This window comes from Mesoplodon densirostris, chromosome 7, assembly GCF_025265405.1.
Source record: "Mesoplodon densirostris isolate mMesDen1 chromosome 7, mMesDen1 primary haplotype, whole genome shotgun sequence".
Lineage (NCBI taxonomy): Eukaryota > Metazoa > Chordata > Mammalia > Artiodactyla > Ziphiidae > Mesoplodon > Mesoplodon densirostris.
Genome location: NC_082667.1, coordinates 10,927,785 through 10,997,967, shown reverse-complemented (window position 1 = coordinate 10,997,967; position 70,183 = coordinate 10,927,785). Strand labels below are relative to the sequence as shown.

Here is a 70,183-nt window from a genome sequence, read left to right as displayed (position 1 = left end):
GGGAAGTGCTTATTCACACTATTGCGGGTCAGACCAAGACCTAGAGTCCTCTATTTAATATGCTCTCAACTGTGGAAACATATGCTTTCAATATATGCTTTTTTAGAAGTCCGAAAAGATAAAAAGAAGCTATTCCAAACTACAAGTGGTCACCTCGGGAAGATGGGATTACGAGTTTCCTTTCTTTGTTTAAAGAAGCAAGAAAATAACTTTCTGTGCTTTCCAAATTTTCTCCAGTGAGCACGCAGTCTTTACAATAATAAAAACGCTTTAAAAACAAAAAACAAAGCTGAAATAAATAAGCTTAACTGGGTATGCTAAAGAAGTCAGGTTTAAAGCCAGGCGGTCAGGGACACATAAGTGAAGCATTTAGCAGGGTGGCCACAGCCAGATGGCACCATGGGGATCTCAGGGTGATGAGATTATGTGGTGATTTAAATTTTTTCTATATATTTTAGGTATCTTCTGATTTTTGTACAAAGGGTAGTAAACGAGTGTTATTTTTTTGTAATCTGAAAGAGGGTAGTTAGGAAAAGAAAACTAAGCTCTCTGACCTTGGGTTGGGGAGGGAAACTGGGTCAGACAGAGACAAATACTAAGGGGTAGGGGCTGAGGGTTAGGAGGAGGGCGGCACAGCAACCACGGATGCCCAGCGAGGGGCACCCCACTGGGCCTGCGGCTGGGGGCTGGATGAAGAAGGCCTCCTTTCCCCTCACCCACCCGAGGACTCAGGCCCAGCACAGCTGCAAACACACTGGGGGAACAGCAGCAGGTTACCAGGACTGGAAAGCGGTCCTTTTTGTTTTCTATGTTTCCCATAAAATGCCTGTGAATTTTTTCACTATCGCAGCAAATAGGAGAGGAACTTGTGTTTCACAGTTCACATAGCTGATAACCAATCTATCACATTTCTGTCACTTAGAGATTTTTTTCCTCTGCAAACCTGGGAGTGGCCTTCCCCACCCTGTCCCCATGAGTCCCCCCAAAGTGGGGCCTCGTCATTCCAAGAGCTCCCAAACCCACAGGTCCCAGGCCACACACCTGGGGAACAAAAGAGAAACATTTAACATCGAAAAAGGGCCAGGATGTAAGGGGGAACAAACACCTTCTCCCCACGTGAGAGGTTGGGCCATGCCTCTCTCCCAGGTCCAGCTCTGTTGTGTCTGATTCCCTCCCCTGATTTCCAAGCTCCCCAAATTCCCCAGGACCTCAGACAAAACCTGAGAAGGCTCTTTGTCAACCAAAAGGAGGGGACCGCTGGGGCTCGGTGTCAGATCTGCTCAGGCCAGCATGTTTCTGAGGCTCTGAATTTAGAATTTTGCTTGAAATGAGTGGGCTGTCGACTAGAGTGTGAGAAGCCCGTGGTGATGCAGAGCGAAGCTGTGAAAATGCAGGGGCTCTGGGGTCTGCCAGCTTATCCGTCCCCAGGCAGCAGCCATAGAGAGGGAACAAGATCCTGGGCTTGCCATTTGCGGCAACATGGATGGACCTCAAGATGATCCTACTAAGTGAAGTCAGACGGAGAAGGACCAATATCATATGATATCCCTTATATGTGGAATCTAAAACAGGATACAAGTGAACTTATTTACTACACAGAAACAGACTCAGACATAGGAAACAAATTTATGGGTACCAAATGGGAAAGTAGGGGGAAGGAACACATTAGGAGTTTGGGATTAGCAGATACACAGTACTATGTATAAAATAGATAAACAACAAGGTCCTACTGTATAGCACAGGGAACTCTATTCAATATCTCGTAATAAACTATAATGAAAAAGAGTATGAAGAAGAACATATATAAGTATGTTTGTATAACAGAATCACTTTGCTATACACCAGAAACTAACACAACCTTGTAAATTAACTGTACTTCAATTTAAAAAAAAAAAGATCCAGGGCTTGCAGGGTTGCAGAGCAGTTGATGAAACGGCTGATGATGCATGGTAAGTACTAGTAAATAGGAACTCCCTCCAGCCCCTGTTCTGTTGTTGCCATGGCAACAGGGAAGGCTGAGCGCTAGGGGGATAATGGGATGAAAAGGCCAAGGACCCAGAATGGAAGTCTCAGACACCTTTCCGCACTGGCCTTGGGCCTGTTCCAGTCACTTGACCTGGGGGCCTCAGTCCCCTTTTCTGTGCAGTGGGGTCCATGTCACCTCCGGCCCCAGCAGCCAGCACCATGCCAGAGGCTCCTCATGGAAGGACTCAGGAGCCCAGGGAAATGCAGGCAAACTGTAATCTCTGGCAGAACAATTGATCACACACAGAGCCCAGACAAAAAGCACAAAGCCCAGGTCCCCAGGCAGCGGTTTCCTGGTTTCCTCCGAGGGGAGAAGGTGCATTCTCTGCAGCAAAGCCCAGCAAACCAACAAAACACGAGACCACGTTGCATGACCTCGTCCTGCATCAGAGGTTCTGGGGCCTTCTGAGGTGCCAGTGAGGCACGGAGACTCAGACTAAAGGTATGTGCCTTCTCCCCCCAAAAATGCACAAATGTGCACACATGACATCAGGCAGCTCATGGAACCCTGAAGTGGAAACTGGACCCCAAGTTCGGACTGGGTCCCACCCCAGGCTCAGGGTGCACCTAGACAGCAGCCCTGGCCATGGGCAGCCCCTGGGGAAGTAGAAACCAGGCTGGAGGCCTAGCAGCCCCGGGGATTTGCCAGGCAGGTCCTCAGTTAGGCCCCAAAGGTGCCCCTTTCAGAATCTCTCACGACTGCGGTGTCAGTGGATAACAGGATCTCCCAAAAGCAGCTCTCTGAGCGCTGTGGAGTGTCCCACCCCTGTGGGATGGCTCTGTGTCCTTACCATTCTGGACCTCAGATAGGCAGGGGAAGTCCCTCTGCTCCCTGACACCCCAGCCCCAGCACGCAGCCACCCTCTTCAGGGATCCAGGCACTGGAGGGACACCCCGTTGAGCAGAGGACCCCTCATGAGAAATCCTCATTCATGTTTTAAATCTCCTGTGCCCTCCCCAAATCTGTTACCAGGATTTGACCTGGAACCTCTCAGTTCAACCTGTGGCCATGGTGGCCATACGTTTAACAGAGCCTGCAGAGGAACGAGCTCTCAGGATTACCGAATTTTAGACTTTTAGCTTTTCTGTCCCACCTCCTCATCAGAGAAGGGAAGTCGGAAGAGAGCTCAGAGGAGAAACGAAGGTGGAGGGAGATGGGGCAGCTCACACCTCACGGCAGAGTGGAAACCAAGGAGGGCTTCCTGGGGGAGGAAGCCTTGGGCCAGGGCCTGGCTGAGGGTGAGAATGGGGGCAAGACCAGCTCCAGCTTCCTTCCGGCCCCCACACTCCTTCCCAAGCCCCACCCAGCTCTCACCCTGGGTGCATTGCCCCAGCATCACGTGGGCATCTGCCTTCCCAGTGTCTGTCTCATCGAGGTCCGGGGCCAGCCCTACACACTGAGCAGACCAACCTCACAGGGACACCAAGGGCAGGCCCTGAGCGCAGTCCCCCTGAGGCAGGACCCGGCCCCCACAGACACACACAGCCCAGGCCAGCTGCTTCCCCGCGGCCCCCTCCCTCTACCTGCACAAGTAGGGCGTGGCTTACAGGCCATGGGGACACAATTTACTTTCCTGCTTATAAACCTGGCAGAGCGGCCTTGTCACAGACTCAAGGGAACATCACAGTTTACATGCTGGTCCTGACAGTTGGATCCAGTGTCTCACAAACACCTTCCCCTCTGGAATACTGAGGAGGGCAGTGTGTTGGTTGAACCCTCCCCAGGGCCACAGGCATCCTGTGCCTCCCCTTCACCGGCAGAGTTGGGGGTAGGGGTCCTCCATGCCAGGCACTGTCCTCAGATCTGCCTGCTTTGCCTCATTTAATTCTCAGTCTAATGAGGCAGGAGCTGTTATTCCCATTTTACAGAGGTCACTCAGCTGCTGAGTGGCAGAATGGCTGAGCTTTCCAGATGATAAGAAGGGGCTCTAGAAGCCCCTCTCCCCACCATGTCCCCACCAGGGAGGCTGCCCTAGAATCAGTCTGTCTTGAGGTTCTCGGTGACCCTCATCCCCCAGCCTCCCCACCCAGGCCTGTCCTGCAGACAGTGGATGCGGGAGCCATGGGCTCCCACCCGGCCTGACCTTTCTTGCTGTGGTTCCTGGCAAAGCCCCCTAACATCTCTGGGCCTTCATGTTCCTGTGTTTCAGGCCCCAAGGCCCCAGTGCGTGCTCTAGGCCTACAAGCAGGCCTCCCCTGGTGGACAGGCCCAGTGTAGCAAGGAGGGGGCTATTCTCTTGGGCTGAGAGTCAGGAGCCCTGGGTCCCTGTTGGTTCCCTAACCTGCCAAGTGACTATGGGCGTGTCACTTCACCTCCCTGGAAAATGGGGCAAATGTCATCTGTGCTGCCTTCCTCCTTGGGGTGGTTCTGAGATCGTCTGCAACAATGAATGTGAAATTTCAACTCTGGGAGGAGTGACAGTCAGAAACTGTTACTGATCATTGCTCGGCGACCACAGTCCTCCCGTGGAGAGGGGCAGGGACCCGCCCCCTGTTTTTCAAATGAAATAAAGTTGAGGCTCAAAGGAAGGCACTTTCTCACTCCAAAAAGCCAGGGACTTGTTTTGGCTTTAACTCTTTCTCAGAAGGCAGCTGGAATCCCCAGGCTATTGAGGGTCTCCACGGCCTGGCTAGCTTCCTGGATTTACTAGGCAACTGGAAGGAGGTACAAATACCCAAGGATTTAGTATCAGAAGAGCCGAGTTCAGATCCTGATTCTGTTTCTTTTTCACCCTGTGGTGTTGGAGTCACTTCCCTTAGCATTGGTTTCCTCATTTATAGCATGGGGACAAGCCCCCAGCCACCCAATGAGGCTGTGAGATGCTGCAGGAAAAAGTGCTTTATAAAGTGCAATGCTGCAGGAGAAGCAATAAGATTGTCCAAACCACTGACCGCCAGGCCACCTCAAGGCTGTTCTGCGATTAGGAAAGGACCTGCCTCTGTAATTGTGGGTTTGTGTGTTTCACACTCCTCCTTGGTCTCTAGCTCTTTAGAGAAAGTCCTGTCTACTCTTTTATGTGCACGTATCTGTGGGCGGCAGCAGAGCTTCAGGGTAAAAAAAAGTGGACTTTGTACTTTTTTTCACGGTAGAATGGATGAATAGATTGTGTTACCATCACACACGGCAACAAAGAACAAACTCCTGCTGTACATGGTAACATGGATGGATCTCCCAAGCATAATGTTGAGTGAAAAAAGCCAGACACAGAAAAGTACAAACTGTGTGATACCGTTTAGATAAAGTTCAAGAACAGACAAAACCAATCTATGATGACAGAAGTCAGGATGGTGGATACCTGGGTGGGGAGGGGTGGGTGACAACGGAAGCACAGGAGGGGGCCTTCTGGGTGCTGGTCAGGTTGTGTTTCTTGATCTGGGTGCTGGTGACATGGGTGTGTTCAGTTTGTGAAGTCGCTGAAGCTATGCGTGTGTATCTGCACTATTCTGGGTGTGTCCTATATTTAAATAGAACGTTTTGTAAATTAGGCATCTAAGTTCAAGTCCGAGCTCCACCACTTGTGTATCGTGATCTCAGGCTAATGAAACTCTCAGCTTCCACTCTCTCCACTGAAAAATAAGGATAATAATGGTCTCTGTCTCTAATGGTCCCAAATGTCAACTATTTAAATTCCACCTTCTTGGGACTTCCCTGGTGATCTAGTGGTTAAGACTCCATGCTCCCACTGCAGGGGGCACAGTTTCGATTCCTAGTTGGGGAACTAAGATCCCGCCTGCCTCATGGTGTGGCCAAAATAATAATAATAATAATAATAATAATAATAATAAATACATTAAATTCCACCTTCCTGATATTTACCTTATCGAAGTGCTAACTATTCATATTTTTCCCTGAAATCAACTCAGCAGTTTAAATAATCTAAAAATAACATTTGACATCACTCTCATAAATCATGGGTTTGGTGTGCTAATTATTTGCTTTCTAGAATATTAAATTAATATAAATTAAAACAAACACATAGCTATTGAGATAAAGATGCTCATCGGTAAGCCACCTCAAATCATCCTCCATATCAGTGATGGTGGCATATTCAAGTCAAAAAAAAAACAAGGGCTTCCCTGGTGGCGCAGTGGTTGGGGGTCCGCCTGCCGATGCGGGGGGCGCGGGTTTGTGCCCCGGTCCGGGAAGATCCCACATGCCGCAGAGCGGCTGGGCCCGTGAGCCATGGCCGCTGAGCCTGCGCGTCCGGAGCCTGTGCTCCGCAACAGGAGAGGCCCCAACAGTGAGAGGCCCGCGTACCAAAAAAAAAAAAAAAAATGTGTCTTAGTATGATCTCGAATTTGCCCTCCGAGGTGTGCCTGGACCCCTCCCTCACTGACCCGGAGCGCCCACTCACAGGATAAAAAAAAAACCCTGATCGTGAAAGTGGTTATAAACCATTTGGGTTGTGTTCCTTTTAAAGTAAGTTCAGCCAGTCAGCACTCAGATTTACTAAAACTAAGCTGGGGCGGAGAGCACTAATTCCATTTCTAAAAGGGCTTTTGGTGTTTAGAATGGCCATAACCATTGATTCGAATAATTCTACTTAAAGGAAATAAAGATATGAAAAAAGGTGTGTGTGCAAAAATACTTATCACAGAGTTATTTTTAATAACAAAAAAAGGAGAGAGAAAGTAAACAACACAAATGTCCACTAATAGGAATTAGTTAAACAAACATCAGGACTTTTATATATTAGCTATGGCACAGCCATTTAAAAACCATGTTATATAAGTCTATGACCTGGGAAGACATCCAAGATATATTTTAAGAGAAAAAGCAGGTTACAAATATATGTATATATATATATTTCTGTTTATATATATATATGTATGTATCTTATATAGAGACATATACATATCTTTAACATATATAAAATATATATCATATATGATACTAATTTTGAAAGTATAATTATTATAATTATAAATAGAAAATGAATAAAAATATATGCCCTAATATGTTAATGGTGGTCATGCTGTATGGTAAGATTGTGGGTGGTTTTACTTTTCTTTATACTCTATTATATTTGATTTTTCTCAATAAACATGCATTTTTTATTATTAAGGAAAGTCATATAATAAAAATATGTAATATATAATTATACAAATAAATACATGGGACATTTTTCTTTAAAAGATTTTCTGCAGATCCCTTTTATGCTATTTTTAAATTTATCATAAGTTCATAATATACATTCTTTGCAAAAAAAACTAAACAATACAGAGGTGCATAAAATAAAAACAAAAGCCCAACCCAACCTCACCCTTCCACCTCAACCAAAACTTGCCCTCCATAATTCATCTCTCTTATCATTATTTTGATGAATATTCAGCAAAACCTTCTTTTGTGAATGTAGAAACATTTTATCTGGCTATTCAATTCACTCATATTTTTATTTTATGAAAAAAAGATTGCAAAATACAAAGTGTCCTGAAATGTTGTTTTTCACTAAGCAGAACAGCCATCTCTCCGAGTCGGTACATTGTGATTGTGTCCTCTCTCTTGACTGTATCATATACCAGAGTAGAGTTGGGGGTGAAACTGACCTAACTTTTGCCCTGTCTTTCCATTTTTCATTATCCCTCAGTGGCCTAACACCCTTACATATATAGACTTGCACCCTGGGGAATATAGGAGAGCTCTCTAAAAGTAACACTGAGTAGGAGCTTTTTTTAAAAAAAATGTGACTTTTGCCATTTTGTCCTAAACAAGGCTATGTCGATTTTTCAGGTTCTGGTGAATGGTATTCTTTAAATAAGATCCTAAGCCAGAATGAGGAATCTCAGGGACCATCTCAGTGGGGAGACAATCAACCCCAGTCACAGAGCCAGTAAAGGGCTGAGACAGGACTGACATCCAGCTCCCCCAACTTCTAGACCCTTCTCACCTATAGTAACATGGTTATTGTGCAAACAGGACCCACAAGCCTTTGCCCTCAGCCTGGAAAACCAATCCTATCACCAAAGTGGCAAACTCCTACTCATTCTTCAGGTCTCAGCCTGTCACCCCCTCCAGGAAGACTTCCTTGACTTTCTCAGGGGGTGGATGGGACACATCTCCTCCTGCAAGCTTAGCCCTTCTTATGCACTATTCCAGCTGCCTGTCAGGTGGTCTCCCCACTAGATTGGAAGCTCAGCTCTTGGCAGGGTGTGGGGAGTGCTGGTCAGTCCATTTCATGTGCCCATGCCCAAAGCCTCCCTGTCATTCATTCATTCATTTGTTCAAGAAAGAGCTGTGTGCCAGTGCTGGGAGAGAAGGCCTGGGTTGGAGAACAAAGGAAAGAAACAGAAGCACTTCCAACAAGTGCTGGGACTTTAGAAATGCTGGATGTTGTCCTATCGGGCTGCAGACCCTGGCACCATGAAGCTTACTACGCTGACGACCCACTATGTGCCACAGGGGTACTCGGCCAGCAACATCCCTCCAGAGAGATTCTGCTCTGCCCACTTTACAGAAGGGATCTGAGGCTCTGAGAGAGGAGGCTGCAGCTGAGGACGCACAGCTGGGTCTATCCACCTCCTAGGCCCCCATCATCTCTACTATAACACAGCAAAAATCCTCAAAGGGTAGGGGAAGCACCAGCCTGATATAAGAGAGAGAGGCCATGCTGGGAAAGGGTCGCCCACAGGCCAGGAGACCTGGGGGCTCAGTCCAAACCTCACTGTTGGTTAGCTGTGTGCCTTGGGAAATTCACCTAACCTCTCTGATCCTCAGTTACTTCATCTAAAAAATGGGCTCAGTTAACACTTGTCCTACTTTGTCTACTAGGTGGCCTCATTTTCTCAATCAAAACTTATGCCCTGTGGTTGAACAAGTCCAATCTTACTTACAGGAGCAACAGAAGAGAAACTGTGAAGGCTGAGTCCTCAAGATGTGTGATTCGCACACGAGCCACGGGCTGTGGGATGTTTCTTGCACACCCACCATGGGGAGGCCAGCAGGAGGCCCGGTGGGGGTGGGAGTGAAAAGGGCAGTTCAGTTCATTCAAGGGCATCTGCTGGGCCTCCAGGCACACGGTCCCCATGAGGAAATATGAATAGGCCCCGGGAGGCTTAAGTGAATGGGGCCTGAGCTAACCAGCCTCACACTTACCCAAGGGAGCAAGTGCACTAGGGTTTACAAGCCCTTCATGTCATTATAATGGAAACTTCCAGAAGCCCTGCGATGCAGGGCTCATTCCCTACCCCCATCTTAGAGAAAGAAGATAATCAGTCTCAGAAAGGGGAAATGACTTGCCCAAGGTCACCCAACTAGTCAGAATGGAAAGTCGGCCTCCAGGCCCCCAAACCCTATACTCTCCACCCTGAAATGATCATCATAACAACTCTGGTCCCCAGAGCCCTTACCAGGAGCCAGACTGTGCTATGCTCTTTACACGGGTTAACATGCTTCACCTTCAAACTGTCCCATTTCACAGATGAGTTTAGGTAACTTGCTTGAGTCCTTGACTCAAGGTTTCACCACAGGGATGTGAGACCAGTGTCATCAGATAGCAAAACCCGGCTCCTGGGAGGGGCTGGGAAAGGTGGGGGGAGGGTGCCTGGACCTGTCCCTGCAGGATGTACGGCCACCCGGGGTTCCAGGAAAGTGCACACACTGAGCCACCTTACAGAGCCAGCATGCCCCTACCCAGGGCAACCTCTGATTCTCTGCGCTCGGCCCTTCCCCTGGCACTTGACATCTACTCACTCAAGAGAAAGAGTCAAACCCTCCAGGTCCCAGAACAGACAAATCCCCCACCTCCAACTCAGATGGCCATGGCGCAGCCTCGGAAGGGGGGTGTCCTAGAACAACAGAACTGGTCTTGGGATCATCCAACCCCATGGTTTGCAGATAAGTCAGCTGAGGCTCTGAGCAGCCTCATAGGGCAGAGGTGGGACCCCTCCACCACATCTGCATGCCCCTCAACTGCCCACCCAGATCCCGAATCAGATCTTATGCCCCTCCTTTTCCCCCCTCCCGGCCCCCCACTAATGATCTGATAGAGCTGGAGCAAAGCTGGGGGAGGGGTGCACTTCCTGAGGTGGGAGGTAGAGGAGAGCTGCTGCCAAGCCTGCTCCCCACCCCCGTGCCCCAACCCCCTCCAGGCTTCCAAGTACAGGTTTGCGAGGATTTAGGTCACTGAGTCATTCAACAAAAAAACATGTGCAGGGCTCTTCCCACCCACTGCAGAGCAGAGGCACCTCCTCTGGCCACCGGGCCATCCCGGGTCTTTGGGAACCACCCCACGGATTCATCCATTCATTCAACAAACACTGAGGCCCTACTAGGCCCCAGTCACATTTCACCGCATCCTTCATCTCCTCCCGCTGCCCCTCCCTCCCTCCCAACCCTCAGCTCCTCCCCCTTCTCCACGTGTCCCCTGTGGCCCCTTTGCCCTGGCAGAGAGGGCAAATCCTGCAGGCGCTGGGGAGTCAGGGAGCCCAGAGGGGCCGAGGCAGCGCTGGATGACTGAGTGGCAGACACACGCAGCCCCCGTGGTTACCTGGTGTGGGCCCGGGCAGCGCAGGCAGGCGCCTCTCCCGCGGAGGCCGACGAGGTACTGACACGGCCCTGAGGGGGGGTGCTAACCCCCTCCCCACCGCCACCCTTGGCCTCCACCCCGGCCAGGCGGCCTGGAAAACCCAACCCCGGCCCAGCCGACTTCCTCTTGTGTCATGGAAAGTACAGGTGCTGGGGACAGGAAACTCCCGCCAGGGATCTGGGGTCTGAGCGGGGATGGTGGGCCTGGAGGCCTGGGAGGGGTGGAAGGACGGCTCACCGGTGGGGGCGGGGGCGTCAGGGGGCGGGGCTTGAGGAGGCAGAGGTGGGCGCCAATAGGACAGCGGCTGCGGAGGGAATGGCCGCTTTAGGAGTGTCGGGGTCCCTTCCAGTGGGACGGGGGCAGGCAGCCACCCGAGGTCCTGAGCTGCTTTCAGTTTTCCAAAAACTAACAGAAAAGAGTAAAAACCATACCCTTGTCTGTAACGAAGACAATGAGATCAAATAAAAAGCCAAATTTTTTGTTTGCTTTCTTTGCTTTTAGTAAGTGAGGGTGGAGGGTAGTGGCAAGGGTTATGGAGTGAGAGACATGTGGGTTCAAATCTTAGTTTTAACCTCCTGAGGCCAAGTACCTTACTTTCTGAGCCTCAGTTTCCTCGTCTGTGAAATGGAAAATTCCACCCACTTCCCATGGTGGTTGGGAAGAGACCACGCCCCCCCAGCTTGGGTAGGTGCTCAATTAAAACCCCTTCTCCCTTCCCGGCTGCAGTTATGTAAACTGAGTGTGGTAACAGGGTTATGAAGGGCCACTTAATACACACCACTAGTGTGGTCAATAAAAGCTTCCTAAACACAGGGTCTTTTTTTTTTTTTTTTGGCTACGCCGCGGTTTGCGGGATCTTAGTTCCCTGACCAGGGATCAAATAGTGAAAGCACAGAGTCCTAACCACTGGACCGCCAGGGAATTCCCAACACCGAGTCTTTAAGAGAAAAATTATCCAGAGGGTCCTCAGAGTGTAAGCAGAGTGGGGACCACGTGTCTCCATCTCTGCATCTCTGGTGCTTAGCATGGGGCAAAGATTTGCTGGATGAACAATTGAAGGAAGAAATGAAAAGTCTGGGATTTCCGGTCACAGGATGGGAAGGATGGATGTGAGAGTGGGTGGGTTGGGAGGGTAGGGGGAGTGGGGGGAGTGGGAAGGGCTGGCTGAGGCCTCCATGTCGCCTCTGGGGAGGGCAGGAGGCACCTCCGAATCCTGTATGAGGTGGTGGGTGTGCCTCCCCAATCACACCTATAACAGGGCTTGATCCCAGGCCTTGATCCTTTCCTTAGGGCATGGATTCAAGCACCCCAACACCCTCCTGGCCCCGTATTAGCGGAGACTGGGGAGTGTTGGATGCTGGGAGCTGAGTGGATGCTATTGGGTAGCTGCTGAGACAACTTCACGGGCCCAGGGAGGGAGACCTCCACCCCCCAGCCCTAGAGGGCCTCCAGCTGCTGGGGAGGGGATGTGGAGATGGGGAGCGTGCAGCTGGGAGGCCTGGCTCAGACCCTTACCCTCCAACTCTTCACATTCGGCTACTGTCATGTCCCTGAGCCACTTCACCCCTGGCATGGCCCGGATTGCGAGAAGCCCCAAGGAGCCTGGGTCTGGGCTCTGTCTGCCCTGGAGTGAGGGACCTGAGCCCAGGCACCAGAGAGGCTGAGCCTTTCCCTGGTCAGTCGCTGGCCTCCCACATCTGCTTTGCAGAGTGCCCGGCACCCCTCCTCTTCCTCAGCAGCCCGGGGTTTATTTCAGCAACATCGACACAGAGATCACGCCATCCACACTGAGCTCTCACACATACACACCCTGATGCAAGCCCAGGGTCCATGGAGGAGCCCTCTCCTGTGCTTGCTCGTAAAATGCCACCTGCGGGGATTCACCTCCAACTCCTACCTCATCCCGGTAGCAGAGATGGAGGGTTTGGTGTGGTTTTTCATCACTGAGTCTCTGCTGCAAGGACTGGGGCGGTGCCCACCACCTCCCACCTCTCACTCATCACCCCAGCACAGCTCAGGGACCTCTCGGTGGGACGTGTTCCCCGTCTCTCCCAACCCCCTCCCCCAGGCCTCCCTCCCCTCGACCCGGCTCAGGGCTCCCCCAGGCTGCAGCCCTGTCCCAGCATGGTGGGGTCAGGGCACTGCCCCAGGCCTAGGCACCCCGGGCAGGAAGCTGGCAGAGACCAGGACCGCCATTCAATCTGGGGCAGATGGTTTTACCCAGGAGGAAGTTGACAGTTTCAACTTCAAACACGATGACACAGGCCCCACACTGCCTGCTCCCCTGTTCCACCCCTGCGTGAGCCTGCCCGCCCCTCCCCCTTCTCCCGGAGAGGCAGACACAGGGCCAGACACCCTCACCTACAGGGGCCGAGCTTGCTGAGGCTGAGGCAGGAGGAGGCTGCACCCATGGGGTCTCATCATCCGCCACTGGCTGCCCTGTACCTGCTAGGGCTGCTGGGTGAGTACCCCTTCTGGGGTGTCTGCTGGGGTACCTGGGCTCAGGGTACAGAGAAGAAGATGCCAGAGTCAGATCCCCTCCGTCTGACTCAGGCCCGCATGTCACCTCTCTGGAGCACCACAGAGGGTTGGGGCCACCAGGATCCCTGCCTTCTCCCTCAGCCCCAGCTCAGCTCTTGGCCCTGCTTGTCCCACCCCCAGGCCCCCACCTCTGCTTCTCTCTTGCACTGTTGGGGACCTTACTGTCCCCTTCGAGGTGGAATCCATGCCAAGATCAGACCCTCAGCCTAGAAATCAGGTTGTCCAGCCCTCATTCAATGCCGGCTTCCCTCTGCTGCTACACCCCCTCACCTCATGAGTGTCCAGCCTTTACTTGGATGCCTCCAGGGACAGGAAACTCACCATCTCCTGGGCAGTTCTGAAGATGCTCTGGGCAGAGCGGGCCAGGGCAGGGTGGGGACCGGATCACAGTCGAGCAGAAGTCAAAGACATACACCTTAGTCCCTAGTCACTCTGGTTTCATCCCAGAGGGGGTCTCAGCCAGGCCTGCCAGCCAGGTGTGGGTCTACTGTCACTCCAGACCCAGGGGAGGGGCTTCTGAACATTTCCCCGGAGGCCACTGTAGAATTGACTTGGGGCCTCCGGAGAAGCTGTCTGGGGATAAGGTCAGGGGTGGGTGAGTCTGGGGCCTACTGTTTGCTGGAGGGGAGACGGTGGAAAGGGCAGTCCTCCCTCCCTGAGGACTTGGGACGCTAGTTCAGGACCGGAGCCCTGCTGCTGGGGTGTCACCGACACTGGCCAGTGGGAAGGATCCTGAGCAAGCGGGGTGGGGGGCGGAGGGTTCTTCGTGACCTGAGCCCTGGGGTCCAAGCCTGGCCATGTATGACCTCAGATAGGTCCGAGCCTCTCGGGGCCTCCATCTCCTTATTTATAAAATGCTGGGGGGCAGTGAACTGGGTAAGATCTGACCACTTCTCAAGGGTTTGGAAGGTGTTGCAGGGTGAGAGAGGTGACTGACTCGGGACGGGAAGAGGTGAGAACAGGCGAGAACAGGCGGCAACTTGCGGCTTCGCAGTTTGGAGGGAAAGGACTTGGGGACATTGCCTGCCTAGTGGGGGGCCTCAGTCCCTCCTAGAAAATGGGTGTGTAGGTGTGAGTATGTGTGTGTGAGAGGGGTGTGTGTGTGTGTGTATACGTGTGTGTGTTTTCATGGGCAAAACATGGCCTCCAAATGTAGCCTTGCCTTCTCCCATGCATGTGGTGATAGCACATGTGCACACATGTTCTCATGGCTATTCTTCCACGGAGCTGCAGGAGGTACAAAGTGCCTTCTGTCCCCAGGGCAGAGGCTGACGGATGGACCCCGCTGCTTACGGGACCCTCCTGAGGAGCTGCTGTGGCCTCCTTGGCCCTGGAGATTCCAAGGACCAGGCCCCTAAGCTCCCCATCTACCCCTCACCTGTGGCCTCTGACCCCGGCAGGGCAGGAGTCTAGCCAAGCCCCCTGGGAGTGGGGGTGGAGTCCTTCTCTGCTGGCCTCCCCCTGAACCCCATCAGGGGTGAGGCTCCTGGTAGGACTAGGCCTAATGGAGCCCAGAGTCAGGAAGTCTTGGAGGCGGTGCCTTCACCAGAGTATGGGAACCATCTGGAAGCCCAGGAGCACAGGATTCCCACTGTGTGTGTGTGTGTGTGTGTGTGTGTGTGTGTGTGTGTAACTGGTGGATAACAAACATTCCCATTGTTCAGCGGGTCACAGCTTAAGAAATACTTTGAAAGCCATTTTCTTCTGAAAGCTTCACAACAGCCTAGTAAGCAGGTGGGCCCATTGTCCCCATTTTACAGTGTGGAAAACTGAGATCCAGGAGAAGCAGCTAGTGAGCTGCAGAGCCCACCCCAGCCCAGTGCTGCTCCTGCTCTCATGGAGGCTCCTCTGTACCCCTAGCCAAGAGCAAAGACACACCAAATCCACTCCCACGAGTAGGAAAATGGCTTCCGGACACAACCACCACCAGCAGACAGGCAGCCACCAAGGCTGGGGACACCTAGGGCCAGGGCTGTGGCTGGGGGCAAACAGCACAGGCACACTTCAAGACATTCCAAGTAGAGATTCTTCACTGCCAGAGCTCTGGGAACACTGTGGCCTCTTGGCCGGTCATCAAGCTTGTGCCCATGGCTTGGGGACCTTTGGTACATGAAGATGCTCACAGCCTGCTTCCCTCTGCAGCTGCCCTGAGCTCCAACCTGCCCAGGGCTCACCTGCTGAAAGTGGGGCATGGAGGCAGCCCTGATCACTGCCCAGATGCTCAGGCCCAGCCACCGGGACTCCAGAAGCTGGCCCTAAGGCTTGGGAAAGTTACGGACTTAGCAGTTTGAATTCTGGTCCCCCCTTGCCAGCTGGGTGACCATGGGCCCGTTCTGTAAGCTTCTGTTTCCTCTTCTGCAAAACTGGAATAATAATAGGACCTGCCTCATAGCGATTTATAAGGATTAAGTGAATCAATGAATACAGAGCTTTAATAGGAATGTCGGTTTGTGTAAGTGCTCAGTAAGCATTAATAATAATAATAGGGCTTCCCTGGTGGCGCAGTGGTTGAGAGTCCACCTGCCGATGCAGGGGACACGGTTTTGTGCCCCCGGTCCGGGAAGATCCCACATGCCGCGGAGCGGCTGGGTCCGTGAGCCATGGCCGCTGAGCCTGCGCGTCCGGAGCCTGTGCTCCGCGACGGGAGAGGCCACAACAGTGAGAGGCCCGCGTACCGCAAAACAAAATAATAATAATAATAAAAAATTCATTTATTATATAAATTTATTTATTATATAAATTTATTATTGTTATTATCAGAGTCAGCAAGAAACAAGGTGAGTCAGGACCCGGTGGGGAGGACTCGAGCCTAGCCATCAGTCTTTCTCTCCCGCAATCCTCCTGCACAGGCTAGTTATTCATTCATTTATTCATCCACATACATTTATTGAGCATCTACTATGTGTCCAGCTCTGTGTAAAACTCTGGGGATACAGCCGTGATCCACACAGGAGTCCACCCTCATGGAGGGCACACCCGAAATATTTACAAATTTCTAAATATTGTGATCAGTGCAACGAAGGAAACAGCAATGGTGAGACTCATTAACCAAGTTCACGTTCAAAGGGGCTCCCAGTCTGAGGGGCTCCTCTCTGAGGAGGTGATGTCTCGTCTGAGACCCGAATGATGGAAGGAACCAGCCAGGCAGAGAAAAGTGGGAGGAGTGTCCCAGGCAGAGGGGACATCAAGGGTGAAGGCAGCGGGCAGGACAGGCCGAGGGGGGCTGGGCATCCACAGTAGAGGAGAGGAGAGGGGACGCCCAGTGTGAGCCCGCCATCCGGCCCGCAGCCCCAGCTGCAGAGCTGAGGTCCCTGCTGGCTCTGGGTGCAAAGAATCAGGCCCCCAGCAACCCCAAGCTCCCTACCCTCAGCAGGTAGCAGAGGGACCTGGGGGCTCAGGGGCTGGTACTGTCCCCTCTGGTCACTCTGACCAGCACCTACAGTTCAGAGGGGTTTCCCTGCAGTGACCAGGGGACCAGGGAGGGACTTCAACTCCACCCAACAAAATTGATTGAACACCTATTCTGTGTGCATGCATGTGGGTGCCTGTGGGTGCCTGGTGAGCATGTGTGTGTGTGCTGTGTGTGTACCTGCTATATGTGTGCCTGTGTTGCGTGCAGACATGTGTGAAGGTCTGTGGGGCTTTGGAGCAACGCAGATCTGGGTTCGATTTCTGCTTGGCCACTCACAAATGACAAGAACACCCCTCTGAGACTCAGCCTTCTCATCTATAAAATGGGGATAACCACTGTGCCCATCTCAAAGGATAATTGCTATCATGAAATCTGGTTCATTCATTCATTCAGACAGCAAGTATTTATTGAGCACCTACTATGTGCCAGGTACTGTTCTAAGTGCTGGGGACACAGCAACGAACAATCAAAATTCCTGTCCAGGTGCGTCCAACATCGTAGTTGGGGTGTGATGGGGAGACAGACGGAGAGAAGATCAATCAATGATCATATAGATGTTAGGAGGTCACGAAGTGATGTGAGGTTGGGGATTGGGAGCTCGGGGGCCATGCTGTCTCCCAGGAGGTTGCAGTGGGTCTCACGAGAAGATGATATTTGAGCAAATACATGTAGGAAATGAGTGACTGCACCATGCTAGGTGGACCCGGGGAGACGGCTGCAGGCAGACGGGCCGTCACACACAGGCTGGTGGCAAGGCAGCTGTGGAGGCCGCCATGAGCACAGAGCGTTTTCTCCAGTGAACTCAAGGCACCCAGGGGCCAAGCAGAGGAGAAAGGGGGCAGAGTGCCCTGGAGAGAAACGGGAACTCTCCCCTCTCCAGGTCCACAAGCCCTTATCTGGAGCCTCTGGCCAGATGCATTTGGGAACCCAGAATTTTCCAGACTGGGCAACATGCCATAATCAAACACATTCCCATTTCTGCAGTGAAACCGAATTCGCACACTGAGGGCACAAATGCCTTCCTGCCAAATGCATCAGAAAAGACGTTTGGTTTTGGACTTTGAATTGCAGATAGGGAATCGTGGCCCTGTATCAATTCCTCTATAGCTACTACTGTCGTCACCCCTGCCCTCATCATTGTTATGTACTCCTGGGGGGGCTTGACCCACATGGCTCCCACAGGGACCCTGATACTCCCTTCTCCCTGGGGCACAGCTGGGAGAGATGTGGTAGAAACAGGATAGGACATTGGTGGCAACTGGCAGAGGCAGCAAGGGTCCCCTGTACCGCCACAGGCTCCCCTCCGGAGTGAGCCCCTCCCTCTCCCCGGTCTCAGTTTCCCCCTTCTGTACCATGGGCGAGCGGGCTCTGGGGTCTCCCAGTGGTAGAGTCCCATGGAGCCCTGTCAAGTGATGGTGACGGAGTTTCTGCTCCGACCCTACCACCAGCGAGCTGTGTGACCTTGGGCAAGTCACTGAGCCTCTCTGAACCTCGGTTTCTTGATCTGAAAATAGGGGTGAGCTCGGTCCCTTCTTCACAGGGCTGTGCATGGAAAAGATGAGCTCCTGTGCAGGCTTTGGGATATGTGAAGCTCTGAACAGAAAGGAGGCCCCGTCCTTGTGACAGTGGAGTCACATACGGTGGCGTGAAACTCATGCAAATTCAATCAGGCACACGAGGTCACCAGGGAGAGCGTGGAACTGCAATTCAGATACGAAGGCCACTCTGCCCACAAGCTGCGCGCTATTGCTCATCGGCGCAGACCCTGGGTGAGCGAGATTAGAGACCTGAATCCGCTGTTCCTTCTGCAGGCTCCAGCCCCCAGACTCCTCCTGGTATAAGCCCAGTGTGATTTTCTAAAAGTTTTGCACATAAAAAGGCTCCTGATCAAAAACCAACCACTTCATCTGGTGCTCAACCCGAGAAACAGAATTTGGGCCCTTTGTGATCTTCGTTTCCCTGAAGCCCTGATACAGACTCAGGTTAACACAGCCCCACTGATGAGAGTCGTTTCAGAAAAGCGGAGTTCTTGGCCTTCCGAGTCAGCCTCTCAGCAGAGGATGAGGGAAGGAGAATCCAGAATGCCCCCAAAAGGCAGTTGACTTATTGTGTTTGCTGTAAATTGATGAGAACGTTATGGACTATGAAAGGGAATCGCAGTTAATGGAAAAAATGGAACATCAGATTCCAAACCGCACTCAACCAGTCTGTCGGTTTCCTTATCCGGAAAACAGAGTGATGACAGCCCCCTGATTGAGGCTGTCGGGAAGAAACAGGGTCTCCTGTGAGAAACCCTTGGCGTCTGCACGGGGTAAGAGGTCGCGGTCACTATTATTATCATCAGTAAAGTCCCAGCTCCTCCCTGGGATCCCGGTGCCCCTGGACCCTCGGCAGGCCATGCTCTTGTCTCCATTTCTCAGTGTGTAGGGCTGCAAGCATAGGTGCTCATGGGTCCAGGCAGGCCCATGTGTGGGTCAGGGGTGGCATCAAGGGTACAAGCTCGGAAGCCAGCAGCCTGGGCCAAGTTCTGGCTCTGCTGTAAAGTGGGACTGATCATACAGGTCCACCAACGTTCATCTGCAATTCCAAAACCCCCCAAATTTGCAAATTTCTGGCAAACGTTTACAGTGCAAATCCTGACCTGAATGAAGAGGAGACTATTTATAATCTTGACACATCCCACTGAGTGTGAAAATTCATATGATTCGCGGCAGAAGCCATCATGTGTTTGAAGCTGAGGCTCTCCAGATGCAGGGAGATAGCAGGGTGCCCCGAGGGTGCTGGCAAACCAGGACAGAACAGGCTGCCTTGGGGGCTCATGGCGATGCAGCCCCCCCGTGGCCAAAGCATATTGTTTTTCAAAAACATCTGGATCTTGGGATTTTTTTTGAAAAAAAGAAAAGTAAGGGACCTCCCTGGAGGTCCCGTGGTTAAGACTCTGTGCTTCTAGAGCAGCGGGGCTCAGGTTTGATCCCTGGTTGGGGAACTAAGATCCCGCATGCGGCACGGTATGGCCAAAAAAAAGAAAAAGAGAAACAAAAGAGAAAGAAACCTTTCAAAACAATGGGCTCCAGAAAAAAAAATTATAACACTGTGCTGAGCAAATAAAACTCATCTGTGGCCTGACGTGGCCCAGAATATTGCTGTACAGGGAGCCAAAGAGAGAACCATCCAGAATGTGGGGGGAGGCAAGAGGAGAGGGGAGGGAGGGGGTGAGCACGTAAATGTCTCAGAGCCTCTTTCAGGAATTCATTTACTCCTCACTGAGACCGCATCAGGGCAGGCAGAGTCAAAATGGTTAAATCTCGGCAGAGATGAGGAGGGGGGGAGGGGAGAGTGAAAAAGCCTTCCTGTCTCTCTGGATTTTTGGCCCTGATGTCTCCCTGGCTTGGCCAGTCTAAGCCCTAAATAGTGGGACCTCCAAGGAAAGGTTGGCAGGGGAGGGAAGGGGCCTGGCCCCAGCAGCTCGGGGTGTGGTGTTGGATGAGAGACTGGGGAATGGCAGGATGCTTCTGTGCCTCCTGTCCCTCTTGGTATCGTGGGTCCCCAGGCTTCTGTTTGCAGGTTCTGCAGCAGAAAAGCCTTGGGCCTCGGGCTGCATGCAGGGGCTGGGCTAAGCTGTAGCCAGGGAAGGGGTCAGAGGGACCCCGAGCACAGTCAGCAGGGTTCAGGGGAAGGAGGATGTTGGTCTGATCCCTGTGAGAAGCAGCTGAAAGAATGAAAATAAGCTGTGGACAATCGAAATCTGAACGGATCCCCGGACAGACAGGAAGAAGCAGCACCCAGGAAGGCTCCCAGTCAGTCACACATCTCACCTGCCGACGCCTGCCTGCCTGCCTGCCTGCCGCCGAGCTACATCAGGAGCTGAAGATTATAGATCATGGAAGTTTGAACCGAAAGGAAGGTGAGGGAGGGTGGACTCTAACTTCCTGACTTTACAGACGAGGAGACCAAGCCCAGAGAGGTTGAGTGACTTGCCAAGATCATACAGCAAGTTCATGGAAAGTCTTCCCACAGTATGTTTCACTGACTGAAGGGAATCACAAGTTCACTCTCTTTCACCAGGTTTGCACGCCGGGAACAGGCAGGAATTGGTGAAACACAGAGCAGGCCGTGGCAGCCTTCCCTCTGAAGGGAAGGGAGGTAGCTCGGCCCAGCGGTCAAAAGCACAGACTGTGTGCCAGATGGCCTGGCTTGGAGTCCTGGGCCCACTCTTCATCAGTTGCTTAGCAAGTTAGTTAATCTCTCTGTTCCCTCATCTATAAAATGGAGATCAAAATAATAGTGCCAACTTCACAGAGCTGTGGTGAGGTTTGAGAGAGTTAATGTATAAAAATGCCTAGGAGAGGGCTTCCCTGGTGGCGCAGTGGTTGAGAGTCGGCCTGCCGATGCAGGGGACACGGGTTCATGCCCCGGTCTGGGAAGATCCCACGTGCCATGGAGTGGCTGGGCCTGTGAGCCATGGCCGCTGAGCCTGCATGTCCGGAGCCTGTGCTCCGCAACGGGAGAGGCCACAACAGTGAGAGGCCCGCGTACCGAAAAAAACAAAAAAATGCCTAGGAGAAAGTACAACTATATAAGTGTTGATGATAGTAGTGGTGGTGGTGATGGTGTTGATGATGGTGACGGTGACTGTGTTCATGATGGTGATGGTGACGGTGATGGTGATGGAGGGACAAGACAAGACATGCTGCTCACCTGAGGCCAGTCAGGCTCCCAGAGGGAGGCGAAGCCCTGGAATGTGTAGAGGCCTTTTCTCCACAGAGCATTTTCTTTTTTAGAATTTTTCTTGGTTCTCAGGTTGTGCAGTCTTTCCTGAGAATGTTCTCTGGCTGTTCTGTGTGAGATCCGCAGGGATGGTCAGGCCCAGTCCCTGTCTCCAGGGGCTTTAGGGTCTGGGGACTCCAGCACCAAGGTCAGGGTCAAGGTCATGTTCATTTCTGCTCATTTGTTCATTTGTTCATTCCCTGAACTTGACACTTTGGAGGCCCAGCTGGATGGCAGAAAGCAGAGAGATGGGTTTGGAAGGCATACTCGTGGTTCAAATCCAGGCCCTGCCACTTGCTGGCGGCATTACCCAGGACAGGGCACTTGCCTCTCCTGACAGCTATACTGTGAACTTATTCAACTCAAATTGTGGGGCCGTGTGGAAGATGAACGATATCCGTAAGGACCCCTCGCCCAGTGCTGAGTATACAGTAGGTGTTCAATGATTGGTAGCTGCTGTTAACGGACGTTGACTGTGGTGACTTTGGGACTGCGAAGGTCCCAGGTGGGAAAGGGAGGTGGCGAGCCCTGTGATCTGGCTCTCCAAGCGTCCAGACAGGGACCCCTGCCCCTGGGAAAACTCCCCAGCAGGCCTGCAGTCCCGCCCACCCCTGCCCCGGGCCCAGCCAGCTCCACAACCAGCAACACCAGCTCTGAGCACTGAACGCCAGCCAGGAAGGCACTGGGCTGTCTTTTGCATAGATTATTTCATCTCATCCTCACAACATTGCTATGAAGCTGGTCCCTTTCTTGCTCCCATACTGCACACCATGAAACTGAGGCTCACAGGGGCTAAGGAAGTGGCAGAGCTGGTACTCAGACCCAGAGAAAGGCATCAGTGCCAGAAAACCTATCCTGCAACATTCAGCACCAAAGAGTGGATCTTTGGGTCCCCTAATCCCATAAGTGCCCTCAGGGTTTAGCCAAAGAAATGAATCCCTAAAAGTGTACAGCCCCATTCGTGGTGGGAACTGGGACGGAGGGAGGTAGAGTGGAAGGTCAGGGGTGAGAGATGAGAGGGCTGGACAAAGGGCCCCCCGCCTCCTCTCTGACCAAGCTAGCCGGGCATCTCCACCATGTCCTCCTGAGGCTGCCCTGCCCATTGCAATAGATCAGATGATTGACAGCTGGCCAACCCCCTCCCAACCCGGGCCAGAGCTCTGGCCTCTGCTCTGGACTCGACGTGCCCTCTGTGTGAGAAATACCTTCCCCTTCCAAGGCCCAGGACTCCTGGGGCAACCATGGTGGGTTCTTGCCAAGATGGAAAAAACTTACCATAGGCCACAACTTAATTACAAGGAGTCTTGGTTGAAGGGAGAGGGCAGGCTGATGGGGCATGACTCCCCTTAAAATTCTACCACCAGCTTCAGAACACTCAGGCAAAAACGGGACTTTTTACACCCAGGAACAATTTCTCAGAAGAAACTTAAACACAGCCCTTTACTATATAAAGTACTCACCCTGACCAATGCTATCCCCAGCTCCCAACTGAGAAGCAAGCCTGGGGCAGATGGAAACCAAACACTTGCTCCATGACTGATAAAGCCAGGCAGCGAACATGGAGGGTGGGCTCTGAGGCCATACAGGCGTGCCACCCGACCCGTCCCCACCCAGATCAAACCTCTGCCCCAGCCACACATGAGCCGGCCACGGACAACGAGCCACTTTGACACCCCTCCACCCCCGCTCCACAGTCAGACAAGGCTGGGAGGAGGCGGGACTGCCCAATGGCCCACATTCCTATTGAAGGGGCCCAGGCAGGAGCCAGGACATAGGGGAGGCCAGTTCCCCCCAGACCCGCGTCCACTGGGCTCCTTCACCAACTGACCGCGTGATATTGGGCAAGCCCCTCTGCCTCTCTGAGCTCTGATTTCCTCCTCTAGAACTGGGAGCTGTTAAAGAGAAATTGCTATCATTCTTATCCTGCCTTGGGAATTCTAGAAAGTAACAAATGTTCTGGGTTCCCATTCTGGCTCATTTCTCAGCTCTCTAGAACTATGACGTTCAAACTTTTTTTGATTGAAAGCAACACTCAGTATGGTTTTTTGTTTGTTTGTTTGTTTGCGGTACGCGGACCTCTCACTGCTGTGGCCTCTCCCGTTGCGGAGCACAGGCTCCAGACGCGCAGACTCAGTGGCCATGGCTCACGGGCCCAGCCGCTCCACCGCATGTGGGATCTTCCCGGACCGGGGCATGAACCCGTGTCCCCTGCATCAGCAGGCGGACTCTCAACCACTGCGCCACCAGGGAAGCCCAGGATGTTTTTATGTTGCCACCCAACACACACAAAGTGAGCCTTATCCTCACAAAACACGATGCATTCTGACATTTCTATTCTAGTCCATTTCAGTTCTTTAAAAATTGATGGTTGTGTTACTACATGATTTTTTAAAAATTGATGGTTGCAATGCTGCATATCACTACAAAGAGAGAGCATGAGGAAATTTTGGGGGGTGATGGGACTGTTGTATGCCTTGATGGTTACGGTGATTATGCAGATCTGTGTATGTGTTCATATTCATAGAATTGTGCACTAAAAGAAAATGGAATTTACTGCATGTTCATTTAAAAAGTAAAGTTTTGGGGCTTCCCTGGTGGCGCAGTGGTTGAGAGTCCGCCTGCCGATGCAGGGGACACGGGTTCGTGCCCCGGTCCGGGAGGATCCCACGTGCCGTGGAGCAGCTGGGCCCGTGAGCCATGGCTGCTGAGCCTGCGCGTCCAGAGCCTGTGCTCCGCAACGGGAGAGGCCACAACAGTGAGAGGCCCGCATACTGCAAAAATAAAAAAAATTTAAAAAAAATAAAAAGTAAAGTTTTAAAACAAGAAGGAAAATTGATGGTTGCAACCCACTAAACTGGTTTCACGACCCACCTAAGGGTTGCCATCTGTAGTATGAAAATCCCTGCCCCTGAAGCCCACGACAGTGGCTGGAGGCAAAAATGCCATTGATCAGGCTGTGAGTAGAGGTGAGGCGAAGCAGGAGAGAGATTACCCTTCCTGACCCTCTTCTCTCCTTTCTGCAGTCACTTCCTGCCTCAGAGGCCTCAGAGGGCTCAACTTAGAGGACCAAGGTAAGGAAGAGCCACGTGGAGAGGGGGGCGTGAAACGATTCCACCAGGCTGTAGGGGGACCTGCCATCCCTCCATCGGAGCGAATCCCACCTTCCAGAGAGAGAGAGAGAGAGTGCAGCCCACACCCCCTACACACGCACACATGCGTGCACACACACTTCAGAGGCCCATTTGCAGACAGATGCCCTAGATGGCTGTAAAGCACCCCACAAATACTGGGTGTCATGCTAATTATTATTATGACCCACTCACCAGGCACAGAAAAGATACTGGCCATAAATGCACCTTGCAAAGTCCTTTTCCTGCCCAGCCCTGCCAGATGCTCCCTGGCCAGAGACATTTGCAGCTGAGGATGCAGAGAGAGGCTGCACCAGATTGTAAAGTGTGCGAAATGTCCTGCCTCAGAGGTTGGACTTTAACCCTAGAGGCTAGTGTTTCCCAAACAGGGTTCCACAGAACTCGTTGGACGAAGGGTAGGCAATACTACATCACCCACTGCAGACTCCTGACAGGGGACACTGGCCTAATAAAGCCTCTGAGAAGTCCTGCAATGAACTCTGTTAAGCATTTTCAGATTCAGCAGTTCCCAGACTCACTTCACCACAGACCTCTCTTTTTCACATTTCCTGAGATAACATCATGCTGAATGTATTTGGTGACAAATGTGCCGAGAGAATCTCGTGAAGCTACCAGGCAACCAGAAGGGGCCACAGAGGGCTTGGTAGGCCCTGGGCCGGGACCTGGAAGCCTGCAATGGCATCCTAGCTCCAAACTGTAGCACGATCGTTCCTGCTGTACAATCCCACTTATATAGCATTTGAGAAGAGGCAGAACTCATCTTTAGTGACAGAAAGCAGATCAGTGGTTGCCTGAGGCTGGATTCAGGGAAATCGACTGTGAAGAGGCATGAGGGAGCTTCCAGGTGATGGGCATGTTTTCTGTCTAGAGCATGGCGGGGTGTGTATACATTTGTCACATTCCATTGAACAAGAGCCCTTAAAACGAGTGCATGTCCTTGTATGTAAACTGTACCTCGATAAAATTGATCTTAAAAGGTAAAGACAAGGGGGAAAGGGGGAGGGAGAGGAATGGACTGGGAGTTTAGGGTTGGTAGCTGCAAACTGTTACATTTAGAATGAATAAAGAAAAAGGTCCTACTGTATAGCACAGGGAACTCTATCCAATCTCCTGGGATAAACCATCATGGAAAAGAATATTAAATAAAGAATGTCTGTATGTGTATAACTGAGTCACTTTGCTGTACAGCTGAGATTGGCACAGCATGGTAAGTCAACTAGACTTCAATTTTAAAAATGAACAGAAAAAAATAGAGTAAAAGTTAGAGAGAGAGAGAAAAAAATCAGGCTCCGGGCCCTATCTGGGGTCTATTGAAACAGAATTTCCAGGAAGGGGCGATTCTGTAGGACGGTGGGTGCTGAGAGCCCCTCGCTCACTGCTCCGAGTTCCCTGGGCTCTGAGGTCTCAAGCCCCATCCTCCTGGCCTGGTTTCAAGGGGCCGCCTGGATCAGGGGCAGCATCAACCTGAGTTTCTGGAAAGTCTCTGCAAGGTCCCAGAGGACGACGCTCACGGGAGGAGCAAAGCAGGCAGTCCGTGGGCAGCGGGAGCTTTGCTAGGGGTGGGGTCCAGATGGGGAAGGTGCAGGGAGGGGCCCCCATGGAGGACCCTTTCCAGCCCAACTGCGCCCCCCCACCTCTTTGACCCCTAGGCTTCACAGTGAGACTAAGCGGCTCCGGCTCACGGTGCCAGGGCCATCTGGAGGTCAACTACAAGGACGAGTGGTACACGGTGCATAGCAAGAGCTGGGGCCTAAGCCCGTTCCACCGGGAGGACCCCGGTCAGGCCTGGAAGCTCTGCCAGGAGCTGCGATGCAGGGAGCCCTTGCTTCTCTCCCACTTCCGTCACTTCAAAGGGAAGCGACCCCAGAGCCAGATCACCTGCCGCGGACAACTGGGGTCCTTCTCCAACTGCAGCTACAGCAAGGCAAACCAGGGGGACCCTCTGGCCCTCATCTGCTTAGGTGGGTAACTAGCTGGCCCCGTGGGTTCCCTGGGCCTGGGCACCAGCCCCGAGGAGGCTGCCTACGCCTGTGATCTGGGGCCTGAGCAGGCAGGTGGAAGGGGTCCCCGATTTACAACTACCCTCTCAGAAACATACACTGGTGGGGAACTGGAGGAGGAGGACTGAGGGCGTGCTGGCACCTGTCTGGGGATGGAAAAGGTCGAGGAGCTGGTTCTGCCAACGGTTAACTTCATTGTCTCCTCTTAACCTCTGTTTTCCCAACTGTAAAATGGGCGGGTACTGCCTGCCTCGCAGGAGGCTTAGACACAACGCGTGGGTCAAGTGGGCTTAATGGGGCCCGTGGTACTTACATCATGAGTTCCAGGTCTTTCTCAACATGGCCGGTTGTTGACCCCAACTCTCCCCACACCCCCTACTCTTCCCTCCTCCCTCCCAGGGTCCTGGCCCCCTCCCTAACCAGAGCATCTCTTTTCAGAGCCACTGAGGACAACACCTCTTCCCACAAGCCCCCCGCCCATAACCACTCCGGAGCCCACAGGTAAAAGGATTCTGAGGGCCCTGGGGGTAGGGTGTCGGATTTAGCAAAGAAAAACACAGGATGTTCAGTTACATTTAAATTTCAGATAAGCATGAAAAGTTGTAGCGCATGTTCCATGCAATATTTGGGACCTCACCACCTCCCAGGGCCGTCGGCCAGTCGTTCACCCGTCTGTATGTTAGAACCACAGAGCAAGAAAGGCCCTGCTGCTGGTCAGCAGCACTCAGGTGCCTCCCCACCTCCCCAGCTCCTCCCAGGCTGCAGCTGGTGGCGCGACCCGGGGGCCTGCGGTGTGCAGGCCTGGTGGAGTTCTACAGCGGCAGCCTGGGTGGCACCGTCGGCATCGAGACCCAGGACGGGATCCAGGACCTGGGGGACCTCATCTGTGCAGCCCTCCAGTGTGGCTCTTTCCTGAAGCCTCTGCCAGAGACCGAAGCAGCCAGGACACTAGAGCCAGGAGAGAGCGGCCCGTTGCCGATCCAGTGGAAGATCCAGAACGGAGGATGTGCCTCCCCAGAGCAGTGCTTCCGAAAAGCTCCGCCCCAGGCGGGAGGCCAAGCTCTCGGCCTCATCTGTTCTGGTGAGTGGGACCGGGCCAGGACTCACAGGCGCCTCCATGTGGTCAGTCACCATACATTCCTGAAAGCCCTACATGCAGCGCAGGGCCCTAGCGCTACGGAGAACACAAGGGACACGGAGGCCAAGCTCTCGGCCTCATCTGTTCTGGTGAGTGGGACCGGGCCAAGACTCACAGGCGCCTCCATGTGGTCAGTCACCATACATTCCTGAAAGCCCTACATGCAGCGCAGGGCACTAGCGCTACGGAGAACACAAGGGACACGGAGGGCTGATCATTGGCCTCTAAGAGGTAGGGCGGCCATGGGGTGGGGGGGCCACAGTCACACCCAACGCCCCGGGCATCTCTGCAAAGTAACGCAGAACAAGTCCAAATGTACCGCTGGCTCGGCTGCCGCACGGGGAAGTGGCAGGAGGAGGCACGGTCTGCTGGTGAGTTTGGTGGACTGTGGCTTGTATCAAGGGCCCAAGCAGGATGGAGCGCTTGGAGGGGACCAGCCTTGCAGGAGGGGAGTTTATAAATCCCAGGGACAGATGATGTTGGAACGATGGTGAGACATAGGAGGTCCCTGAGGCACAGCAGGTAGAGAAAGGCCAGAGCAGGGCCCCAGAGGGCTTCCTGCGGAGGCTCCCGAGTCACAGGCCACCGACCAGAATAGACTGGCGATGCCAGCGTGGTTGAGGGCAGGAGCCCAGAGGCTGGTCTGGGGGATCCCAAAATGAGGATCAATGGGGAAACTGAGGGGAAAGGGACCACAGGTCAAAATAAGGATAATCACAGCATGCGTCGGGACGCAGTGGGCTCCTATCTTCAAATGGTCTAGCAAAGTCCAGACTCTAAGAAGTCATACTCCCTGAGTGCTTACATCACGCTGGGGACTATTCAGGGCATTCCTTCATTTTCACAACAAGCTTAGAAGGTGGGTGCTATTATTATCCCCACTTTACAGATGAGGAAGCTGAGGCTCAGAGGGGTTAAATTTCTTACTCAGTATCATAGAGCACTAGCTGGGGTTTCCCCTCAAGCAGCATCACTCCAGAGCCTGTTGTGTAAGCCTTGGCTACTCCAGGTGTGGTCCTGGACCAGCAGCATTGGCTTCATCTGGCTGGTTAGAAATACAGACTCCCAGGCCCCACCCTCCACCTACTAATCAGGATCTGCCTGTCTGCAAAGTCTCAGGGATTCATGTGCACACATCTGGGAAGCATTTGCTCTGGACCACTGGGCTATCCTGCAGGCAGGGATGCCCCCAAACCACTGGGCACATGGTGTGAATTAGTAAGATGCTGCCCCCTCCAGGCAGAAGCAGCCCCCAAGGATCTCTTGGCCTGATGGAAAAACCTGGCTGGCTCTCAGGCCCACTCACCCCTCTGCTAGGAGCCCTCCTGTAGGCTACAACTTGCAATACCATACCCAGAAGTCTTGCCTTTGGATTTTTTTTTTCTAAATAGAAGATTTACTAGAGCTTTGAAGATGGATGTTGCTATAGAAACTGGCCAAAGCTGCTGAGATCACAGCTCGCTCTAACTCGAGCACATGTGGGCCTCCAGGCCCAACCCTGAGAAGCAGAAATGAATCAGTTTCTGTTGGACCAGGCCCTGTTATGAAAGCTGGTCCCTCCAGGCTTGAGACCTGGGCAGCAGGCTTCCTGGATTCAGTCCCACCTGCGAATCTCCAGGACTCAGAGCAGGAGGTATTTCCCATCCCTGGGCCTCAGTTTCCCCTCTCTGAAAAGCCCTCCCAGCTCTCAAGGAGCAGCAAGAGAATGAGAGGACGTTTCAAAGAGGGAAGCGGACCCAGGTGGAACCTATTTCCCCACTCCTCTTCTCTTACCGCCACCTGGGTGGGGGACGACTCCCTGCTGGTGGCTGCTGACGGGCACTGCCACCCTGCCAGCCTCTTCACCGAACGTGCCCAAGCTGTTGCAGCAGCCCAGAGGCGCCAGGGACAGGGCTTGATGGGGAAAATGCCAGAGAGGATGCCAGAAGAAGGGAAAGGCAGAAAGGAAGGCAGTCCCACGTGGTACCCAGACCCCTGAGAGCCGGGCCCTGCCAGGGCCCCCACTTTGCCAGTGTCACGGGGTCCCAGTGGCCAGGCATGCAGGCTCGGGGCCCAGGGAGCTCCCGCCGAGCCCGCCACCTCACCTTCCATTGCTCTCCCCCCAGATTTCCAGCCCAAGGTGCAGAGCCGCCTGGTGGGGGGCAGCGGCACATGTGAAGGCTCCGTGGAGGTGCGCCAGGGCAAGCAGTGGGACGCCCTGTGCGACAGCTCCTCAGCCAAGGGCATGGCGAGGTGGGAGGAAGTGTGCCAGGAGCAGCAGTGCGGCAACATCAGCTCCTACCAGCTGCTGGACGCCGGCGAGAAGACCTCCAGGGGGTTCTTCTGTCCCCCAGGGAAGCTGTCCCAGTGCCACCAGCTTCTGCAGAAAAAATCCCACTGCAAGAGAGTGTTTGTCACCTGTGAGTTGGGCCCAGCCCATGGTGTGGTGGGTGGAGGGCAGTTCTGGATTTTCCTTCTAAGACTCAGTCAGTGAGCACATTTCTGAAGAACAGGCCCCAGGAACTAAAGAGAGAGCCCTAGGAAAGGATGGAGGGACGACAAATGAGGGGAGAGGGGCCAAGAGTGCTCAGACAGCAGTGAGCACGAACCATCAGTAGGAGACTGGCCGTCATTGTCAGGCAGCTAATGAATGACAGAGCTCTCATTCCGTCTTCTGCTCTTCCAGATGGAAAGTAGAAAAGCAAGGGAGAGGGGTACATATTTGCTACATTCATGGTAATTGACTAACAGAAAAGAGAGCAATGAATGGATGGATGGCTATTTGTATATGATGGCAAGGTGATCACTCATAAGTAACTGGAAAATGGTGGAAACTTAAAAGTGTTGATCACAGGAGGGGCAAATGATAGCCGGATGATCAACTGTTAGATAGTAAATGGTGGATAAATGAACGGGTAGCAGAGAATTTCAGAGACGGGTAGAGAGACAGCAGATAGCAAAGTGCCTTCTGCACATGCTGGTGAATTACTGGGGGAAGCCAGCCAGCCAGCCAGCCAGGAGCTTCCCTCTGAACGGACAGTTTTGATGCCTCCCAGGCTGGGGCTGACCTAACTCTGCCTCCTGCAGGCCAGAACTCAAGCCCAGTGGGCCTGGGTGCAGGTACAGTGACGAGCATCATCCTGGCCCTCGTGCTTGTGGTAATGCTGCTGCTGCTGTGTGGCCCCCTCGCCTACAAGAAGCTGGTGAAGAAATGTAGGTGTAGGTGCCCCGAACCTCCTCCCTTTCAAGCCCCTGCGTGGGGAGACTGGACGGGTTGCCCACAAGCCCCATAGAGGAGGGTTCCCACCTCCAGAAAGCCGGCTGGGAGCACCTCTGCTTCACCACCCAGCCCTGCCCCTCTCCTTCTCACCAGCCTTTCCCCGCACCAAGTAACAAACAGAAAGTCAGGAAAATCACTGATTCGCCCACATCCAGGGGCCCAGCTGGGACCAACTCCAGCCCAAAGGGAGGGTATGGGCATTCTTTAGACTGTGGTGGGTCCAGAGGGTCTGATCCCAGAAGACACGTGTCCCAGGCCGGCTCCACCACGTGGCAGCTAATCGAACCACTTCCTCCCTGAGCTCTGGTTTCCTCATACAACAAATGGGCGACCGCAGACCTTGTGAAGGTAGTGGGTATCATCCTGGCCTTGCAGAACTCAGGAGGAAATCATTCAGAGACAAGGGTGTGAGATTAGAGAGGCTGCCCACTGCCAGAGGTGGGCAGCGATGGCTGGGTCCCTGGTGCCCTCCCAGGTCTTAATTCTAGTTCTAAGCACCCCGCGGTGGTTTCTCCTGGAGAACCGGCCCCTCAGCATGCGCCTGCCACCTCCTCCCTCCTTCCCTGGCTCCCGGCCCCCTTGCCCACGCCTGTCTCAACCCCCCTCCCCCCCCCAACGTGCCTTTCCTGTCTGTCACCCAGTCCGCCAGAAGAAGCAGCGCCAGTGGATTGGCCCGACGGGAATGAACCAGAACAGTAAGTAGCCCCGGAGGCAGGATCCTCCCTCGGCCCAGGCCAGTAGCCACGGGACTCGGGAAGGAGGCCATGGAGCAGGGTCACGGGTCACTGCCGACCATGGACAGAGCCAGTGGCTGCTTGAGACCTCTGAGCTCCACTGTGCTCGTCTAAGGTGTGACTGTGGCCACAGGTGTTAACGGGTGGTACTCAGAGAAGAGGGCCCCGTGATCAAAGAGACTCTGAAATCAGTGAGTTAAGCAAAGCTAGACACAGTTCTTTACTTCAGGACTTGTCAGAACCTTCATGGGCATTTTTGCGTGGTTCATCTCCAAAGCGGACGTATGTTAAGAAGGGTTGTCCAAGCTAGATTTAGCATGGAACGTCTTTACCGTGGAACAACTTTACAAGGCCAGTTTTAAGACATTTGGATGCAGCCGGCCCTGTCCCCACCCCTGGTCTCCAACCTCTCTCCTTTGGCCACAGCCAGAGCCCCCTTTTTTTTTGTTGTTGTTGTTGTTGTTGTTGTTGTTGTTGTTGTTGTACGTGGGCCTCTCACTGTTGTGGCCTCTCCCGTTGCGGAGCATAGGCTCCGGACATGCAGGCTCAGCGGCCATGGCTCACGGGCGCAGCCGCTCCGTGGCATGTGGGATCCTCCTGGACCGGGGCACGAACCTGCGTCCCCTGCATCGGCAGGCAGGCTCTCAACCACTGCGCCACCAGGGAAGCCCCAGAGCCCCCTTTGTGGGTAGAACCACAGCCCTCCTCCTGCCTCTACTCCGCCTTCTCCCCCACTTTATGTGTCAAGGGCCAGTTCCTTCAAGAAGGCTCTGTGTTGTCAAGTCTTTCTTACAATATAAAGACCCTCCGTTCCGGGAGGGCAGGAACCACATCTGCCCTATCACTCATGTTCCAATTCCCTGCTTGATAAATGTTTGATAACTGACTGACTGATGGATGGCCTGCCCGCCAGTCAGCTTGCCAGCCGACCCAAAGCTGCTCTAAAAGCCCGAGCCCTGCTAGAATGAGCCTCCCCGGGAAGAAAGGGAAAAAGGGACGCACTGAAGGAGCTCAGGGGGCCCTTGGCCCCCACCCACACGTGACACAGTGGGAACAGGAAATTTGAGTCGGGCCCCTGTTGGGGAGGAGGACAGGGCATCACGTCTAATGATACCACCTCCCACATCTGCTCAGTGTCTTTCCACCGCAACCACACGGTGACTGTCCGGTCCCAGGCTGAGAACCCCACGGCCTCCCACCTGGAGAACGAATACAGTCAGCCTCCCAGGAACTCCCAAATCTCAGCTTTTCCAGGTAAGCACCAGCTGGCGCTCCTAGGAACGAAGGCAGGGCCGAGCAGAGGGTCACATGACTGCCTGGAGAAAGAAGGGAGGCCGAGCGGGGTGGCGGGGCGGGGCGGGGGGGGGGGTGCAGAAGGATCAAACGGCCCCTTTAACAGCCGGCCACGGCAGGGTATGGAAGGGATACAGCCTTAAAGGGCCACTCAGCCAGAGAGAAGAATGTGCCGGGATGTCATTAACCCCAGCACCGCTGTGACCTAAAAGACCTGTTTCTCAATAAATGAGGCCCCTCGGATCCCTTGGAGGCAGAACAGAGCATCCATCAGTGGCCCACAGAGCCCAGTATCGAATGCTCCCTGACTGGCGCTGACAATTAAGCCCCAGGGAGCCTGGCATTATGCGTCATTAGAGGACACTAGCTGATTTGATCACAACAGTTTCAGGGATGTTGAGCCACTGGCTCAGAAAGCCTCTGTGATCTTCCAGCCCCCGCAGGGCTCTTGGCTCTGAGGGGCTCTCTCTGTGTTGCCTGGAGGGCTAACCCTGCTCAAATGGCCTCCTTTCTTTCCACAGCTCTGGAAGGGGCCCTGCATCGTGTCTCCGCCCAGCCCGATAACTCCTCTGACAGTGACTATGATCTGCACGGGGCTCAGAGGCTGTAAAAGGTGAGCCTGGACCCCGGCAGAGCCCTGGGGATAAGCACCAGCCACCTGGTTCCTCACCTCTGCTCACCCTGCCCGTTCATGACCTGGGTGGGGGGCTGGGGGACGATTACCTAGACTCTTATAAAGGAAAAGATTAAGCATCAGCAATTTAGGTGACAGGAGCCGATCTGGCCATTTGAGCAGAGGGGTCATGGACCTTAAACTCCATCTCAGAAGACTACATAAAAGAGGCCCCTGGGCTTCCCTGGTGGTGCAGTGGTTGAGAGTCTGCCTGCCGATGCAGGGGACACAGGTTCGTGCCCCGGTCCGGGAAGATCCCACATGCCGTGGAGCGGCTGGGCCCGTGAGCCATGGTCGCTGAGCCTGCGCGTCCGGAGCCTGTGCTCCGCGACGGGAGAGGCCACAACAGAGAGAGGCCCGCGTACCGCAAAAAAAAAAAAAAAAGCTAAGGGCAGGGGAAATTTAAGAGGTACAAACGACTATGTATAAAAGAAATAAGCTAGGAGGATGTATTGTACACCACAGGGAATATAGCCAGTATTTTATAATAACTATAAATGGAGTATAATTTATAAACATTTTGAATCACTATGTTGTACACCTGAAACTAACATAATATTGTAAATCAACTATACCTAGATTTTTTTTTTAAAAAGCACCCCTGAGAGTATCCTGATGGACGTACACCAGCAGGAAGGAGAAGCCGCTATCTCTGACATTGGGCTGGGGGCTTTGGGCCCCCACCTCCCTGAACCATCTCCAGAGTATGAGGCTTCCTCCGCCGACACACTTCCTTCTCACCACACAGCACCAGGACCCAGGAACAAACATCAAGAGCCAGACCTTTTGTCCTGAGAATACTCTGCAGTCACTGCTTGGAAAACAATGTCCAGGTCCTTGCCCGGCAGGACCATGGACGTGACTTTCCAACATATCCTACTGCCCTGCAGAGGCAGGCCAGCTCGGACATCTCTCCACATCTTCACCAGCCCAGGCGAAGACCCCAACGCAGCTCAGCTGGCCCCCCTCCAGGTGTGGAACCTGCGAAAGGGAAGAGCCCTGAAGCAAGCATCCCTCCCAAGCAGAGACACACGGGGTCCAGGCCCGGGCAGCTCCCTCCCCCGTCTGTGGGACTCAGCTCTCTTCTCCAACTCTGCCTCATGAGGACCCACAAGGATGCTCACACCTTGGGGGTGGTGGGAAGCAAGGGCTGATTTCTCTCGTGCATTTTTAATATGTTCTTTGTAAATAATGATTTTTCTGCTTCCTGAGAACTAGAGTGCCCGGCCTCCTCGATCCAGGGTCCACCCCTGTGGATCCCTCTGGGGGTGCCATTGGGAAGGGGCACCTACCAGGGGGCGAGGGCTCTGCAACCTCATGGTCAGAGGGTGCAACGCTGACACAGGACCGCCTAGCACAGCACAGCAACCACCAGCCAGCACGTGTGGCTGCCTGACCCAGAGCCCCGTCACCAGCCCTCGATCTGTGCCCCCTCCCCTTGCAGCCCCTCACTTGACCGAGAGCAGGGACCACTGGCTGTCAAGCCCAAAGGGCACCAGTACCACCTCAGGGCCCTGCACAAAGTGGGTACCTAGTAAATCCTAGCCGATTTGGGATTTGCGTTCGCACAGCTGTTAAAAGTCCAAAGCTCAGGTCATTTCAGCCAATCAGTTAACCTTCTAACCTGAGAGTAAGAGACCAGGACTTAACATTCCTGTGGGTTAAGTAATTCCCTTAACTGAAATAGTCCCCTCGACTCCCCAGCAAGCCTAGACACATACCTAATCCTGCAGTGCCTGGGTTTCCTTAGACGAGCCAGAGGAGGACATCTGACTCGGAACTTAAGGGTCTAGTGAAGGGAGAGGACTGGCCGGGCCTCACTGGCCCTGAGAAGATATCTTGGGGCTGGGGCCTTTCTCCACTTGATTTGGCCCCATATCCACCAGGAGATATCAATGGTCCAAGCCACAGAAGCAACTCTGGAAGAGCAAAAGGAAGTTCCTAGAAGGATATGGTGGGGATGAGGGGGGTGCTCACAGAATCGCGGAGCTGGAGTGGCACAAGCATGCCAGAAGAGCCTGGCCAGCACTCTGCCCCCACGGACACCCTCCAACCGACCTCTCACCCACCCCCTGCTCAGGACTCTGTCCCGAGAGAGCCCAGGCTGTGGCTCCGCCCCTGACCATGCAGGGAATCCGGAAGCAGGGACACTTAGTCACCTGGGTACCAGGAGTCACCTGGCAGAGATTCCTATACTGAAGGGGCTCCTCAAAAGGGAACTGGGAGGCTGATCTCAGGGAGGGGCAAAGGCCCGAGGCACCAAATGTCTCTCACCAGCCCCTTTCCGGATAAAAGCTCTTTAATCTCCAGTCTGGCCACGTTCAGAGGCCTCACGGCCACCATGGCCTACTTAAAAACACACCACCCCAAAAAAGAGCTGCGTTGAGCAGAAACTCTCTCTACACAACTGTTTTGCAAGTGGTGGTGGGCTTGGGTGATGCATTTCCAAAAAGATGTTTGGTTAAGCAACTGAATAGGAGCTACCTCAGCCTCGGAGGCGCCTTTGTCAAGTGCCAGCCTCTGTGGGCAGACACAGCCCACAGGCCGCTGGTCGGCACTGCTCCTCTGATGAGCAACTGCACCGTCTCCCTCAGCCGCAGAGGATGCCCTACTGTGACCTGGGCCCACCCCGGGGGCCACGTTCCAGCCTGCGGCCCCCAACCCCTCCACCCCCAGCCCAGAGCAGAGCAGAGGATACACCCTCTACCTCAGCCAGAGAGGGCAGCACTCATCTGCCCCGGCCCACTCCCCTAAATCGTTGCCTACCTGACCCTCACGGGCAACCTGATTCTAGCACGTTCTCCGCATGTTAAGTCAAGGAAACTGGGGACCCCAAAAGGAAAGCTCACTCGCACTACCAAGGACCGGGTCTAGCTTCAAACCTGTCACGCCGCTAGGGTCTGGGAGTACCGAGTGGCACTGAAAGGGCATTTCAAATGGCCTCGCCGCAACTAAGTGTCCTTCTCACCACGCTAGGAATCTCTGTGAGGCTCTGAACTTGACACTTAGGGTCTGTCCCTGTGCAGCCCACACGGCAGCAAGAAGCCCACTGCAGGGGCTTCCCTGGTGGCGCAGTGGTTGAGGGTCCGCCTGCCGATGCGGGTGACACGGGTTCGTGCCCCGGTCCGGGAAGATCCCACATGCCGCGGAGCGGCTGGGCCCGGGAGCCATAGCTGCTGAGCCTGCACGTCCGGAGCCTGTGCTCCACAACGGGAGAGGCCACAACAGTGAGAGGCCCGCGTAGCGCGAACAAAAAAAAAAAAAAAAAAAAAAGAAGCCCACTGAGGTCTGGCAGAGGACACCCATTGATTTCATGTGGCGGGTGCAGGACAGGGAGGAAGGGGTGGGGAGGGCCTGGGGAGGGAGAGGCGAGAGCAGCAGGGGTGGCACGCCCTGGGTGACCGAGCAGCTCTCCGCCGAGCTGCTTAGAAAGTGCTGCTTCCTCTCTTCGGCCCCTGGTACCCCCGACCACCGCTCTGGGACCAACCCAAAGCACCGACTTGATTGTGCCCCCTCCCCCAGCCCGTGAGATTTTCAGCTTCTTCCTACAAAGCCCAGGGGTCTCCTAGCTCTTCCTGGTGTCCTGCGTCCTCAGTCCCTGATACGCTTGCAAGGCAAGGTCAGAGTTCAGGAGGGGGCAAAGGGCAGTAACCCTTTGACCGGAGTCCAGGGGGGATTCGCAGCATAGATTACCCAAGCTTTTCTCAGGACTGTGGCCTCTTGAAGCCTGACGATTTCTGGTACCACAGTGGCATCTCAGAGGATCCCCTGCAGCCAGATCAGAGCAGGTGCGAGTCTTGTCCCCACCTCCCCAGGCTGAGTGACCTGCTGAACTACCCACCCTGCAGTCTCCTCCCCTTGTTTAAACTTGGGGGTTGAAGGGCTGCTGAGAGGATGCACATCAAAGGCTAATACAAGGTGCAGCCCCGCTGAGTATTCAATGCTGGTGATTCTCAGCATCTCTGCGCATCCTCCACAGGCAGCCTGCCCTCGTCACCTTGCAGGGAAGGAAACAGAAGGGCTGACTCAGGGGTCCATTAGACACCTGGTCTCCTGACTCCCCTGAAGCTGCTCTTCCTGCTGAAAGAAGACGCCCTCCCAGGCCTCATGATGAGCAGCTGAGCTCAGGGGGAGCTGGCGAGGGAGGCAGGCTGGGTAAGGTAGAAAACCGCTTGGCTCCACAGCCAGTTTAGCAGCCTGCTGCCCCTCCATCCGCGTTTAGAAACCGGAGGCGAAGATTCGAACCCAAGCTGGGCGGTCCTTCCTGGACAAGCTGACAGTCCCGGTCAGCCCAGCAGGTGGCAAGAATGGGGCCCCATCTGTGCTCCGCTGAGGCTCGCATGCCTACTAGTGGGGCTCTGTGGCCTTGCACCGCCCAAGCTCTCCACCCAGGACAAGGCAAATGTGCAGGCTCCAGCGCGAAAATGCCTCAGATGGAAAAAAAAAACCGGGGCAAAAGTGGAAAGGGAAATGCTGTAAGAGCCAGGCCCCGGGGGTGAAGGGGCGGCGGACGGCAGCAGCTCAAGAAACAATATTCAGAAAGATGGGGCTTTGTGACCATGAACCAGAGAGGCCTGAAGGCTACAGAAGAAACCGCAAAACAAAGAACGTTGCCCACCATCCCGTTCTACAAGGATCAAGTCATTAGCCAGTGCAGTCGCTGACCAACAGTGCACCCTGAAATGCATTCAGGATGAAAAAACAAAAAGGCACTTGTGCTTTGGAAAAACAAGCTCCTGAGATAGAGATACCTCAGGAAAAATTTTTAATGAACCCAGATTCTTGCACCTTCCCATGCATACGTAGAAAAGCACTGAACTCATTAACTGAGATATCCGATCCTCGCGACTAGCAGTCATTTTTAACCAAGACGTGTGCTTGCCTGCATACACTCCCCATAGCCAAAAGCATATCTATACTGGCTGCTCAGAGCTACCGAGTGGCTCTTTCCCGGGCAATAGTCCACATATAGTAAGGTCCCTCGATAAAACCGAAATCCACAGCTCTTGCACTGTGCGTTTTCTTTCAGCTGACAGTTTGGGGGACCACAAAGGGACCCCGAGCAGACTTCTCTCCTTCACCCGAACTCTCCGATGATCTGGAGCCCCTTGTGTCATCTGCCTCCTCAGCGAGTCCAGACGACTGGGTGAGTCTCTCCTGAGTCTCAGAGCTCCCATCTTGGTTGGCAATCCTGAGTTCCATTCGGTAGTAGATGAAAAAGGTACCTGACTTCTCAGTTGAAAGATACAGAGAAAGTGCTCGGTTGAAAGACACCGGGAAGGTTCTGACTGGGTGATTAGGTAGGAGGCCGGCCTGACGTCTTTCATCAAGTTGGCAATTGAACAGGGTTTGTCAGGACAAAAGCGAAGATACCAGATGAGAGCTTTCGGCTCCAAAAACGGACACGGCTCTTATCGGCCAGTTACGACTTTCTCAGGCAACTGAGAAATTTACGGAAGCGGTAAAAGCGAATCCTCATACCGTGCAGCAGTCCCATAGGGAAACCCACTCATTAATTTTAAAAACTAGCTCATCCAGGGACCCACACATAGGGATTGGCCATCCCGGGCTCTCTCTGTGTGCCCACAGTGGTTTTAGACTGCCAGAGGGAGAAACGGGGACACACAGAAGAGCTGAAACGACTCTAGGGTGACACCTAGAGGTGCCTGATTGCACCTATTCCTTAGCTGAAATCATGTATATACTGGCTTCTCCCCCTAACTCCTTGGAGCAGTTTCTCAGAGCTACTGAGAGGTTGTTCCCCAGGCAGTAGTCTGCAGTAAGGTCTCCAAATAAAACTGAAATCCACGAGTCTTACGTTGTGCATTTTTCGTTCAGTCGACAAAATCAATGCCCCCCCGCTGGCAGCCACTCCTTCACTTCTCAAATTCACTGGAACCACAACACTACTTTTAACTCATCAAAGTTTATTATGGCAATTAATTATATAATACAAACATACCGGCGATCGTTCATCCAATTCAGAAGCACTCGAGCCAGTAGAGTCCCTTAGTGATTCCTCTGTATAAATAACTTATGAGAAGCAAGCACAGCTGGTCAGGGACCGACAGGGCTAATCGAGCATCTCGTCGCACGCACCCACTGATGGCACGCAGGCCGGGGAGGGGGGCAGGCACCAGAAGGTCGAGTTTCCTCGTTGGCCCCCAGCACCCCAGGCCCACCAGATGCTGGGTACTTGAGTAGTGGACAATTCAAGGCACATATGACTTCCTAACAGATAGCAGCTCTAGAGTCTGCCCTTGAGACCTGGTTCACATCTGCAGCAACCAAGGTAATGCTTTCTTCATCACACCCCCCCCTTTGGTGTATTGCCATTTTTATGACTGAATGTGCTGAAAATCCCCAACGTGCTGGGGGCTGCACGTGGCTCAGAGTCACAATCCCTGCCCTATACGTTCTGAAGACGAGAGAGATGCAAAGAAACGACTCCGACGTAGTGATGGCGTTTTACAAAGCACCACGTGGGAAGAAACTGTTAGGGTACCTTTTGATGTCTCTCTTAGGAGGGCTTTTGGGGGTGGGGAAGAGTTACATCAGGCAGCCAAAGGGAGGGGATGAAGTGAGGGCTGCTGTGAACGAGGTTCAAGGCACTAAGGGAGCGGACGGATGGGGTGGGCCTCAGAAGTCAACCGGAAGCAGGTCACACCAGACAAGAGAGGTGGCCGGGGAGGTGACTCGGCCCTCCACTCCTAAATGAGCTCCCGAAGTGGCCGCAGTCTCCTGGGCCTCCTCCAGCCAAAGGGTCCGGGGCAGCCCCCGGATCCTCCAACCAGGGCGAGCAAGGGCTGGGGCCCGCCTCCACAATCCCCGGCCCGCTCACTGCGCTGGCTCTGCTGCTGTCGTTCAAACCAGCACACAGGACAGGCTCAACTGACATCAGCCTGTCGGGGTTCAATTATGGTTGTGCGTGACTTAAAAATCATTAACTGTTTTTCCTAACTCTGTTCTCTCCCCCTGATCCAACCCTGCCATGGTGTGCGTGGGGCAGGCCATCCTTGAATGGACCCAAGAGACACAGAGAGCTGCATCCCTTAGCGTGGGTACCTCGGTCGAACGTGCCAAATCCCAGAGGAGAGGGAGGGGGTGAGCAGCTCACAGAGAGGACCGAACGCCCTGCCCGGTGAGAACCAGGAAAGCCAAAGCCAGTCACCGAAACCAGGCGCGCCCTTCCCCCAGGAGGCCAGCAAGCACTGGGACCGTCTGGCAGAGCCAAGCCAGTCACACTGCCCGGTGCCTTGCCAGGCCTGTGTGCTCCCAGCCAGGTCCCTCCAGGCCCCCACGCATGACACAAGTCCACGGGGAGCCAACTCCACTTCCAGTTGGCCCTCGAGTCTCAGCAGGGGGTGGGCCAAAGGTTGTGGTACTGGTGGAAGTAGGGAAGGGCCAAGGGCCAGGACGGTGCCTAATACCCAGGCCAGGCAGGACCCTGAGGCAGTGGAAAACCATAGGGAGGGGCAGGCCCAGGGGGATAGGGCGACTGAAGGGGGCCTGAGGGCTGGGGCTGTGTTGGGTACGGAGGTTTTCCTCCTGTGGAGAGGTAGGGGGGCTGTTGAGGATAACCAGGACCGGGGGCCCGGCCCCCCGCCACGGGGTACCCAGGGCCGGAGGCACCAGCGGGGGCCACGGGATAGGCCGGCCGGGGCGGCATGCTCCTCTGTGGGGACCAGGAGTAGCCCGCGGCAGCCCTGGGTCCTGGCTGGACTGACGGGTACGGGGGACCCAAAGGCCCGCTGTAGGAAAAAGAGGGCTGGGACACCACAGGGAACGGGGCCGGTGGGAGCGCCCCTTGTGGGGTGGGGCCCACGGGCAAGGCTGGAGAGGGGCTGTAGGGCAACGGGTAGGGAGGGGCCTCCGGTGGCTGCTGATCTTCGGAGACAGGGGGCGTGGCCTGGGGGCCCGGGAGAGACGGGGGAGGTGGGCGGGGAGGAGGGGCGCCCCCAGCCAGCTCCACGGAGGCCCTGGGCTTCCTCATCACATCCTGGAGCTTCTCCACGCGAACCCGGCGCAGATGGGACAGCATCCTCATGGAGGAGAAGTTCTCCAGAAACGTGTCCAAGGGCACCTCGCCCTCCAGGAACTTCTCAGCCATGGCCTGGAAGACATAAGCTCCAGTGGCTACAGGGGTCTGCCGGGATCGAGGCCACCTGAATACCCCCGGGTCAGAGGTCAGCTGCGGCCCTCCCACCCCAGCCAGGCTCAGGAGCTGCCTGTCTTCTCTGGCCCGCCCCCCGCTTTGGGAATTTCTCTCTATGGCCCTTCTCACTGCTGTTATATTATACAAGCGTGTGTTCATTTATTGTCTCCCTCACCAGGACATCAGCTCCCAGAGGGCGGGGACCACCTGTCATGGCCACCGCCGTCCCCACCCCGGCATCGTGCCAGGCTCACAGCAGCTGCTGCACGGTGTGTCGACTGGCCACATGAACACCGGCCCCCTGGTCACTAGCACAGCCCAGCCCAGGGGCTGTGGGACCTGGGAGCATCTTCCACCCAGAGCATGGACATGTGGAGAGAGCCAGTCTGCCCACAGAAAGTGAAGAGGGAAGCAGAAGAGAGAGAGCCGGCAGCCCCAGGAGAGGGGAGGGGCTGGGGGCCTGGCTTCAGCCCTGGAGGGCTCCTACTGCACTGCCCTCCCACCCAGGCCTGTCAGCTGCCCCGCAGCTGTGCTGTCTGTCGCCCATTTCTGCTTCAGCCAGTGATGTTGGGTTCCTGTTCTTTGCATGCAAAAGGGCCTCCACTGGGACTCGGTAGAGGTGCCATTCACCACTGCCGTGACTAAAGCCCTGGTCCCACGCCCTGCAGACACCGGTGCTCAGGACGAGGGCTCCTGCTGCAGGGGCAACTGTTCAAGGAAGACGGGTTGTCAACGGCCATCTCACCTCAGACTCTTCTTCAATCTTCATGCTTTCTATCTGCAGAAGGTCCAGCAAGGTCCCTAGCTGCAGTGCTGAAGAAAATTTCTCTGGAAGGAAAGGCAGAAAGGCTGACATTTCTAAAGTGCCTCCGGATTCCGTGGTGGCGGCCAAGGTTTCTGCAAGGCTCTCCAAGGGTCCTCTGTGCTGGGGGCCCAGCCACCGCCCTGGGGCCCGCGGCAGAGCCCCTTTCGGTCGGTTCCCTTCCTGAGCAGAGACGAGCTCAGCTGAGCCCATCCACGCCAGCCCAGGAAGCAAGAGGCCTCAGGCTTCGGAGCCCACCCACCCCCACCCCCCAATCCTGTTCTTCCTCTCAGGGAGTTACTTCATCTGCCTGAGCGTCAAGTCCCCCACCTTCAGGACCAGGACAGCCCCTCACCTTCACAGACAGCAGGTTGGGACACAGAGAGCCCGGACCAGCTCCACAAATCACCAGCGCGGGGCTGGCTGAGTGGCCAGCAGCAGCCCAGGACGCATGCTCTCTGGATTCAAATCCCAACTCCGCCTCTACGTAGCTGTGGAGCCCTAGCCACGTTCCTGCATCTCCCTGAGCCTCACTCTTCTCATCTATGACGTGAGAATGACGACAGTACCTACCCTTAGATGGCTGTTAAAGCACTTAGCCAGGGCTGGGGACGTGGCGACCCACAGTAACTGCTGGCCCCTTCCTGTCCTGGGGAGGGAGAGGGAATCTGTCCTTCCACGTGACTCCAGCAGCTCCCCCAGCCCCACGAGGAGTGGGGACCCTGAGTGGACAGAGGCGCCCCCAGCGCACACTCCCGGGGCCGGTCGCTTACCCAGCTTTGCCTTCTGCTCCTGGCACCGCTCCACCAGCTTCCGGAGCTCCTGGTACTTGTCCGAGAGGTTCGAGCGGCTGAGCTCCAGGGGACCCTGGAACTCCAGGTTCTGCTCGGCCAGGCTCCGGTTGGTGGCCAGTGCCATCTCCCGCTCCAGCTGCAGGTCCTGGACCTACAGAGCAGGACACTTGACCGTGAGACCCACCACACCACCACTCAGCTCGCGGGGGGCTGGACCTGGGGCTTCCGGGACCCGTCACTCACCATGGGGGAGCCAGGCAACACTCAGCCCCCAACTAGAGTCAGACGGACTCAGGTTCAAACTCTGAGCAAAGCATTCCAAACCAGACACCTCACCGAGTCCTTAACCCCACAGCCTACGTGGTGGATGCATGCAAAGGGCCACGTGACGAGAGGGAGGAGACCCCGCCGTGGGCTGTGCAGAGCTCCAGGAAGGGGGGCAGAGAAAGTCAGAGCCTTCCTAGGAGGGAAGGGACCAAGTCCCAACCACCTGTCCCCGGGATTCAGAGTGAAGAGACCTTCTCTGAGGTGCACTGATGTGGCCCAGACCAGACCACAGGCCAGACGCGCAATGAAGCCCCCAAATAAAGTTAGTGTGAGGACTGATAATGCCAGGGCCAGCCCGTGACACCGACTCCAGAGAGACCTGTCCCTGCCTCCTCCACAGGTGTGTCCTACAGAGAAGCTGCTCAGATGAGCTAACAGAGAGGCCCCCAAGAACTGCAGGGGAGTCCCCAGGACCAGCTGAGGACTCCCACCAGCACAGGCGACCCGTGGCCCCCGAGGCTCTGATGCCAACCTTTGCACCTGGATGTGCCCCACTGAAAGCATGCCCCCAAGCTGAGCAGCACTTTTCCCTCGTCCAGGTCCTTTGTTGTCACCAGCCGGTGAGGCGGCAGCCTCGGGAACCCTTCCCAGACCCGCTCTGACCTGAAGCCCTGTCCGTTTGTCAGGGAGTCCTCTTTACTGACAGGAGGGCAGAGAGTCAGACCCACACCCCTGAGGGAACGGGGACGCCAGCAGCACCAGTGGCACCAGCACCCACAGCAGGGCTCAGGGCACAGCTTGGCAAGACCAGCTTCCACGCGGGAGCCACTGGGCAGCTTCTCCACCATGGTCGGCACATGGCGAGCCAAGCCTGACTGGCTCGTCCCCAATCAGACGCAGGAAGGCCATGGGCGTCCTGGAGGAGGGGGCTTCCGGGGGCTGCCATCCTGCCGGTCCCCAGCCACAGGGCCGCGAGCGCTGTGCTCTGTGGTGGGCCTGGAGCCTGCTCCAGACTGGAAAGAGAGACGCCACGGCTACCAGAAGTCATGGGGCCTGGCCACGGCCTCTCAGGTCTGGCCCCACTCCTGGGTTGTCTGCCTTGCTGCCACCAATACCGTCTGGAGCCACTGAGCAAGCGCCCTGACTCAGGGATGCCCGCACTGCGGAGTTCCAGTCTCACTTTCATGAGCTCAGAGCTTTTCTTTTCTTATGTGTCTGACGCAGAGCGGGGGGCCTGAAGCCCTCTGCTCAGCTGCCCCTTACGGGGCCCCAGATCCTCAGTGGACATGTCCTCTGTATACCTCCACCGCCTTTTCCCTGGATCTTAACCAGTAAATCTATGCCGTGTCACTTTCCCCTAAACCTGGTCCTACCCGTTTCTGCCCCCTTTCCCCAGAGCCTCCCCCAAATCTTTCTCCATTAGGGGTTCACTATGAAGCCCTTGATCGGTCAATAAGACAGTTCAAGCACCCCACCAGAAGACCCCGACATTCACACTCTTCCACATGGAGAGAGGTCCCCTACTCTTTTCTCCAAGCAAAGTCCACACCCCCAACTCAAAGAGCTCCCATCTCCCCCTCACAATCCCATGGCGACTCAATTACCATCTTATAGCCCGTGCCAGGAACCTAGTCCAAGGGGTTTTGAAAGTCTAGGGAGCTTGCCCTCCTTCATTTTTCCCTTGATCCCATGAGTGTTCTTCCCCTCAGAGAATTCACATCGATTAGTCAGGCACGGCTGCACACCACAAAACTCAACTTGCTTTTGCCCAAGGTGTTGTTTCTGCCTACATTTTCCGTCATTCTAGGCTTTGCCACACCTTCCATCAGCCTGTCTAGCTCGGAAGTTAACAAATTCTATACAGTTATGTAATTCGGCCTGTTGCTGTGAAGTTCTGTGCACTTGACAGCAGGCCTTGCTGTTCCCAGCACACTGTGCTCGTGGCAGATTCGAGAAGCACTTGGTGCTTACCGCGTGTTAGACAAGGGGGTGAAGGCCAGCATCGAGGCAGCTCAGGGCCGGACCCTGGCTGAGCTCACGGCCTCACCCACCCGGAGAGGCGGCCTTGGAGCTTAACCAAGACAGCCTTGCTCACACCCTCGCTGGACGAGCTTGGGGCAGCAGGTCGCACCACATCCACGCCCTGTGCTCCGTGCCCTCCAGCCCCAGCAAAGGCTGCTCCTGGCGGGGAGAGGGGCGGTGGGAGCGGCCAGAGCAACAGTCAGGAAGGCGCAGGGACCACGTCCGGGCTGCACAACCCCTTACGGAGAGGGAAGGGGTCTGCGTGGGCAGGAGAAGCTGGCTGGCGAGGCTTCCCTTTTTTGGGGTCAGATACTGTGAATGTACAGAAGAGACACACCATGCCCATTTATCAGCAAAAATGGAAACACATTCCAAAGGCTAACCAACGAGCTCAGCATTATTTGCGTCCGTGTCTCCCAAGCATCGGGGGCGGGACGCGGCAGCGTGCAGAGCCGCGGACAGGCTGCAGCCACTCAAGGAGTGACCGTGGGCACGTCCAGCTCTGCAGCCACATCTGGTCACCTGACCTTTCTGACCTCGCAGGGGAGTCATGGGGTCAAGGCGACGGAAAGGGTGGGGAGAGCCCTTTATAAAATGTAAAGCTCTGCACGTTCAGAAGGGCTGTTTTATTCCCGTGAGGACCATGATTAGGAACTGAGACGGTTAGGTGTCTGTCATCATAGGGAAGGGATTAAACAGAGATGAGCCTAATCCCAGCCCCAGAACGGCTCCTCCTGGAGACGCAGGGCCAGGCCAGGTAGTTGGGGAAAGGCAGTTACAAAACGGTACCAGTGCTTTTAGAAACCACCTCCAAATCCACGCTGGAGCAACAGTGTGGGGGGCTCCTGGGGCATGCAGGTCCCCGAAGGCACCAGGCGCCAGAGTTGACGCGGGGGCCCTGGACTTCCTGGCACTGTGCCCCCGGAACTCCCAGAGGGCCCAGGAACTAGATTGAGACCCCAGGGGCTCCTCTGCCTGGCCAGGGTGAAGGCCACAGAACAGGCAGATAAACTCAGCCCAAACCCCCAACAAGCCAGTGTCCTTAAGAAAGGCCTCAGGGCTGGGACGAATTGGGAGACTGGGACTGACGTATACACACCACTATGTATAAAATAGATAAGTAGGGGCTTCCCTGGGGGCGCAGTGGTTGAGAGTCCGCCTGATGATGCAGGGGACACGGGTTCGTGCCCCGGTCCGGGAAGATCTCACGTGCCGCAGAGCGGCTGGGCCCGTGAGCCACGGCCGCTGAGCCTGCACGTCCGGAGCCTGTGCTCCACGATGGGAGAGGCCACAACAGTGAGAGGCCCACGTACCGCCAAAAAAAAAAAAAAAAAAGATAACTAATGAGAACCTACTGTATATCACAGGGAATTCTACTCAATGCTTTGTGGTGACCTAAACGGGAAGGAAATCCAAAAAAGATGGGATATATGTCTATGTATAGCTGATTCACTTTGCTGTACAGCAGAAACTAACACAACATTGTAAAGCATTGGAAAAACTATACTCCAATAAAAATTAATACAACTAAATTAAAAAAAGAAGGGCCTCAGTCCCATCTGCTATCCTTGGCCCCATGACAGCCTTCCTCTACCTCAGGGATGTCTTGGGCCAGCCGCTCGATGACCGCCGGGTCATTCTGCATCTCCTCCAGCTCCTCCAGGGTCTTGTCTTTCAGGGTCTCCATCTTTCCCTGGGAGCAAAGAATGACACTGAAGTGAGGAAGGGACTGCTCAGGGGGAAGGGACCCCCAAGCCCATATTCATCATCTGTCAAAGGACCAACTGGAGTTTCCCAACGATGCCTCCAGTCCACAGGGAGGCCCAAGGAGGGTCAGAGTCCGGCCCCCCTGACCACCCCCGTCCTCGGGGAGACCGAGAAGCTGCTCCTCCACCCAAACCATGAACAGCAGGCTACACGGAGGCAGTGGGCAGTCAGAGGCAAAACCATGATTCCTGGCGGTGCCAGATAAAGCTCCCCAAGGAGCAGACAGGAAAGGCAGGAGGAGGGAGGCTGACAGCCAGGGACACAGACTAAACTTGGCCTAAGGCCGCCTGTGAGCCCTGATGCCAGCACACACTCTGGGAGGTGTCCATTTCTGCCTGAACCCTAAATACACCCACCCTCCACATGGGGGCTTTGCCGGCTTTAACGTCACAGGCTCAGGAGCCTCCCTGCCGGTTATGTTTAGCGTGCACCAAACCACCTTGGGTTTCCCTCAAGCATTCTCTGCAACAGCCATCCACTCCACGTGCCACAAAAAGAGACTGTCAGGACTTCCCTGGTGGTGCAGTGGTTAAGAATCCGCCTGCCAACGCAGGGGACACAGGTTCGAACCCTGGTCCAGGAAGATCCCACATGCCACGGAGCAACTAAGCCCGTGCGCCACAACTACTGAGCCTGCGCTCTAGAGCCCGAGAGCCACAACTACTGAAGCCTGCGTGCCTAGAGCCCGTGCTCCGCAACAAGAGAAGCCACCACAATGAGAAGCCCGCGCACCGCAAGGAAGAGTAGCCCCCACCCGCCACAACTAGAGAAAGGCCCGCGCGCAGCGATGAAGACCTGATGCAGCCAAAAATAAATAAATAAATTTATTAAGACAAACAAACAAACAGTCACGTGCATACCCTCGTCAGAGAAGGACAAAAAAATCACCACCAAGTTGGCCCTACAGCCACCAGAAGGAAAAGAAATCGACCGACCTGAATGGGACGCCTGCTTTGACAGAAGACCTGGTTTCAGTGGTCCTCTCCCTGTCGCTCTGCCCAGAGGAACATCGATTGATGTCTGTGTGACACAGGGGTCACAACCAGGCCCCAGGACGGAGCCCCAGCGAGAAGAGGAAGCACCAGGACTCGCTTCCCTTCTGCTGACAGGATCCTCTCCTTTCATCTGTTTTTATCTTTTCTAGACATGCGTCTCATAGTCCTCATTTCTCATTACAGAGGCTCTGTCAATCTTCCGAAGATGCCAACATTACAGAAACCCAGAGCCCCCCAGCCCTGGCGCCAGGGCTCAGCGGGAGTGACGACTGGGCCGAGGGGCCCCGTGGAATCGAGGCCCAGGGTTATGGCTGTGCAGCCAGAGGTGAGCTCCAGGCCTGCTTCCTCGTCTGGACTAGTAAGGGAAGGCATCTCCCAGGGCGGCAGAAGATGAAGGAGAAACCAATAAACAGAGACCACAGGACCCCATTTGTCAGGAAGACCCGGGTTTACCCCTCATGTCCCGGTGTAGCTATAAAAGGTGCCCCTTTTCACGATCAAAAGTGTCCCAGGACTTCCCTGACGGTCCAGTGGTTAAGACTCCTCGCTTCCACTGGTGGGGGTGTGAGTTCAATCCCTGGTTGGGGAACTAAGATCTCACCTACCGCACGGCATGACCAAAAAAAAAAAAAAAAAAAAAGTGTCCCGGTTTAGACAACAAATTCCATGGTCACCCTACTGATACAGAGCTACCCAAACAGGGTCACCCTCACTTTCTGTTACCTACTGAGGGTTGAATGTCGCCCCCCAACCTCCAAGACAAGGCATGCCAAGCTTCGATGGGCACCTAAACCTGGGGGGACACTTGCTGAGAATGCAGGTGCCTCAGCCCCACCCTCAGAGCCCTGTGTCATAGGCCAGAGTCGGGCCCAGAAATCCAGAAGCTCTCCAAGAGATGCTGATGCAGCTGATCCGGGGCCGGATTCTGCGAAAGATGACAGCTCGTTGCTAGTCAGGTGGAACGGAGGCCACTGGTTACTGAGCCTCACAGCGTGAGTTTTACACGCGCTGTCCCTCCTACTCCTGCTGGGGATCAGAAAGGTTACAAGTGGCAGAGTCAAAATTCTGCACTCTGTCTACACCTCACTCTGCTGCTCCCAAAACCCTTGGGCTAAAGGTTGGGGCAGAGGCACAGCAGACCGCAGGGGCCTGGGGAAGGAGCAGAAATGGGGAGGCCCACCCTATTTATTACACTGCAAACCCAGTGAGTCCACCACGAGTTGGACACGCAAGAGGAACGGAGAAACATTCTGAAGATCTGGAACGTCAGGGGCCTGGACTCGATCAGACCCACCTCATCTGAGTCCTGGGCCCTGCCACTTGCCATTGTGGGGCCCTGCACAGTGGACCCACCCTGAGCCTCAGGCTCCTCATCTGTAAAATGGGTTCATGCCACGGTCAACACAGGCAAAGCTCTGGCCAGCGTGCGGCCTGGCCTAGAACAAATGCTGGCAAAAGGCTCCAACACCACAGAAGTCACTCATTTGTTACTGAGGCCTCCAACACAGCCCAAACTTGCTGGGCCTCAACGGCACCCATCCTGGCTCCACCCAGAGTGGGATCTGCCACAGAAGGGTGTCTGCTCCTTCCCACAGTCAGGGCTGAGCACAGAGATACCCCTGGACTGAGGATGGAAGCTCCAGGGTGGGCAGCTGGCTGGCCGCACACAAACGGCACCATCAGCAGTGCCATCCGCGAGGGCCCTGGGAGGTCCAGATGTGCCCACCACACACCCGGTGGGAGAGCCCCACGTAGAGCCGCAGTTCCCCAGGACGGGCCCCAACTCTCCCCAACCACTTACCACATCCATGCTCGATGAGACCACCTTTAAGGCAGCGTAGCCTCAAGAGCCAATGGCGCACCTTTTGGTCTCAGGACACCTACCGCTCCTAACATTACGGAGGACCCCAAAGAGTTTTCATTTCTGTGGATTTTAGCTATTGATACATGTATCGAAATTAAAAGTGAGAGATTTTTAAAACACAATAGGAAAGCACACACACTAGCCATCAGAAGGATGTCATGTCGTGAACCCTCTGAAAACTCCCCTGTGTACTCACTTGAGAAAGAGTAAAAAGGAAAAAACGTCTTAGGTTGTGGAAACTGTTCTGACCTCATAGGTGGCCAGACAGGGTCTCAGAGATAACCCCCCCAGGGGTCCCTGGAACACACTTTGAGAACCACTGGCCTAGATGTTAGGAGAATGGACTCTGGGGCCAGACTGCCTGGATTTGAAGCCTGGTTCTGCCACTCACTAGGTGTGTTATTTAATCTGTTTGTGCCTCAGTTTCTCCACCTGTAAAACGGCAGTACCTGGAACGTAGTGAGCACTACGTAGGGCTTTGCCGTTACCAGGACCCTCAAACCCATGTTACACAGTGAGTCTCGCTATTATCCAACCTCACAGACGAGGCTCTGAGAGGTGCCCAAGGTCACCAGGCCAGGAAGTGGCAGTGCCTTAACTAGTCCAGGAAGCTTCTCACCTTCCTTCCTTCCTTCCTTTCTTTCCGGTTTTATTGAGATATAATTGACACACAGCACTGTATAAGTTTACGGGGTACAGCATAATGATTTGACTTAACGTACATCATGAAATGATGACCATCCATCATCTCCTACAGATATAAAATTTTAAAAATAGGAAAAAAATTTGTGTGTGTGATGAGAACTCTTAGGATTTTCTCTCAACAACTTTCATATATAACACACAGTGCTAATTATACTTATCATGTTGCCTCCGTAAATTACATTTTTATAAGTAAAAACCTATTAAATTGTTATAAATTATATTTATCATGATCTATTTATCATCCCTAGTACTTACTTATCTTATAATGGGAAGTCTGTGCTTTGTGTCTGCCTTCATCCAATTCCCCCTCCCCCACCCCCCTGCCTCTAGTAACCACGAATCTCTTTTTCTATGAGTTTATTTGTATGTTTGTTTGTTTTTGAATATAGTTGACCTACAACACTGTTAGTCCTATTACACAACATAGTAATTCATTTCCGTGCATTTCAAAAAGATCAACAGGGTAAGTCTAGTTACACTCAGTCACCATACAAAGATATTACTTAGTTATTGACTATATTCCCCACACTGTACATCTTATACTCGTTGACTCACTTACTTTGCAACTGCAAGTCTGTACCTCTTAGTCTCCCTCACCTATGTCTCTCCTCCCTGCAACACACCCCCGCCTCTGGTAACCACCTGTTTGTTCTCCGTATCTACGTCTCTGTTTCTGTTTTGCTACGCTTGTTCATTTGTTTTTTAGATTCCGCACGTAAGTGAAATCATACAGTACTTGTCTTTCTCTGCCTGACTTAGTTCACTCAGCATAATAATTTAATTTAATTTTTAGTGAAGTTTTCCTCTTTAGTGAGCTACCTGTGTCCAGCTAGCTTAGCATCTGTCATCCTCTTGCCCCCTCCTCTCTGAGGGCACTCAGGTGGGTGTAGCCTCATCTGACAGAGGAAAGGCAGAGACCCCGGAGAGGAAGGGATTTGTCAACGAGTCCCTGCAGAGGCAGGATGAGAATCGGGGGCTCAATCCCCCTGTGCCGTTTCTACCGAGTCTCCGCCAGGACCCCACACGCACTACCCTTCGGGTGCCTACGGCCTGACATTGAGCGCCACCAGGTGAGGCCACCACAGTGTCCAGGCTGACCAGCAGAACGTGGGGGCTACAGTCTGGAGAGGACAACCCAAGCTCGGCCACCCGCACGGGGAGATCCATACGACGAGCACACCTGCCACAACGTCCGGCTTCGAGCAGACCAGGAGAGCCGCGCTGCATGCCGGCCGAGGCGGGGAGAGGCCGAGGGCGTCTATGCTGGGCCTCTCAGCCCAGAAGGCCCAGGGAGCTCATCTGACTGCACAGGAGGTGCTGATGTAGGACCCACCCTGCAGCCCCCTGAGGGGCCTGGCTTCCCTGACGGGCTTGCCTTCACAAGTCATTCCCCCCACAAAGGGAAACGTTTTGATTAAAGTCACCAAAGCAAAACCTTTATAAAACTTTCAAGTATTGTACAACATACTGAACTGTTGTACTAATGGGGCTGACCAAAGGGCAGTACTGATGCCTCTGTGCGTCCGGTGTGCACGTCCACCCTTCTTGACCTTGTAGTGCACGTGGGCGTTCGCAGGTGAGTCTGTGAAGACAAAGCTGCCAAGCCTTCCCCCCGGGCCTGAGAGTCCCAGGTCACACGAAGTCCCTGATGTTGCTAAAACCTGTGTGAGGCTGCTGCTTCCACAAGGACAGGGGCAGCGGCAAGGATCTAACTCATCAAAGTCTGGTCGTAAGTCACTGTAGATATTTAGCAAGAAAGGAGACTTTCCTGTGTTCAATAAAGAATGGTGGCCAATCAAGAAATAAGCAAGCAAGGGAGCACCCCAGGCGATTCCAGGGTGTGCTGAAGTGTGTGACCCCCTGTACCACTACACACGGCCCCCCGAGATGCCCTCCCCTCCAACCACCAGCCCAAATGATAACGTTCCTCTGCCAGCTGAAGCCCCACACCTGGTTCTGTTTGATGGTTTTAAACTCCTGGTGGTGGGACTTCCCTGGTGGTCCAGTGGTTAAGAATCAGTCTTGCAATGCAGGGGATGACAGTTCGATCCCTGGTCCGGGAACTAAGATCCCACATGCCGCGGGGCAACTAAGCCCGTGCACCACAATGAAAGATCCCACGAGCCGCAATGAAGACCCCACACAGCCAAAAAATAAATAAATACATAAATATTTTTTTAAAAAAAAAAAGAAAGAAAGAAAGAAAGAAAGAAACAAACTGTTGCTTAGAAAAAAATTAACTCCTCGTGGCAAAAATCCCTGAAACATCTATCTACCTGGTGATCTGGATAATCACGTCTTTTAGACAGCGAGAACTCACCCCAAACGGGCAAGGAACGAAACCCACAGCTCCCCTAATTAGACCACGATCTCCCTGGATCAGGCCCCCTGGCCAGGGAAGAGGATTCCATTCTGCTGGTATGCGCCAAAGCCTTGAACCTGGCATTCCTCACCCTTCGGGGATGACTATCTCTGCCATTCCCTGATTGGGAAAGAGGGCTACTCTCAAAATACAAGAAGAATAAAGACCATCTCAGCCCTCTGGTCATAAAAAGCCTCTCTCCTGTGTCAATTCCCTTTCATTGCAGACTTCAAAGCAGGCCATGCATGTTTGAAATGCCTCAAGAACTTCAGGTATGAAATACCTTCATTTCATGCAGGTCATTAGAATGAACTCTCAAGATCAGCCTGCATATTCCGAAGTCCTCGATACTACTGGAAGCGGACCTCTTCCCATATAGCGAGTTTTCAGGTGAAATGTACTCAGCCATAGTGGGCTGTGGGCTGTAGTGCTTTTCTTCTTATTCCACCTTTTCTGGTTTCTAACTCAACATCCCTCTCAATTCTACGATGCCCATTTCACAGCTGGTGAAATTAAGGTAGAGTGGCATGTAACTTGCCTATGGAGACAAGACAAGCCAGAGCTGGGAGCCCTGACCCGGCCCGCTGCTCCTTCCACCAGGCTCTGCCCACCCAGCCGCCTCCACTCACACCGCTCCACAAGAGGCTGCTGGCATGTGGAAGAGCCACACGTCCCCATTTCTTCTAGAACAGGTGTGCTCAGGATCCCGCACCCAAATGTGCCCCAATTTTCCTTACTTGTCAAATGGGACCCTGATGGTCCCACAGCTCAAAGCCCTTTGCAAACTCTCCCATTAATTTATATAATCAGCCTAGTAAGTAAAGTGAACACAGGGCATAATCACTCCTACTTCAGAGATGAAATGAAAGCCAGAGACAACAGTAAGGGTATTGCCCAAGGTCCTATAAACGGCTGTATTGCCCAAGGTCCTACAAACTGTTGGGGCCGAACCACCGGAGGCCAGCGTCCCTTCCCACCTCCGGTATTTTGATTTCACAAACGACACAGGGGAGCGATGAGGGTAGAGTTTAGTTATAAGGTCATCCAAGATGCAGAGATTACAAGCCCGTGCAAGTCACCGATCACCCGGGCCCTCCTCGGCGCCTGCCTCCCGGGTGCAGGTCGCTCCCATCTGTGCCCGCTGAAAACATCTCAGGCCCGAGGAGCGGGCAAGTCCCATCTTACGAGATTCATCACAGCACCGTCCACCCCTAGAAGGTACCGGTGCCTTTCTTTCAGAAGTCCACGGACATCACCTGATCCTGGGTCACCCAAGGATGAGGCCTGAGGCTGAGAGCAACAAGCACTTGTCATAGTTTGAAAAACAGGTTGGGGGGCTGGGGGCGGTGAGAACAGGACAATATTCTGCCCAAGGCCCAGAAAGCAGGTGCCCCCAAAGTCTGGGCATCTGTTGCCGTCAGTGTCCTGCTTCTGGATCATCCAAGGTGGCAGAAAAAATCCAAACCAGAGCTTCTCAAAGTGGCCACGACCACCAGGGATGCCACCAAGTATAGAGAACTGGGGGGTTACTGCGAAGCTATTTAGGGGCGCAGAGTCCATACACTTTTGTTTCTGGAGGCCTGACAAGTCCAACGACCTCAGCCCTGGGCACTCAGGCCCTGAGCTGGATCCCCTCCCAGTTACCACGGTGCCCAGGTTACCACCGCTTCTCGGGTGGTACCCGGGGTCTGCCCCAGGGGAGAAGAGTTCAAGTGAGGAGAGGCAAGCCCCTTGAAGGCAAGGAGAATTCTCGTTCACCTTTGTATTTCCAGGGCCCGGCAGAGGCCGGCACACAGACAGTGCAGGGTAATGCTTGCCGAAAAACAGCCAGAGGCAGGGAGAGAACCAGGCAGTCAGCTGGTGGGCGAGACACAGGGATATGAGGACGGGGTTGCTTCTACTTTTCCAGCCTTCATTCATTTCTTCCTGCTTCACTGAATAAACATTTAATGAGCAATTACTATATACCAAGAACAGGGCAAGGCCCCAGATAAAGGGAGGAAGGATAAATAGGAGCAGAGGGATGGAAATAAATATCTACTGCCTTCTTACAACGTGCCAGATGCAGCCTTATGTAAACACTGATGCTATAGGAACCCAGTTTGGTTTTAAAAATTGAAACACTTCACGACAAATCATGGTGAATCCAGGTGAGAGCAGAGTGAGAAGTGGGGAGGCGGTCAGCTCTGAGGGCTGGGGGCGTGAGAAGCCCACAGGTCCTCGTCGCTGGAGCCATTCGTGCTGGGACAGGAATCAGAAGGTCGGGGGCAGGCGACAGCCGGGCCGTCGTGGGAGCTACTGCAGATGCTCAAGGCCATAGACGGGGTGAGGAGGGCTGAGAAGGGAAGGCAGCTGCACGGCATGCACAGGTATAGAGACAGCAGCTCTTTGCGGGGGCGACACCACCCACTCTAAGGAGATGAGACCGGGAGGAGGTGGGAAACGAGCAGGTGTGAATCTGCATTCCCTCCACCAAGAAGAGAAAATGCATCACCGTTTCCTCACTAACAACCCCTGGGGAAAAAACTTTCTTTTCTTTTCTTTTTTTTATTAATTTTTACTGGCGTATAGTTGCTTTACAATGTTGTTAGTTTCTGCTGTACAGCAAAGCGAATCAGTTATACATAGACACATGTCCCCTCTTTTTTAGATTTCCTTCCCATTTCTTTTTCTTTTCCTTTCCTTCTTTCTTTCCTTCTTTCTTTTCTTTCTTCCTTCCTTCCTACCTTTCTTTTGTCTCCTCTGCAGCTTTCACCTCCACAGAGGTCACAAACCCAGATGCCTACACAGGCCAGGCAGGCATGTCAGACACCGTGTCTCCTGAAAGCACAGGCTCCAGCCCAGCTCAGGCACCTCCTGCAGGTAGGAGGGTGGGTCCAGCGTTGCCAGACCTGCCGGGTCTCCAAGAGAGGCTAGAAATCCAGATCACTGTGACATCGCCCCACTTTTAAATTTCAGTAACCAATTCAAAGTTGTAACAAACACAGGGTGGGCTGTGCTTTGTCACCTGAAATCAACACCATACCCTCCATGAGAGACACATGTGAGGAGGAGAGATTCTACAGGAGGGGTGGGGGCAGGGGAGAGGGGAGGTGACAGACATTTCTCAGGTGTCCTGGAGCCCACCTTCTGTCACAGAACACTGTGCGGGGGTTGACATAGCTAGAGCAGCGCCAGCCAGAACCAAGGAGGCAGTTTCCAGGTGCAGCCCCTGGGCCTTGGGAAGCCACACACCACTGGGAGGGGACGCAAAGTCTCCAGCCCCTGGCCCCTGCTGCTTGCGTCTCTTGGCCTCGACTTCTTTCCACTACTCTATCTTGACGAAATCGAGCTCCACATACCTCGGACACGACGAACACGATCTAGTGGAAGATAGTGAGGCCCAGAGGCGACTACACTACCCCTAGTGGATCCAGGCCAGAGCGGTGCCATTCCTTACCCGCTCCCCGAGGGGGAGGCTGCAGAATGTCCCGGTGGGGAGAGGATGCTGGCGAGCGTTCACCTCAGGACAGCCCCCAAGATCTGAACTCAACAGGTGGAAAAGAAAGCAAGGTACTGATGGCTCTTGCTCAACAGGGATCTATCCCGGGACTGTTCAGCTCAACAACAAATAGTTTCAACTGATACCAGATCCTATGCAAGGATAAACTCAGAAAAAAAAAAAAAGAAAGAAAAAAGAAAGTCAAGACTGAAAGCAAAACTCAGCATTTTCTAAGTGTGAGGGTGCTCAGATCAGAGTTAAGGTGTGCCAGTCGTACAGATGCCTTGCAGCGCCCCTTGTCCCTTGCTTCTGCCTAAACAATTAGTGCCAGTTCTCTCCTGGCTGGGCGCAGAGTAGAAACGCACAGAATTTGAGGACTGACGCCCTGGGTTTGCGTTTTGGCTCCTCAGCTTTTTAGCTGTGTGACCTTGATCAAGTCCCTTAACTTCAGTTTCCTCATCGGGAAAATGGGCACCATGATTATAATCCCACCTTGGGGATCGCATGTGTGCCTGGGACGAGCAAACGGCCCTGAGAAAGCTCTGCAAGCTCCTGCGCCCTAAACAAGTATTAATTTATTCTGCCTCCTGGAGGGGGGGCGCAATCCGATGATTAGAGGTGACTCCTGACACCCCCGGGGCTCAATATTGAGTCAAGCAAAATGATCGCTACCACTGAACCATGACACAGAACTGTGACCGAGCCAGGCGCTTCCGTTCTCCTGACTCTGCCAGGAGCCAATGCACCGGCACCGGCTCCAATTACTCCCCTCCTCTCCGTTACCAGCCAACCTTTCCTTGCCAGCTACTTCAAGCCTGAAATCACACTGCAAGGAGAGTTGCAAAGGCCTTTGGTTTCTTATAAGTTTCCCACATCTCCCTATGGTAGCATAAGAAGCTGTTACCATAGCAACCTGCACAGTTCAATCTGCACATGTTATACGGAACTGGCCCCATCCCACCCCTCTTGTCAGAAACACCTGTGGTTGCCTCAGAAACCTTTCTAAGCCTGCTGCTTAATGAGGAAATACGTGTTGACCTGATCTATTTTTCTTTTCCCAGGATGATTCCAGCCACGCGATCAAGGAACCAGGCCTTCAGTCACCTAACTTCCCACAGGAGTTGATAAAAGCAAGCCAACCATCATGCGCTTCTCACCTGGCCCAAAACACCGTCGAATTAACCTGCCCCAACCATCTGAAAAGTTGGTGTGTATGCTCCAGAAGGGAGACTTCTTTAGTTTTCATTCTTTCTAAGGAATTTCTGGGGTTGGGATTGGAGTCGGAGCCCTCTCCATAGCCCCCAGTGCTGAACAGTTAAGACAGTGTGAAAAGCAGTGGAAAGAGTTCAGGGCTTGAGAGCCCAATATTCTGGATTCAAACCCCAGCGTGACCTTTTACTGGCTACATGACCTTGGGCAAGTTATTCAGCCTCCTAATTCTGCTTCTTATTGGTAGAATGGGACTAACTCTACCAACCTCATGGGCCGGTTATGAGGACTTAACAAGAAATAAACATGAGACCTTCTGGAGGTGCTAGGAAAACCACCAAGCAAACGCTAGGTAGCATCAATTCTTACATTCTCACACCTTTTTAAAACTTATTGTTGTAAAATGCTGCCTGACAACCCTGCCAGGCACCCAGTTAGGCTCGTGGGGGAGGACTCTGAAAGAACAGGTCCCAGAGGGAAGCAAACAGTGTGGCTTTCTGAAACGGGCTCCAGACCAATCTGAACAAAGGTCCACAAATATAAAGGGGGCCCATCTACGGGAGGGATGTACAATCTCTCAGGACAAGGTTTTTGGAAGGAAAGTATCATCTTTACATTGATATTTACATGAGCGAATCCTCCTCGAGTTCATCTGACACCTCTTTTCCCAGAGGCAGGCCCCCAAGTGAGAAGACCCAGGAATGATGAGCTGTTTACTGGGCCAAGTGCAGGGGGCACTCTCATCACCTTTTTTCTCCTCAAACTAGACTCCCCTCCCAACCTCCACTCCCATCAGCACCCTCAAGCTTCTCACCCTAACTTCTAACTCTCCAGGCCATCTTCCTCACCTCTGACGTCCACCACCAGGTTTTATCTAGTCGTTGTTCCAATGTCTTTTAGGTGCATCCATCCCGGCCCTTCCACAAACTCCAAGTGGGTCTTCCCACCTCTAATACGCCAGGCACCTCTGGATTCATTTCTTTTTAAAACACTGCTTCCAATTCCCTCCAACCTTCCCCGAAGCTAGCCATCTCTTCCCTCCCTCCCTCCCTCTTCTGCTTATCTCCCCGCACCCTGACCCTCCAGCTGGGAGCCATCTAAGCACAGCCTGCCATGCTGTCAGGACGTGCCGCCGCCATCCTCTTTTCCCACTTGCCTGGTGTGCCCACTCCTGTTGTTTTCCGAAACTGTTTCACACCCCCAGCGCACGGAACAGATCACAGAGGCCATGCTCTGGGCGAAGGGGTAGGGGAGAGCCCTACTCTCCCAGCTCGGTCTCCCCCTTGACCTCAAGGGGGTCCCCGAGGCACCTTGCCAGAAGGCAGCTGGAAAACCACTGCCCTAACCCCTCACCTCTGCAAATCCCAACGCTCCCCCCGCCCCACCCTCTGCCCAAGCCCCCCTCGTCCAGCAGCGATGCCTCACCAGCAGGGCAAAGAGGGAGGGAAGGAGGGCTCTGCGCAGTAAATGCTACGTGTACTCACAGAGCACAGGGCAGGACGAGTCTTTGGGAGACGAAGCAAGAAAGGGCAGAGGCAGCTTACTTAATCTCTCCATACATCGGTCTCTTCAGTAACAGAGGACTTTCATAAGGATGAAAAGAGTTAGTGCCCAGGAAGTCTAAGAGCCTGGCTCTCAGGCTGAGCTCAATAAAGGGTCATGATTCTCATCACCGTGGCTAAGCTCACACACTCAGCCCATTCCTACCTCTGCAACTCAAGCCCTTCCCACGTGGACACTAAGGAGAGAAAACTTAAGATTCCTCCAGAGACCACATCAGTCAACAGAGCGACGGAACTCAGATGGCTGGATATAACTCTGGTCAACAGCATTCAGCTTCAATCAAGACGACGGCCAAGAAACAGGTCATCTAACAAGCAGCCTGTTCCTGAAACTTCCTGACAGTAAAACACAACCCAGCCACTTAGAGAAGCATCCTCATTGTCTGGTCCCTGGCTCTGACTTGAAAAGAAAACCATCCTAAGCTTCTTCCCACTGAACTTCCATCCGTTTCTCCTCCATCCCAACTGTTGAGATGACTCAGAAGGGATCTCACACTGCAGCTGTCAGTCCTTCACCCCACCCCACACTTTCTAATCTGCAGATCAAGCTGACCAAATAGGTTCAACCATCCTTAAGGAAGGATCAAGATTAAGGTCAAGCCAAAGACACGCTCAGGACAAATAACAGGAGTCTGTACGGGGTCACTCAAGCGTGTCTGTTCAAAGTCCGAGATGATGAGACTCTATTTTCTCGCGGATCTGGGGCCATCCTAGGCTAGTATAAAGTGGGGCAGCTCCCGACCCTACCCCTGCCAGCGACGTCTGACCCTATGAACTTCTGGCTCCAGCAGAGGCAGGCAGGTGTGTTGGGGGCAACAGTGTAGCCACAGAAAAAGAGAAACCAGGCCCGAGCCTCCTCAAATCTACTCTGGACTCAGGCAGGAATCTATACAAAGGCTATCGTCAGACAGGTTAGAGGTGGCAATGCCGGACCAGCGGCCGCACTCAGCTCTGGACTCGTTTCCACCCTGGTGCAGAACGTCCACCACAAGCCAGCCTCCCCAGCAGCTGCCTGCCTGGTTCTCGCAGACTCAGCCCTCTCCAGCCCTCTTCCACATCCCCCAGTAATCTCCAGAGAACGCAGTCGATCAGAGCTCTTGCACCCTGCTGAAAACTTTTTTTTTTTAAACCCAGTGTTTGGGACTTCCCTGGCAGTCCAGTGGTTAAGAATCCACCTTCCAATGCAGGGGACACGGGTTCAATTCCTGGTCGGGGAACTAAGATCCCACATGCCGCCGGGCAACCAAGCCCACACACTGCAACTGAGCTCACATGCCTCAACTAGAGAGCCTATGTGCTCTGGAGCCCACGCACCACAACTAAAGAGGAGCCCGTGCGCCCCAACGAAGAGCCCATGCCGCAACGAAAGATCCCGCGTGCTGCAACTAAGACCTGATGAAGCAAAAAACAAAACAAAACAAAAACAAACAAACAAACAAAAAACCAGTGTTTAGGATCATGTTCAAAATCTTGTGCTCCTTGGTTTGGCCTACAAGGCCCTGCACCAGCAGACCCCGAGCCTCTCCTTCCAGCGAGACCTCCCTCCTCTCCCCCATAGGCTGCGGGCTTCATCCTGACTCTCTCTGTTCTACCTATTCCCAGAACAAACAACATGCTTCCAATCACCCGACAAATATTCCACATCTATAAAGATCAATACAGCAAGGACCCTGCCCTCTGGGAGTTCCCAGCTCTGCTGCCCTGCCTTTGCTCGTACAATTCCCTCTGCCTGAAATTTCTTTCCTACACCTTCTCTAGTTTGAAAATGCCTGCTGATCCTTCACTGTCAGCTCTCTGGGAAGCATTCCTTGCTCCTGCACCCAAAGACTTCGTCCTGCCCTCCCACTGTGCCCTGTAAGTACCACGCAGAAATTACTACGTAGGAATCAGCATGTTTCTCCAGCAAGACTGGGAGCTCCCCAAGGGCCCAGTGCACGGCTCACTCATGTCTGCATCCCAGCACCGAGGTCAATGCCTAGCACACACAAGGTGCTCAGCAAGTGCTGACTGCACAGGAACCTCCACTTTTTGGCAAACTTAGAGGAACAGGGACCAGATTTACTCTCCTGCCTCAAACAACTACAAATGAGAAAAGAGAAATGAAACAACCGTTTCCAGACATTGGATATCTGGCAGCAGAGGATGGATTCCTGGGTGGGAGCGGGGGATGGGAGCAGGGAGCAAATGACGTGAGCTCTACAATTGCCCCAACTTACTGTCTAGAGAGAGTTTTCAGGCCATGGCACAGGGAGTGGGTACCCAGGCAGAGCCTGACAGTCTCCCCAAGTTGGGAAGAGAGAGTTGGGAATCTAGGGAGGCCACGGTAGCCAGAGTTCACAGGGTCAAATACCAGAGAGGAGAGAGCTACACCGTGAACTCTGGAAATCTGCAGGGGGGTCCCCCTCCAGTTTTCTGCTGAGTGTTTACAGTACTGGTCAGGATTAGAGGGAACAATCCTTGGGCCTCAAACTGAGCCAAGACTAATCTGTGTCCCCACTCACCAGAGTGGAAATACCTCCTAACTCACAGGACATCAGTAGAGCACTGAAAAGGGTAGTGCTTTGGTAGTGGGTAAAATTAACCCTAGTCTAAAGGCTGGTCTGGTCCCAGCTAACAAAGCTTAACAGTGAGGCGTCAAAGGATCAAACTGTTTCCAAGTAACTTAAGAGTGTCCCAAAACAATGCCAAGAATATTTATAAAAATGCAAAAATATTCAGCACCCAACAGGGTAAAATTCGCAACATCTGACATCCAATCAAAAATTACCAGACATACGAAGAAGAAAATACGATCCATAATGAGGAAAAAAATCAATCAGTAAAACAGACTCAAAAATACAGATAACAAAATTAGCAGACAAGGACACTAAAATGGTTACTACAACCATATTTCATATATTCAAGATGCTAAAGAAGATTGAGAATGTTAAGTTGAGACATGGAAAATATAAAAAAGACCCAAATCAAACTTCTAGAAATGGAAACTACAAACGTCTGAGATAAAAAGTATACCAGATGGAAATAACAACAGATTAGCCACTAAAGAAGAAAAGATCAGTGAACTTAAATAAAGAGCAATAGAAACTATGCAAAACAAACCACAAATTAAAAAAAAAAAAAAAAGATGGGGGAAAAAATAAATTGAGAATCAGAGAGCTGTCGAACAACTTTAAGCATCCTAAAATACATGTAACTGGAGTCCCCAAAGAAGAAAGAGAGAAGAGAGAAAATACCTGACGAATTACTAGCTGAAAAGTTTTCAAATTTGATAAAAGTTTTAAACCCACAGATGCAAAAACTCAATTAACCCAAGCACACGAAATATGAAAACTACACCAGGGCACATCCTAATTAAATTGTTTAAAACCAGTAATAAAAGAAAAGTAGCCATAAGGAAAAAAGACACATAAGAATAGAAGAAAAAAAAAATAAGAACAACAGTGGATTACTCATAGAACAATGTAAGAGAAGACAATGGAACCACATCTTAGAATGCTGAAAGAAAAATAACTGACTTAGAATTCTATATTCAGGAAAAATATCTTTCAAAAACAAAGACAAAATAAAGACTTTCTCAGACATCCAAAAACTAAAAGAATTCACTACCAACAGACCAGCAGAATAAGAAATGTTTTTTAAAAGTCCTCAAGTCAGAAGGAATGTAAAACGAAGTGGAAGTCTGGATCTACAGAGAGGAATAAAGAGCACTGGAAATGATAAACATGTAATATATATTAAAAAGTAAATATAAAAGAGCTTTTGCTTTCTTTTGAACCTCGTTACAAAATAATTCACTGTTTAAAGTAATAATGTATTGCGGGATTTATAACACACATACAAGTGAAACGTGTGACCACAACAGCATAAAGGCCAGGAGGGGGGAAATGGGAGTGTACTATTGTTAGTGTAACGTGCTGTACAAGACCACTTGATGATAGACTGTGACAGGTTAAAGAGGCATACTATGTGGGAGGGAGACGCAAGAGGGAAGAGATATGGGGATATATGTATATATGTAGCAGATTCACTTTGTTATACAGCAGAAACTAACATACCACTGCAAAGCAATTATACTCCAATAAAGACGTTAAAAAAAAAAGAATTCCCCTCCTGCCTGAAGTGATCAAGAATAGCGGCCGATATTATATATCAAATAGATAATTTTAATTCAAAATGCTTTATTGCTAAAAAACTGCTAACCATTATCTGAGCCTTCAGTGAGTCATAATCTTTTGCAGTAGTAACATAAAAAATCACTGATCACAGATCACCATGACAAATATAATAAAAATGGAAAACTTTGAAATATTGAGAGAACTACCGAAATGTGACACACAGACATGAAGTGAGTGAGCAAATGCTGTTGGAAAAGTGGTGCCAACAGATTTGTTTGATGTGGGATTGCCACAGACCTCTAATTTATTTTTTTTTTAAACCCACAGTATCTGCAAAGCACAATAAAGTGAAGCACAATAAAGTGAAGAAACAAAAAAGATGCGCACTACAAATCTTAAAGCAACCACTCTTTTTCTTTTTCTTTTCTTTTTATTTATTTTTCTTTTTGGCTGCATCACACAGCTTGCCAGATCTTAGTTCCCCATCCAGGGACTGAACCCGAGTCACGGCAGTGAAAGGGCCGAGTCCTAACCACTGGACCGCCAGGGAATTCCCAAGCAACCACTTTAAAAAAAAAAAAAAAAAAAACAGTTACAGTTACAGCTAATAAACTAATGGAACAAATGGAATCATAAAAACTGCTCAGTCCCAGGGAGGTCAGGAAAAAAGGGACATGGGAAGAAAGAACATGGAACAGATTGAAAACAAGCAGCAAGATGATAAAGTTAAACCCAGCTAGAGTCGTTAACCCTTCAGACGCAAACCTGGGTAGGAGACGTAACCTGGGCTCCGGACGCAAGCAGATCCCCCATACGCTGTGCTCTAGAGCAGAGATGGATCCCACCAGGGCCCAGCGCCCAGCACCCCATGTGTCTCAGATTCAAGGCCTGCCCCTCAGTCAACTGCACCCCACCGAGGAACCTCTGACAGGATGTCTACCCAACAAGTAGACTCAGAGCACATCTTGGACTCAGAGCACAGCTGTCAGAGGGAATTGCAAGGGAAACAGCCCAAGTGACATGCTCACGTTAAATTAAAACATATGATCTGGAGCAAGACAGTGGAGTATAAGGACCTTGAGAGTTAAACCCAACTACACTAATAATCACATTAAATGTAAATGGTCTAAACATCCCAATTAAAAGGCAGAATTTTTTTTTTTTTTTTTTTGCGGTACACGGGCCTCTCACTGTTGTGGCCTCTCCCATTGTGGAGCACAGGCTCCGGACGCGCAGGCTCAGCGGCCATGGCTCACGGGGCCCAGCCACTCCGTGGCATGTGGGATCCTCCCGGACCGGGGCATGAACCCATGTACCCTGCATCGGCAGGTGGACTCTCAACCACTGCGCCACCAGGGAAGCCCAAAAGGCAGAATTTTTAAGACTGGATTTCACAAAATGCAAAACTCATCTATATGCTGCCTACAAGAAACCCACTTTAAAAATAAAGACACAAATAGTCCAAAAGTAAAAAGATGTAAAGAGATATACCACACTAATTTTTTAAAATCCCTATCAATTTTTTTAACTGTGGTAAAACATACATAAAATTTACCATTTTAAACATTTTAAGTGTACTGTTTTGTGACATTAAATACGTCACACTGTTGTACAACCATCACCACCATCTACCTCCAGAACTTTTTCATTATCCCAGACTGAAACTTCGTACCCATTAAACATTAACTTCCATTCCTCCCTTCCCCCAGCCTTGGGCAACCATCACTCTTCCTGTCTCTATAAATTTAACTACTCTAGGAACCTTATATAAGAGGAATCATGCAATATTTATGCGTTTGTGACTGACTTGTTTCACTAAGCATTATTTCTTCAAGTTTCACCCATGTTGTCAAAATTTTCCTTCCTTTTTAAAGCTGAATAATATTCTATTGTATGCATGTATCACATTTTATTTATCCATTCATCTGTCAGTGGACCCTTGGGTTGCTTCTACCTTTTGGTTATTGTGAATAATGCTGCCAGAAACATTGGTGTACAAATATATGTCTGAGTCTCTGCTTATACTTCTTTAGGGTATATACCCAGAATTGGAATTGCTAGATCATATGGTAATTCTATCTTGAGGAATTGCCATACTGTTTTCCACAGCAGCTGCACACTTTACATTCCCACCAGTAATATAAATAAGGGTTCCAATTTCTCCACATCTTTGCCAATACCTCTGGTGTTTTTTGGGTTTTTTTAACAAGAGTTATTCTAATGGGTGTGAAGTGGTATTTCATTGTCATTTTGGTTCATATTTCCCTAATGACTAGTGATGTTGAGTATCTTCATGTGCTTACTGGCCATCTGTATACCTTCTTTGGAGAAATGTCTATTCAAGTCCTTTGCCTACTTTAATCAGGTTGTTTGTTTTTTCACTGTTGAGTTGTAGGAATTCTTCAAATATTCTGGATATCAATCCATTAGCACTAAATTTTTTTTAAGTTGGATTGGCTATATTAAAACAAGACAAAGTAGATTTCAGAGCAAAGAACACTATCAGGGATTAAAAGGGTCATTTCATGATAAAGGAGGTCAATTCATCAAAAGAACATACACCCCAAAATGTTTATGTATGGAACAGTAAATTAAAACAATTCAAAGCATACAAAGTACATCCTCTGTTTACAAAGAAATTAAATTAGAAATCCATGTTCACTGGACAGAGGAAGAATAAAGTAACAGCATAATGCTGACTTTGCCTCTTTCACTACTTCTAACTCTGCCCAGGAGGGAGCAGATAAATTAGCAGTACTTAACATGTCCTCAATGCTAGGCATAACTGACGTGGGTTATCTGTTTGACTTCCACGGTTCAGTGTTCCCTCTCCTCCCCTGTCTGGCCCATCCTAAGCCCCAGGGACTCCACTTGTCAGCCCCAGCTAAATCACAATAAACAAAGCTGTTTGGTAGTTGCTCAAGCCTTTGACATAAACCAGTGAAAGGGGAGAGAAATGCAGTGGAGGAAACACCTGCTAAATAGACATGCCTTTAAAGCTCCCAAAAGCTCACAGACCTTTGCCTTTACAGAGGTCTCTCTGTCAAGGGGCAACTATCCAGGAATGAACTGGAACCTTCTGAAAACTCCAAACTCTGAGGAGAAACTAAAAGAATTTCCGAACAGAGATCCAATCGTATTAAAACAAGGTCTTTGGGCTTCCCTGGTGGCGCAGTGGTTGAGAGTCCGCCTGCCGATGCAGGGGACACGAGTTCATGCCCCGGTCCGGGAAGATCCCACATGCCGCGGAGCGGCTAGGCCCGTGAGCCATGGCCACTGAGCCTGCGCGTCCGGAGCCTGTGCTCTGCAACGGGAGAGGCCACAACAGTGAGAGGCCCGCGTACCGCAAAAAAAAACAAAAACAAAAAACAAGGTCTTTGCTGACCTGATTAGGTCAGTCTGGAAAAACCCTACTAGGACTGGCCAACAGTGTTCAAGAGATGATTCATACAGCTAGCTACCCCAATGCCCTTTTAACGGCAGATTAGCAAATTACACAGCAATAAGCAAAAAAATAATAATAAGCCTTAGAAATAATTTCACTTCCAAGCTCAGCAAATCTACGAACTCCTTAAGGCAGTGCTTCCCAAACTTGCCTTACAGTAAGAATCACCCAGTGCAAGTGTTAAAAATACAAACTCCTGGGTCTCTCTCCAGAATCTAAGCAAGAATATCCAGAGGTGAGGCTCTGTATCTCTAACAAGCATCACAGATGATTCTTAACATCCAGCAAATACATTAGCTTGGAAATAGACTGACGGGTTAAAAATCCCAACTTGGCTATTTACTGGCTGTAGCACCCTACCTAACATCTCTACTATCCACTTACTTCATCTGCAAAATGGGCTCATCACCTACCTTGAGTGTTCCCAGAATCCAGTATGTTCACAAAGCCCCCAGAACACTGCCAATAGCATGGCAGCCAAGCAACAAATCAGAGCTTTTGCTACCTTAAAAACAAACAAACAAACAACAACAGAACACAGCCATCAGAAGCTGCCCAGATGAAATCTACAAAGAAAAATTTCTACCCGACAGAAACTACAAAGGCACCAAGCCAGATTTCTCAGATAATCTAGGAAAAAAGCTTTTCTGGACATTATGACTGCCAAGAACTCTCACTTCAGGGTCCAGTATTTCACTCCAAGTCCTCACTCCCATCCAGAACCAGAGTTCAGGACTGTACAGGGTCGCAGCTTTGGACAATAGCCACAGAGTCTTTCCTTTCCAAATCCCTTGGTCACCACCACTTCCAGCTCTAGGGCTGACAGTCACAGCCTGACAGTCAGGTGGCAGCACCTTGGGTACAGCAGTAGGAAATGGGACTCCTGGGTAAGAGGCAGGGAGCCAATGAAGAGGGTGGAAAAGGCCTGAGTCAGCAACAGTACTACTGGGATATTGCTGAAGTGAAGGGAAGTGAGTTTTTGAAGTTTCCAGAGCTAAGAGTGGACATTCCCAGGGTGAGTGAGCCCAGACATTGTGTGGCTGAGAAAGCACTGACTAGTCTCAGGGACTGAAACCCTGAGGTGTAGTCAACTCTGCCAGTAACACACACACACACACACACACACACACGCGCGCGCGCACATACCACTGCTCTCTAAATTCAGGAGGAACCAGGCACACACTGGAGATTCACAAACACCAATGACCTTTGTACCCAGCAGGCCCATAAATAGGGAGTGGTCAGTGATGCTGGGCAGCCCAAGTCCGGGTCCAGAATAAAGGATAAGAACAGAACCAAGGCTGAAAAACCACCACCTCACTGCCCTGGAGAAAGGGCATAGCCCTTAGAGTTAAAAGACCAGAGCGTCCCTCAGACCCCATTCTGCCTCTGGACTCCCTCTGGCAAGTCAGACCCCATTCTTAGGCTCCTTTCCCCGCCTATACAATGGGCAAACTGGCCCTAACGTCACCAGAAGTGTGACCAGCAGGACGCTCAAGTACGGGGTGGAGGGTGAAAGGTGGCGGTGAGGGGGGGTGCTGGAGGCGCGACCTGCGCGGGGAGCTCGGGCAATGCCTCCCTCCTTCCCGCCCTCCCACTGCGAGGGGAAGGGGCGCCGGCCCTCCGCTGGAGTCACGCGCCCCTCGCGCCCAATCACCAGCCTCTGCCAGGTGAGGCGGGCAGGCGGAGGCGCGCCGGGAGCAACTGCCAGCGCCGCCCCCATCCCCGTCCTCGCCCCTCCCCGGGCCCCTCTCACCTACCCCTGCCGCCGCCGTCGCCGCCACCGCCGTCGCGGGTTAAATCGCAGCCGGAGCCCACACTTCCGGGGTCCACGAAGCCCGCCCCCTCCCGCCGGATGTGATCCTCCCTCCAGCGTCCGGGCGCTGGGAGCTGGGGCCAACGCCTCTCGTCCCGCAGCACGTTGTGCGCGCCGGGGGCCTCTGATTCACCCAGACACCGTCCTCCCGTCCCCACCCCCCACACACTCTCGCTGCCACCCGGGACCACACCCACGGGAAGGCCCACGAGATCCCTCCAGCGCATGGTGGGCGCCCGACCCCCGCAGGCCATTGCCCCGCCCCCAGAAGGGACACCGCCCATTGGGCGGAACCCAAGCCGTCCTGTGCGAGTGCGCCTGCGCAAGCGTCTGCTGATTCTCTGGTAGGCGGGAGGGGGTCTCCTTTCTTAACAGAGCTCGGCCTTGGGGGGGCTGCTCAAAGTGGCCCAAAGGAGACCCGAAAGGAAACAAATGGAATCCCAGTACCGAGGGACTCCCTAGATGGTCTGAGCTCAGACTGCGGAACCCCCACGCCGGGACTGGAGTGATCACAGTCCTAAGTGTCCCCTGGCAAACAGCAGTGGCTGTCAGTCTGGAACTGACTGGCGGGCTCCTCAAAACAACCCTTGAGTAGCTTCCCGAAAAGTAAGCTGTTTCCCGAGGCCCTAGGTTACATTTAGTCCATTCTGTATGGGTAGTGCTTTAAAAATAACAGATGGCCTTAAACATCCTCACTTGCGCAGAATCATGAGGGTGGTGCCTTGAAGCAAGGCCCTGATGCTAGCGCTCTCTTCTCTAGGCAGTTTGTACTGGACAACCAGGCCTGGAGATTAAGCCCATTCCCTGTTTGCCTCTCAGCAGCGTCCATAAATTGCAGCTTTGTAAAAATGGGACCCCAGAACGAAAGTTTCTTAGACCAAGGAAACCGTGCCACCCAAATTCAAAACCTTATTTGGATGTTGAATTAAGACCATCGTCTCTAGTAACAGAAACCCAACTCAAACAGCTTCTGCAAAATGGAAATTATTGGGTTACATAACAATAAAATCCACGGGTGGTGATAGTGCCAGGAACAGCAATATTCTAGGTCTCATTCTTCTTATTTGACTCTGTTCTTTTTTCTTTGTGTTAACACTCTTTCAGTAGTCTCAAATTTCTATTTCAAATTCTAGAGGGAGTGGATCTAATTGGCTAAGATAATCACCGTTGCCCCTATTGGGCAGAGTTTACTCTTTCTTGCCTCCTCATAGGCTGCCAGGCCTCCTAAGAATTAACGGCCATTGGGTCAGGTGATCACCCTTCTCCAACCAGAGGTCACCTGTTAGACCACGGAAGGGATCAGTGA

General features: G+C 52.8%; 2 protein-coding genes across 3 annotated transcripts; one reads left to right on the top strand and one right to left on the bottom strand.

Annotated features, from left to right (window-relative positions):
- The first annotated feature begins 22,828 nt into the window (after positions 1–22,828).
- CD5 (CD5 molecule) lies at positions 22,829–33,453 on the top strand. The gene is made up of 10 exons (XM_060105140.1): positions 22,829–22,835; positions 24,294–24,341; positions 26,069–26,380; positions 26,858–26,920; positions 27,168–27,500; positions 29,663–29,956; positions 30,624–30,749; positions 31,458–31,511; positions 32,685–32,804; positions 33,365–33,453. Exons 1-10 carry the CDS (start codon positions 22,829–22,831, stop codon positions 33,451–33,453), a joined length of 1,446 nt encoding a protein of 481 aa, XP_059961123.1.
- Positions 33,454–40,419: 6,966 nt separating this feature from the next.
- VPS37C (VPS37C subunit of ESCRT-I) lies at positions 40,420–69,015 on the bottom strand. 2 transcript variants are annotated; one of them, XM_060103842.1, is made up of 5 exons: positions 68,822–69,015; positions 47,151–47,249; positions 43,247–43,418; positions 42,417–42,499; positions 40,420–41,629 (listed from the first exon to the last, which is right to left on the bottom strand). In XM_060103842.1, the coding sequence occupies exons 2-5, from the start codon at positions 47,241–47,243 to the stop codon at positions 40,940–40,942; spliced, it is 1,038 nt and encodes a 345-aa protein (XP_059959825.1). In that variant the 5' UTR covers positions 47,244–47,249; positions 68,822–69,015; the 3' UTR covers positions 40,420–40,939. The 2 variants fall into 2 exon arrangements, with proteins under 2 accessions (XP_059959825.1, XP_059959826.1); XM_060103843.1 differs by lacking the exon at positions 68,822–69,015 and adding an exon at positions 67,475–67,562.
- Between the last annotated feature and the right edge of the window lie 1,168 nt (positions 69,016–70,183).

Coding starts and splice junctions, on each gene's coding strand:
- VPS37C (XM_060103842.1), bottom strand. CDS start 47,243: ATGGAGACCCTGAAAGACAAGACCCTGGAGGAGCTGGAGGAGATGCAG. Junction 43,419..47,150: donor TGGCCCAAGACATCCCTGAG/GTAGAGGAAGGC, acceptor CCTGCTCTGTAG/GTCCAGGACCTGCAGCTGGA. Junction 42,500..43,246: donor GGAGCAGAAGGCAAAGCTGG/GTAAGCGACCGG, acceptor CTTTCCTTCCAG/AGAAATTTTCTTCAGCACTG.
- CD5 (XM_060105140.1), top strand. Junction 26,381..26,857: donor TCTGGCCCTCATCTGCTTAG/GTGGGTAACTAG, acceptor ATCTCTTTTCAG/AGCCACTGAGGACAACACCT. Junction 30,750..31,457: donor CAAGAAGCTGGTGAAGAAAT/GTAGGTGTAGGT, acceptor TCTGTCACCCAG/TCCGCCAGAAGAAGCAGCGC.